Source organism: Cnephaeus nilssonii, assembly GCF_951640355.1.
Source record: "Cnephaeus nilssonii genome assembly, chromosome: 9".
Lineage (NCBI taxonomy): Eukaryota > Metazoa > Chordata > Mammalia > Chiroptera > Vespertilionidae > Cnephaeus > Cnephaeus nilssonii.
Genome location: NC_137080.1, coordinates 26,242,101 through 26,314,189, shown reverse-complemented (window position 1 = coordinate 26,314,189; position 72,089 = coordinate 26,242,101). Strand labels below are relative to the sequence as shown.

At 40.1% G+C, this 72,089-nt stretch overlaps 1 protein-coding gene across 1 annotated transcript; it reads left to right on the top strand.

Annotated features, from left to right (window-relative positions):
- Positions 1-28,506: 28,506 nt before the first annotated feature.
- On the top strand, positions 28,507-66,752 carry TXLNB (taxilin beta; the record flags this gene model as incomplete). The annotated part of the gene is made up of 9 exons (XM_079779663.1): positions 28,507-28,958; positions 39,032-39,123; positions 45,171-45,341; positions 49,170-49,364; positions 51,129-51,248; positions 55,027-55,101; positions 62,509-62,601; positions 64,624-64,719; positions 65,964-66,752. Exons 1-9 carry the CDS (start codon positions 28,520-28,522, stop codon positions 66,750-66,752), a joined length of 2,070 nt encoding a protein of 689 aa, XP_079635789.1. The 5' UTR covers positions 28,507-28,519.
- Positions 66,753-72,089: the final 5,337 nt, after the last annotated feature.

The window sequence follows — 72,089 nt, the reverse complement described above, 5'->3', positions numbered from 1 at the left end:
AAGGTCCAGAGGATATCAAGTAATTTAGGGAAACCAACATCAAAACAGTGATTGCCCCAATAGTCTCTGTCCTGAGACACTCACTGTTCCATGTAAGATTCAGGATGGGGGGATCTTCAATATGGAGATCACTCAAGGGTCTGTTTTTATTGCTCTTGCTTTTGTTTTTGGCCAGTTCCCCCTGTCCCCTGGAATGAATGTTGAGTTTTCCCCCACCCCCGATCCTGAACTTTCAATCTTTCAAAATTACTGTCCTAGTGAAACAAAACAAAACAAAAAAAGGAAATAAGCAAAATATACAGTGTCTTAGATAAGTTCTGAAGAGTAAACCAAATCAAATGATGGAAATATAAATCTGGGGTCGGGAGCATTGATATTTCAGAAGGGTGACAGGAAGGCACTTGCAATTGAGATTTTTGTGTAAAGAAATAAAGAAGGTAAAGGATCTCTCCTTACTGATATCAGGGAAAATAGCTTTTAAGGCAGAGTAAGCAGCAAGTACAAAAGCCCTGAGGCACAGTGTTGGAGTGCTGGTGTAATAGCGCACAGGAGAGTATGGCTGCAGTGGAGTAAACTAGTGGGTCATAACAAGCTAGCAATAAATATTCCTTTTGGCTACCAGAAATTATTTGGGAGCAGAAACTTAAAGGAAAGATAAATAAGTGTAAAATATTTATAAAGAAGTAGACATGTATTTTTAAACTGATAAGCTTTTGAGTTTTTACCTACCATTTCAGTATGTTGTATATTACTAAGCCTATTCTAAATTTGCCCATCATTTCCTGTTATAGTTGTTTGTCATATTCTATAATTTTTTTAAAACGGCTTATATTGTCATTAACTAATTAATGTGAGGTACTCATTCAAAGGATTTATTTGTTCTCCTATTGTCCCTTTTGAAAAGGAAAAAAAGGTAACCTAGTCCTGACCAAAGCTGCACTTTCTTAAGCTCCAAAAAAAGTTAACTGCCTTTTGTGAATTCATTGTTTCAGTCTATTCACTTAAGTAAATTAATATTTGAGGGTATGTCTGTATCAATAAATACTCTCAGTTTTTGTGTCTGAAAAAAAAAATCTTTATTGTACCCTGATTTTTGAAAATTATTTTCAGTGCTCATAGAATTCTTAAGTTGGCACTTATATTCTTACAGCACAATAATAATGTCATCATTATCATCTAGCATTTATCATTTTGTTTTGTCCTCTGGGTGCTTTTAATAGTTTCTCTTTGTCTTTGATTTTAAGCAATTTTACTAGGATGTGCCCAGATGTGCCTTGGGTTTTATATTCTTGAATCTTTGGCTTCATGACTTGCTTCAGCTTTAGAAAATTCACAGCCAGTATCACTTCAATTATTGTGTATCTCTCCATCCCCCCCCCCCCCCATTCTCTCCCTCTTCTTCTGGGGCTCCAATAACACATATGCGACAACTTCTTACTATTAGTCACATATATCTTGTCCTCTTTTGTATTTTTCATGTTTTTAATTTCATACTTTCTATTCAGCAATTTAGCAGTCCTCTCTTCTGCTCTGTTTAATCTGCTAATGAGATCTTAATATTTGTGTTCATCAACTCTAGAGTTTCCATTGGACTATGTTTTTGTAGGTTCCAATCCTCTGGTAAAATTCTCTATCTTTTTCATCTATTTTCTTAAATCTACTAATCATAATTATTTAAAAGCCTCTGTCTGATAACTTCAATATGGAGATCACTCAAGGGTCTGTTTTTATTGCTTTTGTTTTTGTTTTTGGCCATTTCCCCCTGTTCCCTGGAACGAATGTTGATTTTTTTTTTTTTATTAAATGCCAGTCATTGTGCATGATGAATTAAAAGGCTTCCTAAAGATACCGTCCTATAAAGAGGACTTTTCTGTCTTCCCTAAGACAGAGAAGTTATAGATCACCTTGATCCAATCAGAGATTAAAATTCAAGTGGTCTTTGGCAGGGTCTGAATTTAGCTTTTGTTAAACACTATAAAACTGCCTAAAGTTCTGTTTAACATCTTAGCTTCTACTTTCTCCTTCGCTGCTTATATTTTTACCCTGTGCAGCTTATCAAATACCCATAGGGAAAAAAATTGCAGGTTATCAAATACCTCTAGGGGAAAAAATTGTAGGACATCAGGCCGAGTTCTCTGCAATTCCCTTTCCTCCCAGGTCTTGACCACCGAAACCTTGGCTACCTTAGTTATGCTGAACCCCAACTTTTGCCTCCCCAGTTTTGTGAGCCTTTTCTTTCTGCTTATCCTCTCACCTGTGCCACTTACATACTAGAAAATGGCTTGAGAAGACAACAAATAAAGAATGTCAGGTTTGCCCAGCCGGTGTAGCTCAGTGGTTGAGCGTTGACCTATGAACCAGGAGGTCATGGTTCCATTCCCAGTCAGGGCACATACTTGGGTTTGCAGACTCGATCCAGGCAGCCAATCAATGATTCTCTCTCATCATTGATGTTTCTATCTATCTCTCCCTCTCCTTCCTTTCTGAAATCAATAAAAATATTTTTTTTAAAGAGTAGAGACCCATATATTTAAAAAAAAAAATGTTTACATCAATGCATTGCCTCTGTCGCCAGGATCTTATCCCATTAATCCTACCAGCCTTAGTTGTTCTCTGGTGCCTCCAAAAGCTGGTTGTTGTTTTTAAACTTTAATACATTTTACTATCTTTTTTCATTATTCTTTTCAGAGAAAGGGACTTGATATAATACAAGCTCCTCTGTCATAGCTAGAAGTAGAATATTTTTTCTGTGAAGATTTTTGCATTCTTCTCTATATATTCTTACCACATTTATTTTCTCCCTGTCATTTCTCACTTATTATTTCAGCTGAAAGAGATTTTACTATTATCACTGCATTATATAATTTAGTTTTCCATTTTTTCAATTTATTTAAACCCATACCATTTATACTTTCTGTTTCTTTTCCATCTCTAACCTTAATATGATAATTCAAATTTTCTCTATAAATTTTCTGTGTCCAAAAGAACAGCCATTGTAATTCTCTTGTAAACGGCTTATTTCTAAAGTTAGAAGAAAGGAATTGCGATTTTATAAAAACTGGCCCACATGCATTTTATTCTGATTCATGTCAGTATAAATTCTTTTTCTGCTATCACTTACTTTATTCTCACAAAGAGTTTCAAACTCCCTGGCTGCAATCTGCATCCTTACTTTTTACAGTTTGAATAATATATTCTACTAAAAGAGAATATGAAACTTGGAATGTTGCTGGGATGGTATAAATATTCTAATTGTAAAAAAATTATATTCAAATAGTTGCTTCTTTATTAAACCATTCATAGGAGTAATAATTTCAGCGAGAGGTATAACAAACAAATACTTACATGAAAGCAGATTTTATCCAAAGAATATAAAAATCATGACTTTTACTCATAATTTAGTCTCTTTCATGCCAGTAACAATTTAAAAAAACAAAACTCCTTAGTATTGTTCTAGTTAAAAATATTGTGAAGTTTGAAATCCCATTATGTTTGGAGAAAATCTAATAAATGAATACTAGAGCTGTCTGCCACACAGGTATCTTAGGAAATAAGGTTGTGCCCTGTTGATATCCAAAATGTATATTAAAACAAATGGGTTCCATCATGAACTTTCCCATATCGAACTCCCTAAGTTGTTTCTGAAAGCGCCACTGAGCTCTTTCTCACAGGGCTCAACAACAAATCCTACATGTGGTTGTTCTGCCCCAAACACTCGGTCAAGGCACTCATTTCCTTCCTTTTCTGCTGATACGTGTTCTGAGATCACCATGATACAGGAGCAGCTACCGTCCATAAACAATGGCATTGCTAGCAGCCAACCAACGTAGGAGACAGATCCTTCCCTTAACTCTCCATGATGCAGCTAAGTTTAGGCCACAGTATCTAACAAAACTGTACTATGGTTTCTCTTATGCAAGGTATCCAGTGGAAAGGTGTCCTATCAATGCTGCTGGAGGTGGCTACCCTCACAATGTAGTCTCAACCTGCCTTCAGGGTCCTTGGAGGGTGCTCTGAGTCAGCCTGAACACAGTAAGGGTCAGGTTATTGCAACCCTAGGGATGGTCTGAGTATAACTGTGCCCAAGAGTCCAGATCACTTAAGACAAACTGAGAGAGAGATTTTTACCTTTCTTCAAGTCTAAGGTCTTAAGATTGTCTCCTCTTGCGCAAAGGTGACTGAAGAAGAAATGGCTCCTTCACAGGAAAGTCTGGCCCTCGGTCACAGGAGTGTGATCTTGCATCAGACTCAACCAAAACATAATGGTGCAGTGTTAGTCAACTGGGATTATGTCTTGACTCACATGACATATAGAATGCAAACAGTCCAGTCCAGATGGAGCTGCCACAAACCCAGTTCTGTTCTCTTTGTTTTTTTTCTCCAGCATGAGATCAAGATTCTTTTTGGATGTCCTTCCTTCAGTTTATTCCAGCTCAGTGCATCCCACATAAAAACAAAACTAACCACCATAAACTACTTGAGGAAGAGTATATGCAGCTTCATAAAGTTGTGCAAAAGAAATTTCAGCAACAGACTTTAAATTAATAACGCTAGACACCCCCCAAAATACCACAAAGCAGAGCCTCAAAGGCATGGCCTGGGCTTGAGGACACGGTCCAGTTTGCATCACCAGCTGCATTCTGCAACATTGTCGACCTGCATGCAGATCTGACCACAGACGCTTGATTTATGTTTATTTAACTTAATTATTCATTCACGGGATCCTATGCAAAATTTGGGGGAAAAGCACGGGAAAAAAAAAAAATTTTAGGAAGCAGAAAGTCTTGCTACCTTTTACAATGTTAAAATAAATGTTCCTGCCTAATATAAATACATTGATCCCTTACAGAGTAGGAAATGTACTCATCTTAAAAGGAAAAGACGCAGTCTCAATCATTCCAGCTTCTGCTGATCAAGACTCCAAAAATATCAGGGCCACCTCGTCCACCAGGAGGAAAAGAAATCACCATTTAATGTACATCTACAAAACCCTGTATTTTGTACTTTGTGCTTCAGAAATCTTGTTGCATACAATAGAAACCGACTCTGGCATATTTAAACAGAGAGGAACTTTACAGCTAGCCTAATGAATCCAAGAAAAATGGACAACCAGGTTTGAGAAGTGGAAAGGAATCAAGGAAAGAGTCTTGGCTCAGAAATACTCTGATTACGACTATGCTGCTAAAACCTCTGGCAGTAGTACTGGGACTGCTGGAAACTATCCCCCTCACTGGATACTTACCAACACCCCAGGAAATAACCGTTGTTCCTGCATCACTGCTTTACTCCCCACATGCAAACCTTCAGTTGGGAGTGTGTTTGGACAAGGCTAGGTCACATGCTCCTAGCTGTTGAGCAAGAAATGGAATGTATGCCTCCTTTATCTTAACAGGGATAGGCAGAACCCTGCCCACAACAAGACTGATTCATTGGTGAATGTGGTTTGAAATGGAAAGAATATTCTAATGCTGGGCAGCCAACAAAATGAGGTCAAATTCACTAGGCAAGTATTCACTGCTATTTACTACTTTAGCTTCCTAGATCTATATGCACCACTTGTTCTTTATATTAAAATAAACATTTACCTGGTAAAATAAGTGTTCTTGCCTAATATAAATACATTGATCCCTTACAGAGTAGGAAATGTACTCACCTCAAAAGGAAATGACCCAGACTCAGTAGTTTCTGCATTCAGCTCAAAATCTAAGGTCTCTTGGCAATATTTATTCCTCTTCTAGTGGTAATATAACTCTATCTTTATATAATATAACTATGGACTAAATCGTAAAGTAAACCACCAACATAATTCACACACAAAAGTGGGAGAGACAGAAAAAAATTACTTGAAATATATGGCAAAAACAAAGAAGTAAAAGTCGAGGCTATGGTAGTCATATTTGTAACTTTTCACATGATATTTATGAGATGTGATCTGTATGACTTCCCTGTCCACTACCTACTTCATTTTCCCTTTGCTTTCAGTCAGCATATTGGTCTGGGGTTCTTTCCAATATAGTGAAACAATAGTCTTCATTAATTTTTGCAGCTGGGCAGGTGTTATCACTTGGGTTCCATCCATACTTCCTCCTGTCCCGATTACTTAGTGACAAGCTTACATGCCCCTCCTAGCCAGAATCTGTGACTCAAAACAACTTCTTAATAACTACCAGCACCATGCCCCTGCCTATTTGCCTCTTGGTTCAACAGCAGCTAGAGCTCCAAGTATCCAGGTGTCAGTCTCAACTTTAATTTTCATAGAACCATTGTAGCCTGTGGTAGCATTGCTCATCTGGATTCTAAGATTCTGAGTACAACAGAGCCCAAGGGTCAATGGGTACCCCCACTTTCACTCTTAGTTCTCAGACAAATGTGTTCTGTTTAATCAGGAGCAAGTTTGTCTTAGAACACAAGTCAGGACAAAATCAATTTATAAAAAATATTTTTAAGACTTTTATACAGATAAAATGAAAAATTATTTCTTAGGCCTTACTAATTCCTATATTTTTAAAATTAAAACATTTTTAAATAAATTCAATATTGCCATTAACCCCAGCCAGTGTCGCTCAATTGTTGAACATCCACCTATGAACTAGGAGGTCACAGTTTGATTCCCAGTCAGAGCATATGCCTGGGTTACGGGTTTGATCCCCAGTGTGGGGTGTGCAGGAGGCAACCAATCAGTGATTCTCTCTCATCATTGATGTTTCTATCTCTCTCCCCATCTCCCTTCTTTTCTGAAAGTAATAAAAACATATTTTTTAAAAAGCCACTTGTTCAGATTATCAGAGAATAAAAGAATGCATAATCCATTTTATTTAACCTTCTATGAATAGAGCATGGGTACACCAGGGTGGACATTTTGATATATTCATCATTAAGACAATAAGCTAATAGAAAATATTTTTCAAATATTAGAAGATCCTATAAATCCTATTTAAGCTGAAATTTTTAAATTTCAGTTTTTTAAATATGTTTTTATTGATTTCAGAGAGAGGGAGGGAGAAAAAGAGATAGAAACATTGATGAGAGAGAAACATTAAATGGCTACCTCCTGCATGCCCTCTGCTAAGGATCAAGCCCAAAACACAGGCATATGCCATGACCAGGAATTGAACCAGTGACCACCTGGTGTATGGGATGCTCAACCAACTGAGCCACACAGGCTGGGCTTATTTTAGTTTTTTTTATATTTACCCAATAGCCACTTATTTTTCATAAAAGCCCCGTCATAATACATACTAAGTAAAATTTTCCTAGCAAGAGATTATCACTAAAGCTAATTATAAGGAAACAAATTACTAAATTCTAAAAGTGCTACAAATGTTTGTGGTAATTGTTACATTAATGTCCCCCAATAAATCTCACTTCCTGATAATCCACTCTTGGGTCCATCCCTTCCTGACTCTTGGTGTGGTCATGTGACTTGTTTTGACAAATGGAACATCAGCAAACATGATGTAGAGGCTCGATGCAGACTTATGCATAGGGCTTTCTCCCACTGAAATGCCACCACTTCCATGTGATGTGAAGAAGCTTAAATTGGCCTCCCTGAAGATGAAAGACCACATGGAGGGAGAAACAAAACCACTCAAGTTGTTCTAGCTGAGCCTAGCACCCTGATGATCCATCAGCTGCATGCAACCACATGAGTGAGTCTAGGTGACTCCAGCAGGAGTCTAGTCTACCAACAGAACTATGATAAATAAATTGTCATTTTTTTTAAATCCCAAAGTTTTGGGGTGGTTTCTTATGTCACATTAGACATGTGATATAGTATGCTACATATATATTGTGTTATTAATATTGAATCCTTATTAATATTGTTATTAATATTGCACAAGAATGAATCAAAGGGTAAAAGAATAATAAGATTGTCCTGGAAACCTCTAGGAAGGCAGAAAATTATCCCTTAGAAAAGAATGTTTCATTATTTTATGAGAATACTAGGAGCCCGTTGCACGAAGTTTCGTGCAATAGACTTTTCCTTCACCTGGCTGCCGGCACCAGTTTTCCGCCAGCAGCAGTTTTCCTCTGGCCACCCGCTGATCAGAGCGCCTCCTGCCAGCACGATCGGCCACCCCGAGAAGAACTCTGATCGGGAGGCACTCCGATCGGGCGGGTGGCCAGAGGAAAACTGCTGCTGGCGGAAAACTGGTGCCAGCAGCCACGCAATCGGCCACCCCGAGTTCCGCCGCCAGCGTCTTCCGCAGCGCCGGCCGTTTAAGCCAGCGGGAGGAGCGGGGGTCGGGGACTCGCGAGTCCCCGCCCCCCGCTCCTACCACCAGCCAATCGGCCACCCTGAGTCCCGTCCCCCGCGCCTCCAGCCGGCCCAATCGTGGGAGTAGCGGAGTGATGGTAATTTGCATATTACCATTTTATTAGGTATGATGATTTGAAAGGGCACAATCTTTCCTGAAATAATCATTCAGGAGACTAATCACTAGGATTAGAGACAATAACTACAACTATCCTTTCCCCTCTGTCAAATTAATTATCTAACTCACAAATATTTGTTAAACAATAGTGTTGTGCTATGGGCTATTCCCTCAACCTGTATTATTCAATATTTTTATCAGTGACTTGGATGAAGATGTGGCAGTAAATTTATCAGAAGTATAGATGGCAAAGCTTGAAATTTAAAACATTTAATGGTAGAATCGTTATTGCAAAATGTCTAAATCAGTTGGAATAATGAGTCAAACCTTTCAGTTTAATAGAGATTCAAGTATAAGTCTTATATTCAAAATAGCAACTTAGTTCAAAATACCCAAGTACCTAATTGGAGGCTCATATTTAAAATATATCACATGGAAAAACAACAACATAAAACAAAACACAGAGACTTGAGTTGGCTGCGAGTGAGTCAAGAACATGACAAGGCTGCCAAGAAGATGGCATCTTGGCTACAATGGATGTGCAGTGCCCAGAAGAAGGACAGCAATGGTCCCCTGCTCTCTGCTGTGGTCAGGCTACAATCTGCATATTGGGTTCATTTCTGGACTTCAAGACAATATGTAGGAGAAACAGAGAATGAGAAGAGGAAAACCTGGTAGAGGAAAAGTCTAGAGACGGTGTCATAAAAGGAACAATCGAACAAAGCAGGAATCATTCGATAGAAGAGATATGGTTTCCAAGCATTTAAAAGGTTGTCATAATGAAGTGGTTTGAAATTTATTATCTATCTCTCCTGATAACAAATGCTTAGTTGGGGTCTGAACAGAAAACTGTCTCCATGCCTCAGCCATGCAGCATTCAAGCATAGCTTTTAGCAGGCAGATCTTTGTACAGCACATCTTTTTCACAGAGAATGTCAAAGGCAAGGTCCCTGGAGCATCCTTGAAGTTTGACCTTTCTCATCTGTAAACATGCCCTGGCCTAACATCAAAATGTCAGAAAAATCCTTTCCTCTATTTCTCCTACACTCTGAATTGATGCAGGAGGGAGCCTTCAAAATGGCAGCTCATAGTCCTATAATGAGACAGACTTTGCCTGATCACTTTGGGAAAAGATACTGCCAAGAACCAAATCTTACTCCAGCCTAAGGACCTCACTTATCCTATACAATAAAAGCCTAATATGCAAATCGACCGAATGGCAGGAACCAGAACGACTGGTCACTATGACACGCACTGACCACCAGGGGGCAGACGCGCAATGCAGGAGCTGCCCCCAGCCCGCAGGACCCAGGCCAGCAAGGCGGGTGCCAGTACCCCCCCCCCCCATCACCCCTCTGGTCGCCCCACAGAGGGAGGCAACCAGCGGCGGTGGGGGGCGGGGCCGGCAAGTAGGCAGCACCAGGCTGGCCAAGGTGGGTGCCAGCAGGGGCCCCCCAATCACCCCACAGGTCACCCCACAGATTGGCCCTGATCGCCAGCCAGGCCTAGGGACCCTACCTGTGCACAAATTTCGTGCACCAGGCCTCTAGTTCATTCATAAAATTTTACTGACTCAGACTGACACTTGGCCAGGCACTGTCTTGGGAATATTGAGATAAAAACATACCCTTATTCACAAGGAACTCACTGTCTAGTGGGGATATAGGCAAATAGGTAACTGTAATAAAACTTGATGAAATGCTATAATAATAGCTATTTTCCGAGGTAGATCTTATAGTTTCATATTTGACACTAATATCAATTAACCATTTTTATTCTTTTAAATGTTTCTATATTTAATTCTAAATCTTCTGGGGCTTAAAAGATGCATACTTATTAGGAAAGATAATTCCCTTCCTAATTAATTGAGGCTTTTTTAAATATTAGAGACGATGGAGGACCTGGATCTTCCCAAGACCTAGGATATATGCAAAATTCTTCTTAGGGTGATTATGTTAATAATTCCACAAACCTGATATAAATTATCATCAAGCTCACTTTCCTGGATGTACATTATACACAAGATCTAATTCTTTCATCTACTTATAGAAATCTACATATCCCATCCCAATTAACCCATGTGATGTGTTTGGGGGTTTTGTTTGTTTGTTTTATTTTGTTTTTAATTTAAATTCTTTATTGTTTAAAGTATTACATGAGTCTCCCCCACCCCCGCATTGACCTCTTCCTGGCCACTCATGCCCTCACCCCTCTACTGTTTGTGTCCATTGGTTATGCTCATATGCATGCATATAAATCCTTTGGTTGATCTCTTACCCCGTCACCCCCTGCCTTCCCTCATAGGTTGGACAGTCGGTTCAATGCTTCTGTGTCTCTGGTTCTATTTTTGTTCATCAGTTTATGTGGTTCACTATATTCCACAAATGAGTGAGATCATGTAATATTTATCTTTCTCTGACTGGCTTATTTCACTTAGCATAATGCTCTCCAGTTCCATCCATGCTGTTGCAAATGGTAAGAATTCCTTCTTTTTTACAGCAGCGTAGTATTCCGTTGTGTAGATGTACAACAGTTTTCTAATCCACTCATCTGCTGATGGACACTTAGGCTGTTTCCAAATCTCAGCTACTGTAAATTGTGCTGCTATGAACATAGGGGTTTAGGGCTTTCTTAACTATGTAAATATCTCTTTGACTCTCAAGACTTATAAATTGATTATATCATAAGTAGACAGATGCCTTTTCACTTATTTCAAAATTGAAATTTTTGTTTCATAATCAGTCCACAGATGTCATGAAACTTTGCAAACAACTTTTAATTCAAATACTAAAACTTTAAAAATTCATGAGTTATAATCCACAGCAATTTTCCCAGTGACTTTCTATCATAAAATCTGTAGGCAAATTATTCTTTTATAGAGGATCTCAAATACCAGTATTATTAAATATTGATAAGCTGTCAGACCTAATTTCCTTCCAATATATAATTTAGTACATACACACCACATGCTCAAAAATTTCCAATTCTCACAACACATTAACAAAAATAATTAGGAAAACTAGACTACCACTACCAAAGATCTCGCAGTTCTAATGGAAGAACTAAGAACAGGGAGAGAGCATTTGTGGGTACCATTCTACTTTAAAACGGGTTTAAATGTTAGTCATTTAAAATATCTGTCATGTGGAATGCATGATTATGACTTCAAATTGCTATTTAGTTATACTTCACATTGGAGGATATTAAAACTGCCCTTCTGCAGCTTATGGAAGGTTAAGTTGACACGTAAGACAGTACTCACTTTTAAAAGAACATTTTATTTTTTTTAAAGGCACCCAACTAAATATATTTTACAAAAGGGAAAAATAGAATGAGGGCTGGGGTTATTTCCTTTAAAATGTTCTCCTAGAGCTACCAACAACTTGCCTTTATAAAAGAATTGACACAAATACCTCTGAACTAGCTAGAAGAGACATACAAGGAGCACTGGTGAGACTTGATATAGGACACTAATTGGACTTGACTTCTTTCTCACTTTCTTCATCCGTGGCTGGACTCTCTTCATTTTTTATTTCTCTGGTTTCTGCAGGGGAGTCTTCTATAGTTTCCTAGTTAGCTACCTGGCCTTTTCTCTTTTGTTTGCATTTCCTTTTGTCTGAAGATGTGTCCTGTCCGGCTGCCTTTTGTGGCTTTGTTTCAATATGCACGAGCGGGCTTGACTGACAGCCTGGACATCACCTCTTGAACTCTTGTTTTTGCTCCTTCACTTGAGTTGACCTCCTTTTGTACCTTGTGATAGTGTTCGCCTTTTCCATTTACCTTTAAAGACAGTTGTATGTGGTGCATTTTTTTTCCTTCTCGACATCATTTAAACACGGATACAAATGACTTTTAGATACTTCCTTTGATGTTTGTCTGACTTGTAGTCACATGTTATAGAGTCTTTCCACTGACATTCCCACCTTGTGTCAGAAAATACCTTCTAACTGATATATTTCACATTACCTAATTTCTATATTCTTTATAGGCACAATAAATGAGCCAATAACTACAAATAAATAACAAGGCTTAGCAGTAATAAATTCTAGTCCCTTCATCTTCTTTTCAAATACTTCATGCATTTTTTTTTTGTTCATCTTTAGGGAATCATGGCTTTTTATTTAATTTATTGGGTTGACATTGGTTAATAAAATTATATAGGTTTCAGGTGTACAATTCTATAATATATCATCTTTATATTGTATTGTGATATACCCTAAGTCAAGTCTCCTTCCATTACCATTTATCCCCCCTGTATGCTCTTCTTCCATTCCCCACCCCCCTTTCCCTATGTAATCACTGTCTATGAATTTTGAGGGGGTTTTGTTTGTTTTCTTTCTTTCTTTCTTTCCTTTCTTTTTTTTTTTTTTTTTTTTTTTTTGCTTAATCTCTTCACCTTTTTAAATAGATTAAATGTGTTTCATTTAACTGGAGGACTTATTATAATTTTTAATGTCATAACTTTTGCCAGTGGTAGCTTTTTATTTTTTTATTATATTTTATTTTTTTTAATATATTTTTGTTAATTTTAGAGTGGAAGGGAGAGGGAGAGAGAGACAGAAACATCAATGATGAGAGAGAACTATTGATTGGCTGCCTCCTGCACGCCCACACTGGGGATCGGGCCCACAACCCCAGCATGTGCCCTAACTGGGAATCAAACCGTGACCTCCTGGTTCATAGGTGGATACTCAATCACTGAGCCATGCCAGCTGGACCAGTGGTAGCTTTTTATATGCAGATTCCTATGTCTTTTTGACAGCACTTTATTAATCTTTTAAAGCTTTCTTGCTTTCAGACACAAAATGATCCAAGCTATCATATATATTTCTAGGCCAAGCATAGATTGAATGTTTCTCCAAGAATCCAAGGTTATTTTAGTGAAAAAATAGAGAGAATAAGAACTGGATAATAGGGTGTCACATGACATAACATTATTCTTAGGTTATTTCAGCATCAAAGCTACATAAGTCCTTTTAAAGTTTACATTGATATTCCTAATTCTGTCCTAAAATTGCAATGTTCCTTCTTAATTTGAGGAATTCTATAAGTGCTGCACAAGCAAGAATAATCTCTTGTTTACTTGACACAGAGTTCCAAGATGCCCACCCCAAGATCACTACGAGCAATAAAGTACTGAATGAAGCTCAATATTTTCTATGCCATTGCTCTTGTTTTGAGACAGGATCCCAGAAAAGGATGTGGATTCCAGCTACTTGTTTTCAGGTTCATTCTTCAGCCACATTCTTTTTGGCTATGTCGGTGCTTGTTTGACAGATGGGTTTTTTCACTTGTTTCCATTGGTTTTGAGTCTGAGGTCTTGGTCCCAGCTGCCAGTTCTGCATTCTCAGAAGTGGAAGTTTTGGGTCACTCTTCCTTTCTTGGTACAGATATTCATGCAGTTTTAGAAGAGAAGCCAAGAGCTAGTCAAGTCTCCTCTTAGAGGAAGGAAAGAGTTTCAGTTCATGTCTACTATGTCTTACTATACAAAGAAAAGTACAAATTTATTTACCCAAGTAGGTGTTGGTCAAACTGATTCTTCCCATTCCTCTTTAAATTTTCTATCACACAGTCAATTAAATGTCAGCACTCCTAAATTTTGCTCTTATCTTAAAACTCTTTAAATGTCTCTCCCTTTCCAGACCCACAAGCACTATCTTATAAATACCATTTAACACTTCCTCATTCCCTTAGCAACCTAATGTATCATGAAATGTTTTATTTGCATTTTATAAACCTAAGTGATTCGCCCAGTTAGTACACCTCCAACCCAGCACCAGGCCAGTTTAAGGCATTTCATTTTCTGCAGAAAGATCAAAGAAAGACTTTATATGCAAATAACATACATGCAAATGCAGGCTTGTGAGGTTTAGACTAAAAGTCTCTCCTTTGACCCATGATTCAAAATTCATATATTTTGACTCTATCATCTGACAAATTTTTGTTTCTCAAAAACACATATATCTTGAATTTAATTACAGTGACACCAGTATAGAACTCCAATTTCTCATGGGTCTTTGGACAACTCAGTAGAAATATTATATACATTGAAATAAGGTAATAGCACATTTTCATTTCAGTTTTTATGCAGAAATCTAAACTTGTGTCACTTATCCTTATAGAGAAAAACCAAAATCACATTAAATTTCCAAGTTTCATTATACTACTAGAAGCCCAGTGCATGATTTAATCATGCAGGTGTAAGCTGTCTGTCTGCTGGTCGGCAGCTCCGAAGTCCCTGGGCCCCTAGGGCAAGGCGGGGCGGGGTGTGGTCCTCCTGCGGCCGGAGCCCAGGCCAGGGTCTTGCCTTTGCCTCCCGCCCAGGAAGGCTGGGGCCGCCGCCACGTGCTCCTGCGGCCCAACTGCCGCCAGACTCCTCCCCGGGGAGCCACTCCTCCCCGGGGAGCCGCGCCGCCCGCTCACCGCCCGCTGCCTCCAAACCTCCAAAACGCCGGCTGGGCTCGCTGCCCTAGAGGCCTGACTGTGCCGTAGCACAGCCTTGGCGCAGACGCTGAGCTTGCGTCGCCGCTGGCAACGCGAGCTCAGGGTCCTGCTGGCCCAATCACCACCCCAGCCACCCCGAGTCCCGCCCTCTGTGTCACCCGCTGGCCCAATCATGGGCGTAGCAGAGTGATGGTAATTTAAATATTACCTTTTTATTATGTAAGATATAGATATGGTTACCCTTTGAAATTTAACATGTTTTTAATACAAAATGACTTAATTGTAGAAAAATATTTCAGAAAATCCACCAAATTAATTTGGTTGTTGCTATTGTTCAACGCTTATCTTTCCAGAACTGGGACTTTTGCTATTAGGACAGATTTTAATGGCCACTTTATCCCTCTCAGACTTTTACTTCCTATCTCTTAATTGAAACTGTAGTTTTATTGGTTAAAAGCATATGTGAAAATTTGTATTTGAATAGTTTCCTATCTCTAGCTTCCTATCTTCCTAGCTTCCTATCTCTTCCTTAGTCTTACTTTTTTTCTTATTAACACAAAGTTGAATTTCTCTTTTGAGCTTAAATCCTTTTAAAATATTTTTATTGATTTTAGAGAGGAAGGGAGAGGGAGAGAGATAGAAACATCAATGATGAGAGAGTATCATTGATCGGCTGCCTGCTGTACACACCCTAATGGGGATCGAGCCTGCAACCCAGGCATGTGCCCTTGACCAGACTCAAACCAGCGACCCTTCAGTCCACAGGTTGACACTCTATCCACTGGGCCAAATCAGCTAGGACTGAGCTTAAATCTTTGATATAAAAGTATTAATTTAAAATAGCTTAATTCATATAATATTTAACTCTATACAGACACTCATATTGCCATCCTATTTTTTAGCTAAATATACATCAATCCACTCCAGCAAACTATTCAAATACAAATTTTCACATATGCTTTTAACCAATAAAACTACAGTTTCAATTAAGTGGTTGTTTGTTTGTTTTTTAAATATATTTTCATTGATTTTAGAGAAGGGAGAGGGAGAGAGAGAGAGAAACATCAATGATGAGAGAGAATCACTGATTGCCTTCCTCCTGTACATCCCCTACTGGGGATGGAGCCTGCAACCCAGGCATGTGCCCTTGACTGGAATCAAACCTGGGACCCTTCAGTCCACAGGCTGATGCTCTATCCACTGAGCCAAACCAGCTAGGGCAATTAAGTGTTTTTTTAAAATCATTTGCTTGCTATTGCCTCCCCCGAAAAAAAAAACCCTTATTCTTGAGATTCTAAAATCTCTGATTTTCAGTATGTGAGTAGCCTGCCAAGGGTTCTTTGTTTTGTTTTGCTTTTGTTTGTTTGTTTGTTTGTTTGTTTGTTTGTTTGTTTTAAGGCAGGAGACAACCTCTTTTGTGTTAATGCACACAGAGTTTTTACCATTATACATATGTATTTAAATATGTACTCTGGGGGAAACAAGTCCATCATCCAGTGACTTGAAAGTAAGGTTCAGGCAGGGGAAGCATTGATTTCTGTGAACACACTTCTCCTGGTGAGGGCCCTTTTCCCCATTCAGTGTGGGACGCTGCAGGACAGCACTTCCTTGAGTGCAGACCCAGACCTATTACTTCTAGACTGTATCTCCAATCTGTGGGGATGTAGTGATCATGTCATGGGACTAATTGTATTTCCAGACAATCTATAGAAGACTTCTTGGTATCCCTAGAGAAGGAATATATGGTAGTTTATGGGGACATCTTAGAAAGGTAGATTTGGGGCTAAGAGCAACAGCAGAAGTTGCAGAAGTTTACTTGGGCGCTCATGTCCCCAACAGCCAGGCTATCATTAGTTTTTAATGATAGTTACATTTTCTTGCAACTAAGTCCTTGAAGGTGTCATCTTTTGTACTTGATGGCACTATACAGAAACCTAAGAGGATTTTTCCTGTATTTTTTCCTTCATGTTTTTAATGATTTTGCAACCTGTCTTGGGTATCTTTGAGGAAGGCAATTAGAAAGTTGTCCTTCTCACAGATACCATGATTCCATCTGGCTGTAGTTCTAGGTTGAGTCTAGGACAACCATGTTGCACAAAGCCAAGGGGGCCTCAGCTTTATTTTGTTTGACTGGTGACCCGTGGAGTTAGGCAACAGAGCAGCTCTTCCAAGATCCAACTACAATTTGGGATCCTAAGATTAATTGATCAACAAGATCAATTTGGCACAATTCCAGATGGATACAAAATGGGGCCCATACAAGGGTCAAAAGATGAATAGAAGTGCTGAGGTGCTTCCTCCCCAGTCCTTGAACTTAAATTAAGGAGCACACATGGTAAAATAATCTAGTCTAGGAACAAACAGTCACATAAGCGATATTCAGAGCAGAAAAGGCTCCTAAAGACTAGACGAGCAGATAAACAAGTTCAAATGAATGGTCTCTCTCCCAAACAACGAAGCCCAGGCATCTGTGCACCACAGAAGAGAGGTAAGGAGGGAACTAAGGAGGATTTTAAAAATAAGGTATCAGAGGTCCAAGCTGCTGACCACCTCTGCTATTCTCAGGGTCTGTGTTGTTACAGATCATATCAAAACCACATCAAATTACTGTGGAGAAAAAGACCACACACTTAGAATTTAAAAACAGATCCATACTCTTTGATAAGAACTGCATTGCAAGAAGGATGGAGAAGAGTACTCATCAGATCGAAACTAGGTGACCACCACACCCCTGTTTTCTAACACATCAAAGATACCCTTTCCTTTAAACGTAAGTTCAACCTTAGGCCTCTTCTGAGAAGTGCTTTGTGATCAGCAGGGAAGTAAGCCTCATGACAGTCAGGTAGGGGAAAGAAGAACTCATGACCCTTAGGGAGGAGAATCAGAAGAACTTCTGACACTAATCAGAGAAGAGAAGATGATGAATCTGGTAGTCATTGCTTAGCACACCTCAGAAAGACTATTTGGGGAAAAAAAATGCCTTTGTCAAGACTTTGAAAGGAGACCCAGTGTTTGTGTAGTAAAACACATGAATCTATCATTTTGGTAGACTTTATTTTTATTTAACTCTTGGCAAGTAGTGCTACCTTATTAGGAAGGGCTGATTTTTTCATCAAAGTCATCTATTGAGGACAGGTCAGGGTGGCTCTGGACAGGACCTTAGAGTGCAAGGGAGGTGAGAAGATGATCTGTGAGGCTCCTTCCTGCACCAAGATTCCTCAGATCCCACGGTATTCACCAAACAAGGAGGAATGAGAAGAGGGGAAAGAGGACAAAACATACCTAATAGTGTGTCCCAGTCCAAAGCCCTTGGTGGCTTGATAACTTCAAAGTTGGGACCACCAGCAATTGACATTTTAGTCAATCTATATCATTGCCTTCTGGTTGCCATTAATTTTGGTATCTTGTGACCAGAGTTCTTTCAAATGAGACATATTTCCCAAGTTTCCTATAGGGAACATGAGACAGAGGAAGTGGGACACCACAAAGTGGCTATACCCCTGTAGCTCAGGAGCTTCTGCCCTAAGGGTATGTTATGATTATTCAAATACCACCAGGGTTTTCCTGTCGATCTGTAGCAACAAGCAGACCCTCACCCAAAGGAATGTCCTGGTATTCCACTGGTAAACCACTGATGACACAAGTTTTAGACAGGACCAGAGGGAGAAACATCTCCATGCTTCAGCCATGTGGCCTTCAAGCCTACTTGCTGGCTCTCAGAGGTTGGAACAGTGAAGCCTGTTCCAGGGAAATTACTTGGTTACAGCCATTGGCAGCCATGCCATTAAAACTCAGCTCTGTCCTGACCAGGTTGGCCCAGTGGATAGAGTGACGGAAGGGTCCCAGGTTTGATTCCGGTCAAGGGCATGTACCTTGGTTGCGGGCACATCCCCAGTAGGGGGTGTGCAGGAGGCAGCTGATCGATATTTCTCTCTCATCAATGTTTATAACTCTCTCTCTCCCTCTCACTTCCTCTCCGTAAAAAATTCAATAAAATATATTTAAAAAACCCAAAAAACTCAGCTCTATCCTCAGTGGACATGTTCTAGATAAACAAGCTAATAGTCCCATGGGCCTGGATCTCTACTACGTTCAGCAATGTGGTAGGAAGGGGCGTTTCAAAGATGAAGGGTCCAATGTTACTACAATATGATGGACTTTCATCTGACCTTCCTTGAACAAAATATAAACATGAACTAAATCTCTCTTATAAAATGCATGTGGCCAAATTTTGTTAATTCAGATGAAACAGAGAATCGGGGTAAAGGGCATAACCTAAAATTTATCTGCATTATTTATAAGAAGAAATTCATGATTCTGTTGTTATCATGCAAAAAGTATTTACTTAAGAAGTGGAGCGCTTTTCAAGCACAAGTGTAGCATCCAATGTTTATGTAAATTTCAAATCATTTTATGCCAGAAAGCTAGTCCACATTGCCCTTTAGTAGTCCACCTAGTAAAGCTAGACCACCTTTGTTTGCCTAATTTTGCTTTAAAAAAAAACCACCAAATTCTTTTCATAGGATGTGAATCGTACTTTTCACTTCTGGAGACAAACTGCGCACAACTGATCGATACAGATTAAAGACGTGCTAGTTAGGAATCAAATAGTGTAACTTGCTGCCTGGTTTTGTATTTAGACTAACTAAAAATAATCTCTGCTCAGCCACAAGCCCACATTTTCCTCTATTCTAGAAATATAGGGGTGATTGCTGAGTAGCAACAGAGTATACAAAGATTTCCTCCTCACCCCAAGCCAGATCTAACCCAGATCAAGTGTATGTATACCACAACCAGGAGATGATACAATAGATTCACATACTCGAACTTGTTTCTAGACAGTCACAATTTCAAAATGTTATTGGTATAGAAAATATAAATTCTCATTTCACAGTCTTCACTCAAACTCATTATTATTGGAATTGCAACATAGATTATGTGTTCATTAGAGAGACTACATTGACTATGTTAGTGTCATAACAATCATGTGAAACAGTGTAGGAAATTAAAGCTGAAGAAATTAAAATAAAGCCTAAGTAAAATACAGATCTGGAATTCATATGGAAGCTGCCTGATTTTTAGGCATATAATCTCAATTGTTATGTGATTTGTTTCCCTTAAACTCATAGCCAGAAAACTATAGAATTCATAAATTCTTGCATTTGAAAGAGACCTTAAATGAGTCATTTAATCTGATTCTCCCCCTCCCCCGCCCCCACACACACCCAACCCCACCATGCAGAAATTTCTTCTTTAGTATCCCTAAAAGAGCAACCAGGGTCTATTGGATATTTCTCATTTGGGGAATAATTCATTTTAATACTGGACTGCTATAATGGTTAAACAGATCTTCCTGACTCCACGATAGCATTGTAAAAATCTTTCTAATCTCTTCCTCCTCTAAAATTCACTAGCAAACAAGAAGAAAGAGAAACAGAAATAGAAACTCTAACATCAGTGAAACCAGAAGAATTGAATCCATAAACCCAAACCACAGTGAATGAGGACAGGAACACAAGATGTAATGGAAATAATCCAACAATAAGAGTGTGCTTGTAGAAATGGGCTTGGGTGACTGCAGGAAAGGCAGCAGGAAATTGAGAAGCTAGCTAATTTGCCTGGTAGAGTCTGAAAAAACTACAAAATTTGAGGTTAGTACTCAGCAAGTGGAGATAATATCGAAAGTAGCAGTAAGGCTAGGGGACTATAGTAGAATCATTTGATGGTTAGGTTTTTTTGTTTGTTTTCAAATTAGAATGAACAGTTAGGTCCCAAATCCCACTCACAAAGTCAAATAAATTCTCTCTATCCTTTCAGGATACCTGAGTATTGTTGTCTGGTGAAGTTTAACCAGAAAGTTCTGGACTCAGGGATGTGAGGTCCAGTGGAGGGGAAGGGTGAAAAACAATGATAAAAGGAAAAGGAAGTTAAACACATGAATCTCCAGATTAAAAACCCATTAAGAATCCAATACAATAAATGGGAGAAAAATATTGAATTTTATCACTGTGAAACTTCATAGTATCAGAGATAAAAAGAAGATACTAAAAAATTCCAGAGAAGAAAAAAGAAATGGATCATACAAAGGACCAGGAATAAGAATGATCTTGCATTTTTAGGGGGGGGGGGGAATGAAAATTAAAAGACAAGGGAATAATATCTTGACATGTTTGATAGAAATATAAAAAAGTTATCAAAAAATATTTTTTTTACATTTTGTAAAAGTTTATATCCAGCCAAACTATCAATCAAGTAAATATAGGGATAGCAAAAAGGCATTTGAGACATACAAAATCTCCCATAAATGCTCTTTCAGGAAGCCAAAAGACAATATGTTTCACTAAATGAGGAAGCAAAGAAAGAGGAAGAATGGGAATCAGGAAACAGGAGAGAGGTAAAGGGAATTCCCAGGACGACAGCGGGGGAAGTGCTAGGAGCACAGCTGTGCAGCAGGCTGAGAGTTACCAAAACAGACTGGAGCAGGAAGTCAAGGTTCTGAGGGTATTTCTATGTGGGTGTTATTGCCAGAAAATACTATAATTTATAAGTTATCAATAGATTTGATCTTGGGGAAAATTGCACAGAAAGGTATTTTACAGAGCTCTTGTGTAGTTAGGGAAAACAGAATATCCTATCCAATAAAGAGGGAATATGCTAATTGACCACCACACCCTCACAAGATGGCAGCACCCACAGCCACAAGATGGCAGCACCCAGTCCCCTCAGCCCCACCTCATCCAGCCAGAGTCCCCCAGACCCCTCAGCCCCACCTCATCCAGCCTCAGTCCCCCAGTTCCCTCAGCCCTGCCTCATCCAGCCAGAGTCCCCCAGTCCCCTCAGCCCTGCAGGGGAAGGGAGTTGGGGGCGATCAGGCCAGCAGGGGAGCAGTTAGGCATCACTCAGGCCAGCATGGGAGTAGTTAGGGGCTATCAGGCTGGCAGGCAGAGTGGTAAGCGGCAATCAGGCAGGCAGGCAGGCGGTTAGAAGCCAGCAGTCCCGGATTGTGAGAGGGATGTCCGACTGCTGGTTTAGGCCTGATTCCACAGTGATCGGGCCTAAACCGGCAGTTGGATATCCCCCGAGGTGTCTCACATTGGAGAGGGTGCAGGCTGGGCTGAGGGACACACCCCCACACCATGCACAAATTCCGTGCACCGGGCTTCTAGTTCTTAATAATAAACAAGTTTTTTAAAAAGGTAATCATTAACTCCAGGAAAAAAAACAAAGTTTCAAAAGAATGGAACTATAGTCACAGTGTTCTACCTGAGTTAGCAGTAAACTTTATTTCAATAATGAAAACATAGAATATGAATTTAAAAATAAGATGTAGCCGAAACCGGTTTGGCTCAGTGGATAGAGCGTCAGCCTGAGGACTGAAGGGTCCCAGGTTCGATTCAGGTCAAGGGCACATACCTGGGTTGTGGGCACATCCCCAGTAGGAGGTGTGCAGGAGGCAGCTGATCGATGTTTCTCTCTCATCAATGTTTCTAACTCTCTATCCCTCTCCCTTCTTCTCTGTAAAAAAATCAATAAAATATATTAAAAAAATAAAAATAAGATGTAATTTTATTGAGAAGTGAGGAGAGAAAAACAGATGTCAATAATTTAAATCTTCATCTATCATTATGGGAAGACAATAGATAATGTCAAAAATGGATGAGCTGACACACAGCAAGATAAGTGTTTTATTTACAAATGAGAAAGTAAACCACAGAAGAAAATCTGCAAAAGTTTCTGTCATGTCTGGGGAGCATGACAAAGGAAGGACAAGATTATTGTTTCTTGTGATGAGCTTTTTAGCATCATTTGATTTTTAAACTAACTTTTGTAATATTTACATAAAAATGAAAATGCTATTTTCAAAAAAGAATTATTCCTTATAGTAACTCAAAAGTTGATTTTATAATAAGCATGGAGCTCTATTAATTTGTCTTCTAAATTTCTCTACTCCAGATCTTTGGGCCTTTAGCATGCCATAGATGGATTCTTGGGAGCCACAGTATGTGTGTTGGTATTAATTTCATTTATAGTTAAAAAAAATGTATAAATCCATTCTGGATCATCTGGGTAGCTGTCATTTTGGTGTCAGTATGTACATCAGTCATTTTGGTGCCTTCAATACCATGAATTTATCTAATCAAGTTAGTGAGCACCAAGTAGCACTATTTTAATAATTGCAAGAAAATGAGAGTAGTAAATGATGCATTAGTATCAAAGGAAGACCTAGAGAAATTATGGCAAGTCATATAAATGAAGCTTATATAATAATTTGAATGGACTGAGTGTTGAAGAAATTGAATCATTTCACGAAACACACTGTAAAAGTGGTCCATGAATTCAAAGGACCAACATTCAGTACCATATTCATGTTTGAAGCTGCAGTTGGGGTTCAGCAAAATATTATCTGTCACATAAAATCAATGTTGTAATTTGAATCATATTTATTGATTTTGCAGTATTTTTTAATAATATTTTTAAAGTTTATCTCATATAATAACAATAAACATCAGAAGTTTATACCTATTTTTATAGTAGTGCATACTGGTACAAATAATAATATAATAATTTGGATCAACCATGGTGCGTTCTTTTTTTTTCCTTTAAATGAATTTCAACATTAAGTTATTCTATTAAAAAATTCTGTACATTATTTAAATGTGAGAATCATTCATTTATTGTTTGTGTTTACCGAGATCTGACTGGTTCAGTTTGCTAGAATTCAATATGGGATACCACCCATTTGTGGCCCTCACTAACTATTCAGTACTTACAAGGAAGTACTTTTATCTCTCACCCATTTTAATTCACCAGCTTTATTATTAAATGATACAGTTTCATTGCCTTTATCACTGGAATTTCTTCATCCCGATCTCTACTTGTTGGGTACACTCATTATGGGAAGACAATAGGTAATGTCAAAAATTGACATTATATATATAATGCATGCCTCCCCTGAACTTGAAGAAAGGGGTGGAAGAAAATAAAAGGTTTAGGATATTTTACTTGCTATGATAACAATTTACCACACATCTATCTAGCATCTTAAGAACAACACAGATTTATCAGTTTACAGTTTGGAGGTTAAAAATCCAAAGTGAGTTTCACAGCTTAAATCAGGTGTCAACAAAATTGCATTCCTCCTGGGGGATCTAGAGAAAATTCATTTCCTGCCTTTCCAAGCTTCCAGGACTTTCCACATTCCTTGGTTTGCACACACCCACTTCACTCTGATCTCTGTTTGAATCATCAAATCTTCTTTTCTGATTCTGACCCTCATACCCTGATCTTTCATTTACAAGGACTCCTATAGTTGCATTGGGCTCATCTAGACAATCTATAATAATAAAAGCATAATATGCTAATTAGACTAGAAGTCCTTCCGGATGACCTTCCGGATGACCTTCCAGACGAAGCCGCGGCAGGCGGGGGTGGAGCTCCTTGCATGAATTTCATGCATCGGGCCTCTAGTCCTAAAAGCCTAATATGCAAACTGTCCCCTCAACTTGGAGTTTGACCACTCGCTATGATGTGCTCTGACCACCAGGGGGTGGTGTGGAACAAGGTGGGTGTCAGCGAAGTGGCGCTGGAAGCCAGCAGCAGTGGAGGCACTGCCGGCCCCAATGGGCCCCAATGAGAGCGGGACTGCAGTGGGATGGTGGAGCAGGTGAGCGGCAGCACCAGGCCAAGGTGGGTGCAAGTGGGGCCCAATCACCCTGCCAATCTCCCTGCAGACGGTGACCAGTGGTGGCGGCAGGAGGCAGGGCCACTGCCTGGCTCCCAGGCACTGAGGGAGTCGGGCAGGGGGCCTGATGACTCAGGCGGAGGGGGGTTCACAGGGTCCGGGGGATCCAGGTGCTGCCCAGGGCCCAGAGGTCAGTTGGGGCCTGCCCTTCCATGCCAGACCCCTGCGCTTTGATCACCAGCCAGGCCTAGGGACCGCACCTGTGCACGAATGTCATGCACTGGGCCTCTAGTTATGGATAATTTCCCCATCTCAAAATCTCTAATTCAATCACATCTATAAGTCCCTTTCTCTATATAAAGTAAGCAATATATTCACAGGTTCCTGGAATTAGGATTTGGACATTACTCAGATGGCATTATTCTACCTGCTACAAAGGGTGTCACTAAATCCCACCTGTCCCAGGAGCAGAAACTCTAATGGAGGAATCCACTTTGGAAAAGCGTGGGAACACATTCTCCTGGAACAGAAAGTAAAAGGGAATGGATGTAGGCTTAAGAGAAGCATTTTATGGTGAATGAGGAGGAGGTGTTCTTTTTCAAAGGAATTAAGGAGCGGGTTGAGGGTGTGTGAAGGGTGGAACAGACCTGGCAAGGCTGATTGGGAAGGTGGGGAAGCCTCCAATGAAGGAAGAAAAAGCACCTGCTTCCCCAGGGGTTTATCTGAGACGTGAAGCAGTTACCCAAGTAAGGCGTGGGATCTGGGGTCACACCGACTCCATGCACGTGAAGACGACCCTAAACCCACTGCCAAGATAGCCCTCTAAATTTTAATTTCATATTTTTCAAACACACCAAACAATGACATCAGAATTAAAGTAGTTGTACCACCTCCTTTTTGTTTTGCATTGTCTCTTTTTCCATGATTCCTATAAGAAACCTGATCCCAATTAGGCTAGCATAAGAAGAGGGAAAAAAGGAGATGATTCATAGACCGCACTGGAAATAAACCAAGAAATAAGAAAAACTGATCTCTGCCCAGAAGAACAATGGTGAAAAAGTGTGCTAGCAAAAGGGCTATATACTGAGAGTTTAAATTGTTTAAAGGATAAAACATAGAATCGGATAAGATCTACCAGCTGTGTCTCCTTTCTAAGACATCTGCCCAAGAGACAGCTACCAAAGCTTAGGTGTTTTTCTCTCTTGCTGTCATACGGTGTTCCTTTCTCCTCCCCTTCCCCCTCCCCCTCCCCCCTCCCTGCTCTCCTGCTGCCGTGTGTGTGTGTGTGTGTGTGTGTGTGTGTGTGTGTGTGTGTGTGTGTGTGGTTTCTCTCTCCCTTGCAAGAACCCAGCCGCCTGCCTGTCTCCTGCTGTCACTGCTGTTCTGACTAGCTTTTTGCTGCCTCTTTGCCTCTCTTCTCCTCTTTCTGCTTAGCTCCTTGCCTTTTGGTAAGTATGACAAACACTCCCCCCACCCAAGCAGTATGAGAAGACGTGGGGTGTGGTTTGTGGTGTTTGAAACTTGCAGATTGCCAGTGAACTGTTGAAGAACTTTCCATTGTTTTATTTATAATTAAAATGTGTTGCTCAGGAAAGGATGTGTGTGTAAGGATCTGCTGGGACTGCTAGCACAAGTGAAAAATTCTCTCCCAGAGGAGGAAAAAGGCAGGCAATGAAGTTTATAGAAGCTAAAATTTACAAATGTTTTGCTGTAAAATTAATTAATCTAGAAAGAGACGATTTAAAAGTAACAGCACTTTGACCTTGTTTCCCTCCCCCCTGCCCCCCCCCCCCCGCCCGCTTATAGATTTATCTTGAGGCTACTTTTAGGAATTGAGTTGTTCTGTGGTTTACAATGACTAAGTTATTCCGTTTTAAAGTAAATATGGTACATGAGTTTAAAAAGTACTCATGGGATTAAAATAAAAACATCAATGATGATGGCCTCTGGTGAATGAAGAATAAAACTAGTCCAAACAAAACACTTGCATGTATACTAACCACACTAAAACTCGTAGAGAGAGTCAGTTTTAAATTCATTGCTTTGAAGTTTGGTTTACTCTAGATTTTATTACATCCTAAAAAGCCTCCCTAACACTTTAAAACCTGCATGTGGATTTAAGCCAGGAAATGTTTACTGTTTTCAATTTGTATTAAAAGTACTCTCTTCCCTTGGTTTTCAAGGATAAAGCACTAAATGCCATGGCCCCTTTTAGAAGAGCTTAAAATAGCTTCTGGCTGGACAGCAGGTGCTGCCCGTCTTTCTCCAAGTTCAGGGCGGGCACAGTTATATATAGATGCGTGTGCCCAACAAGTAGGGGTTGGGATAAAGAAATTTCAGTGATGAAGAGAATGAAACTGTTTACTGTATCATTAGATAATAAAGTTGGTGGATTAGAATGGGTGAGTGGGGATTTCGGGGCTGGGTGAGGAAGGTGAAAAGATTAAGCAAAAAAAAAAAAACAACAACAACAAAAAACCCTCATAGACGCAGACAACAGTATGGCAATTACCAGAGAGAAAGGGGTGGAGGAGGTAGAAGAGGATCAATGGAGATGGAAGGATACTTAACTTGGGATGGTGAACACATAATATGATAGACAGATGATGTGTTATAGAATTATATACCTGAAATCTATAATTTTATTGACCAATGTCACCCCAATAAATTCAATAAAAAAGAAAAAATAGAATAAAATGGGTGAGAGAGAGAAAAAGGTACTTCCTTCCAAGTTAACGAGCACTTAGTGAGGGCCACAAGTGGGTGGCGATGTCTGTACGTCGAATTTTCCGTTCTTGTTGGTGTTTGAGCATTTGACATCTACTGCCCTGAGAAAGGGAGCAGGAAGCCGTGCAATGTGTAGAGCAGTGTGTTTCTGTTTTTGCTTCATGCCACCACCACAGCAAAACCTGTGCATTATGGGGATCCTGTCATATTGTTATCCTGCTAATTAGCTGCATCACCTAAGCTATATTTTATAAATAAAATGCACCATAACTTAAAGGCTTAAGCCAAATCTATTGCAAGCCCAGATTGGTAATAGCCAGAAACCCTGGAATCCTTGACTCAGCTCATTCCTTGCCCCCTATTTGCAAAGAGCCCATATTATATCTTGATTATTTCTCTAGTTCATTCCCTCCCTGTTCATTAAACATTGGTATTTCTTAAAAATTAAGTTACCCTAACGCTTGACTGAGAATGTTGTACTCTCTTCTTTTTTTCTATAAGATAGTCAGTTTTTATACTAGAACAAAATATTATAGGAATTCAAAGAATTTTTATTATGAGCATCACCACGTTTCCATACCAGTTTGTTAATTTATACCTTTTCTCATTTTCTGTCTTATTCACAAAATGATACTAGTTTGAACCTCAAAAAAAAGTGTTTTCATTTTTGGTACTTATATGTTGCTCATCTGGGCAAAGGAAAATACCAGAAAGGCAAGAAAGTATGCTCTGTATCCAGTATAATGATTTATATTAATATACTCATATCAAACAAATCTTCATTAATAGAGTTAAGAAACATTATTATTATTATGAGGGTTTTTAGTTAGTTCAGTGGCTCTTGTATTAAATATTTTCACTTTGATAAAGTAACACCATTTGAAATGTAATTATTTTAAATGTATATATCCAAGTACTCCTAATAATTGTAAGTCTACATAGAATTATTTAAGAGAATGATAACACATATTGACTATTCTAAGCAAAATAACAAATATGACCATGAAAAACAATATCTTGAGTTACTCTGTTAATGCCAATAATAGGAGATGCTACTGGACTTTAAAGACCAAAACCAAAAATATGCTAATAGTATGACTCGATTAGGAAAAATAGCTTCCCACTGTTCCTACCTACCTAATCGAAATATTTATGGTTTGTGAAAGTACATTCATTCTATGTTAGAAACTGTAATTAGTAGGTACTCATTTGGGGATGTCCTTATCATTTACATGCAACTGGATTCGCTACATTAAACCTGACTATGCTTGCCACTAGGTACCACTCCCGTATGGAGGCCAATCACTCTGTACAGCTCTCGGGAGAACCCCAGTCAGCACCTCCAGGGGGCAGTTCATCATTACCCAGTCAAAATGGTCTGGGGAAGCCAGGTGAGCAGGATTCCTCAACCCCACTCCAAGCACCATCGAGGGAGGCAGACATGAAGCCTGAAACAGGGGCTCATGACATCTCTGAAGAGCTGAATAGACAACTGGAAGACATCATTAACACGTATGGGTCTGCTGCCTGCACAGCAGGGAAAGAGACCTCTACCAAGGCCAAGGAGCAGCCTGAGAACACAGAAACAGCTGACAACGGGGACAGGGACTGTGAGGAAGCCACTGAAGAGACCGAGAGAGAACCCATGGCTTCTGGAGAGCCACCTGCAGTCAAAGAGCCTGCCAGCAATAAAGAGCAAAAATTGGAAAAGAAAATCCTAAAAGGATTAGGCAAGTAGTCACATTCTATATTATGCTTTTTCTTTGAGTTACTTCCAGAGGGGCACTTCCTCCAACCTTTACTAAAAGACCATCTCATATTGGAATTACTACAGGGTTTCCCTACACTTCTCTTGCTGTACTTGCTTCCAGCTGCTTTCCCTCAATAGAGCTAAAGTGAACTTTCAACATGTTACCCACCTCCCCTCTGTCCTTAATGATTTAATTCTTAGAACAAAGAGTAAAATTCTTAACATAGTCTTTCAGCCCTAATGGTCTAACCCCAACCATTTTTTTTCCGGCTTTATCTCACATCGCTCTGCCCCACAACATCCCCTTCCTGAACACTCTGCCCCTATCATCACCACTTCTACAGCTGCCTAATAACTAGTCATTCTGATCTTCTCTTGCAGTTTTTTAAACCTGCCACAGGGCCTGCCTACATCCTATATTTCTACCTAGAAATGGGTCCCCATTCCCCAGTTCAGTCATTAGGACACTTACCTCATCATTTGGCTTACAACTAAAATGGCATTTTCCTAGCTGAACTACAGATGAAGTCTTACTTTTTTCTTACTATGTATCTTTCCTTCCTAGCATATATCAGCATTTAAGCATGTACATTTATTCTGTGATTATTTAATTAATGGGTATCTTCCCCACTAGCTCCTTTTCAAGGGTAGGACAGGGATTGTGTACGTATTTGCACATCATCAGAGGCCTAGGGTCCAGGACAATGGATAGCACATGCTAGGTGGTCAATAAATATTTGTTGTAAGGATGAATGGATGAATAAATGGAAGTTGTTTAAATCAAAGCAAGTGGAATTTGGATTAAAACAAAATATAAATGTTGGGATTTGTACATATAAAATGATTGTCAGATCACTTAGTAATATATTCCATTACTGTATAAAATATTTTTTATTTAACAAAGATCTTCAGAACTGTGTCAATTTCAGAATGTCAACAACTTCAGAAAATATTTTTACTCTCATTATTTCATTGGTTCAGCAAATACTTATTAATGTTTCCACTTTATGAGATACTGTGCTTAAGTGCACAAAGATAATTAAATTGTCATGGCCTTTTAGTCAAGGAGCTCTAGGTATGAAGAGGGGAAAAACACATGTAAACTAATTATATTACATAGGGTAAGTGCTAGAGCAGGTGCAGGAAAATTGTTAGGAGAGCCATGAGGGATTGGGAACATCAAAAATGGTTGTGAAAGAAGGGTGAGAGAATTAATGCTTTAGCTAGGAATGAAAGCATGTTACTTTGCATATGAATGTTCCTCTGCTTGTCCTCTTTGGTGAATTTTACTGAAACACTCACTATAAATGCCACCTGCTATGTGATACGTTTCCTGACATGCCCAGGTATAGTTAGCATCACATTCCTTAGTTCATTATTAAATTTTCTGCAGCAATCATTTATTTATATAGCAGCCTCCCAAGCTGGATGGAGAATCTATCAAAGGCAGTGATCACATCTTATTCATTTCTGAAAGACAATGTGGCAGAGTGAAAGGTTGTGCGCTGTTGTAGCTAGAACTCGATTCAGACTCCAGTAACAGATTATCTGTCAACCCAAAAGTATGTCTGTGCTGGCATAGGACATCACTGTGCTGCTTAAAGCCCACTGCTGGCAATGCTTTCAAAAAGGGCTAAAAGACACATTCAAATAGCCTACTTGACCCATCCAGCAAAAGAGTAACCCAGATAATACCAAGTTCCAATGTGCAAATTCTCTAGTGTTTGAGAACTTGGGGAAGGAGAATAAAATTGCCGTGTGTTACAGAGCTATTTTTTCCTTCTCTATCCAGAACATCTCAAAAAAAAGTCTCTTTGCATTAGTCATTGTTAAACGTTCCATAAGACAAGAGAAAAATCACATGCAGGGTGAATGATTTAAAGTGTTTCTAACCAGAAAATTTATTTTGCTTTCTCACTCTAAAACTACCTCTACATAGGAATTTGTATGTGTTGTACTGAGGGGATGATATGAAGAAAGTAGGAGTAAAGTTAAAGATGGCCAATTTTGGTTTCTATTCTGTTCATGAATTATTTCAAAATCTGTATTAACCTTGTAATTACCAAATAATTTTAAAAATTAAGAGAAAAAAAATTCCACAACTCTAATTCTGCCACCATGCACAAGTTACCAAATTTCAATTGAATGTGTTTGATCAGAACCAATATTTGTGAATCAGAGTGCCCAGGTGGGTCCACTCTAATTACATGCGTCCAAGCTGCTGACCCTTCCATGCCATTCCTCTGAACACCATCAGAATATTCTTCCAATCATTGTACTATTTCAACTACAACAACATTTTAGGCTAATCTAAATATGCAGTAACCACTATTTTAAATGTTATTTCAGTTGCCTGCAAGTGATTTTAATAGGCTTCTTGGCCTTTTATCAATTAAATGGCACTGCATATCATCTAGATCAATGGTTTTTCAACTTAAATATGCATTAGAATCAAATACAGAATTTGTCAAAAATGCCGCTCCTTAGCACAGAGATTCAGAATTGGTAGGTCCAAGGCACCCTGGGTAATTTTGACACTAATGGATTGTGGAAGCAATGGTTCTGATGCATCTGAAAGTGCTTCCTCCACCTTCTGGGGAAATATAAAGGGCCAGCTGTGGTCCTCTTTGAAAATCTATCTAGCTCTTTGGAGAATTTTATTAAATCACTAGAGGCCCGGCGCATGGGATTCGTGCACTAGTGGGGGGCATGGCCTGCGGGGATCAGCACGCTGTTGAAGCACCATTCATCCCTGTCAGCTGAGCGGCTGTGGACCACCCTCTAAGCGGCTGCTTCCTGATCCGGCATCTCCCATGGAGCTGGAGCACTTACCTCTCCACGGGACCCAGTTGGGGCTGGGCCCAGGGACAATAGCACTGAGAGGTGGCGGAGTAGGCCTCAGTCCCACGGTGGCCATGAACCTGCCTCCCAGCCTCTGGGGTCAGCTCTGCAAGCCCGGCGGCACTGCATGACCTGTAGGCATCCGGAGGAAGTGGCAGGGAGCGAGGAGCAGGAGCCTGGGACAAGGAGGCGACGATCACAGCCCGGGTTCCTGCTCATCGGCCCGGGGTTCGCAGTGGGAGCAGCCACTCATCCCGAGCGGCGCTCCCACTGGTCAGCCGAGCGGTGCTCCCACTGTGGTAGCACACTGACCACCACGGGGCAGCTTCTGTGTTGAGCATCTGCCCCCTGGCGGTTAGTGCGCATCATAGCAACTGGCCGACTGGTCATTCTGGTTGTTCTGCCGTTTGGCCGTTGGGATTTTATTATATAGGACTAGAGGCCCGGTGCATGAAAATTCATGCACTGGAGAAGGGTCCCTCAACCCGGCCTGTCCCTTCTCACAGTCTGGGAGCCCTCAGGGGCAGGAGGTGACCTGGCAATCAGGGGAAGGCGATGCCCCATCACACCTCTGCTGCTGCCACTGCCGGCAGCACAAGCCTCAGCCAGCCCTGGTTACCTGAGCCTTGGGTGGCCCTGGGCGGCTGGGCAGCTACCATTCGAGGCTTGCCTGCGCCTTGGGCTGGCCCTGGGCGGCTGGGGGGCTGAGGGGACTGGGGGACTCCGGAGGCAGGTGCGCGGAGCTGCCGGGCCCACCTGGGGGTGGGCCCGGCCTTGCCGTGCACCTGCTGCCCCAGCGGGGCTAGGGGGGGGGGGGGGGGCGCTGCCATCTTTGAGGATGTGGCAGTTAATTAGCATATTCCCTTTTTATTGGCTGTGGGCACCGCCATCTTTGAGGGCAGGGCAGTCAGTTAGCATATTCCCTCTATTGGCTGTGGGCACCACCATCTTTGAGGGCGGGGCAGTCAATTAGCATATTCCCTCTATTGGCTGTGGGCGCTGCCATCTTTGAGGGCAGGGCAGTCAATTAGCATATTCCCTCTTTATTGGCTGTGGGCACCACCATCTTTGAGGGTGGGGCAGTCAATTTAGCATATTCCTTCATTGGCTGTGGGAGCCGCCATCTTTGTGATGGCATGAGGGCCAATTAGCATATTCCCTCTTTATTAGATAGGATTCTACCCATACCTGAAGATATATGCTTAGACTTCATTTATGTACTTGATCAAAGATGAGTTTTTAATTATTACATGTTTATCAAGCAATATTTGCTTTATTGGTATTTTTAAGGTTCTGAAATGTTCTGACTCTCTAACCCAAAACCTTCCAACTTTGGGATATTGATAATTTCAGACCAAGTTAAAATTTCCCTAACTGCCAGAATTCTCTGACCTTTAATATAGCATACAACAATGAAAATCTCCAACAGTGATGGGCATAGTTTACAACATTTCCTAAACGTATTGGACCACAATACCCTTCTTTCATGGAACATTTGTACATGTCTCTACAACCCAAGCACTCAGGACTTATTTGTCGTATAGAGGCTGCATATCCTCCCACAGTCAACACCCTATACACTGGAGCAGTTGGGGGAACATTGTAAAACCTCCTTAGGTTTTAAAGGCACTTTTTCCTTGGCATCTGAACTGAAAAACACACACAGATTCCACATTAGAGACCACCATGACATACCTTGTTAGCATCTAAAGTATCCCCCTTACTTCCCTCACACCATCCTCCAGGCTCACAAGTGTCTTATTAATCATCTCTCTGTTAACATTACGTGGGCTGCACAAGCACCACATAGTAACAAGCACAAAACAATGATAAAATATACCTTCTGGTATTTAGGTTGATAACTGATCATATAGGAAATCAGTTTGAAGCTGAGAAAAACAGAGCTGATCTGCAGGTCCATTCTGAGTTCAGATTCCATCTAGTCAACTCACTGATTTTATAGACAGGGAAACTGAAGCTTAGATAGTTTTAAAGACTGGAAGGGAAGGGAAGGGAAGGGAAGGGAAGGGAAGGGAAGGGAAGGGAAGGGAAGGGAAGGGAAGGGAAGGGAAGGGAGGGGAGGGGAGGGGAGGGGAGGGGAGGGGAGGGGAGGGGAGGGGAGGGGAGGGGAGGGGAGGGGAGGGGAGGGGAGGGGAGGGGAGGGGAGGGGAGGGGAAGGGAAGGGAAGGGAAGGGAAGGGAAGGGAAGGGAAGGGAAGGGAAGGGAAGGGAAGGGAAGGGAAGGGAAGGGAAGGGAAGGGAAGGGAAGGGAAGGGAAGGGAAGGGAAGGGAAGGGAAGGGAAGGGAAGGGAAGGGAAGGGAAGGGAAGGGAAGGGAAGGGAAGGGAAGGGAAGGGAAGGGAAGGGAAGGGAAGGGAAGGGAAGGGAAGGGAAGGGAAGGGAAGGGAAGGGAAGGGAAGGGAAGGGAAGGGAAGGGAAGGGAAGGGAAGGGAAGGGAAGGGAGGTTATTCAACTAATTGATGTGATTGTGAGATTACTCATAATGAAAGCAAGGGGAAGCTCTGAAGTTATTAATATTGCAGAACCAAATATACATAAAAATAAAAAATCTGTATATTGGTTGAGGAGCATTCACTTAGCTCACTTAATGTGTTTCATCTTTTAGTAACAGGTGAGTTTCAATTCTACTTTCTAAAGGGCACCTTGATGAAAACATTCCTTTTCTAAAGTGTCTTCAGCCATTTACTTACTTTGCCTCAAAACGGCCACTTTCCCTGATGATCTGTTTCATCCATTTTAGCTTGATTTCTAGTTTCACTGTGAGAGGGAAACAAACTGCTGCTTTGAAACAAATGCTCAATTTTCTGGAAGAGATGGTAGGAGACCAGATGAATTCATGGGGAAGAAGAATCAGCAGAGACTGAAAGGTTCACAGTAGATTCACAGGGAAGCTAAAACTTAGGCCAGATCCTGAAAGGAGAGGAGGGTCTAGAAAAGTAGGTGGAAGAAGAGAAAAAAAGTCTCTCTCAAGCAAAATAATCAGTACTCTCTTCTAAACTTGAACCGAGTTGAGAAAGGATATATTCATTTCTTACTGTTCTTTCTAATATGTTTCTTTTTTATTATAAGTTTGCTTTATTTTATTTTTTCCTAGAATAATTTCCTCATTACTAGACTTAGAGATTTTTTTTTCTTTTTAAGAAGTTTTTCTTTATAGTTATAGCCAAGGAATTGCTAGTAGTTTAAACACATTAACAGAACTAATAAGAAGTCCAAATGAGTGAGAAGCCAAAATTCCAATTACATATAATAAGGTCACTAAAATACAAGAGAAATAAAATGTCAGCTGAATGGAAAACAATGTGACTAGAAAACACTGGGAAGATAGTATTTTCAAAACTGATGTAATTAGTAAAAACAAGCAAAGCAAACAAAAACCATGACTATATGAGGTAACAGTGAGGGGGTAAGAGAATCTTTATAAATTTTAAAAGTGGACCAGAACATTTGAGGTAAACAAATATGTCAACCAAATAATGTTATTTTGTTGTTGTTGTTGTTGTTGTTATCTGTATCAAGCTAAAAATAGTTAAAGCTATTTCAGTCATGCAATCATCAAATTTTAGAGGCTGAACTCAGAATCCATTTAGTCAACCCACTAATTTTATAGGCAGGAAAAATGGGGCACAGAAAGTTTAAGAGTCTGTAAACAGGTCACTAGTTGGTGAACTATGCAGTCAGTTCTAGAACCCACGTCCCCCAACCTGAGTCCAGTGTGAATTTAACTATACTATCCTTCCTGTCTACATACATCGATACATACATATTTCCCTTAAAAGATATCTATAGGTGTTCAGGAATTATTTGTATTACACTCATTATCTTTAAATTATGTTAGATGGAAAACAAAGTTAACATTGAAATATTCTGGGTCTAACATTTGAAAAGAAAATTCACAGTTTTTTTTCTTGCTTTAAGCTTCTTCCACCACTTTTGGAAATCAGAGAGAAGATAGGTGCACATGTGTATTCAAGGCCAAATTTTAGCACCAAAGTTCTTAAAGATAATTTTACAAGAGAAAAAGCAGTTTTGAACACTCATTATAGCTAGACAATTTGTCACCAAAATTTGCATAAATAGTTATCATGCTGCTAAAAGTTTAAGAAAAATCCCAGTCCACATTTCTATAGCTAACTTCATTGTCTTAATTTAAGGCTTTTCGTTTCTTTGATGTAGAAATAATTCCTTTATATTCCAATACGCCTGCAGTCTACAATAGCATCAATGGCCAGAGCCATGTGACATGGCTGTTCTTGCAGCACAGGTGGTTCTTCTTTCGTGTAGACTTCAACCAAACTGAGCATTCTGTAGGGTAATGGCCACGTGCCACCATATGCCTTGCCCAGCTTTAATAAGGACTTCAGGTCAGTCCCTTGCTTTCTTTATGACTAATTTCACAACCACGTTGCTTTTGAATGGCACATTGAGGAGAAGACAGATCATCCCCTCCCAATAAATGACGCTGAATAAAGTAATTTTTCCTCTTGTGACCAACACTGCCACCAAATGACCCCATTTCTGTGGAACTATAATTACAGCCTTTCTTAAAAGATGAGCAAATCTCTTTGTGTATTCCCCTCCTCTATGATAATCCCATTCACCACTCCAGTCCAGCAAAATCAACGAAAGCTTAAAAATAAATTCTCTGATGTTGCTAATTTATGAATTCTACACATGCCTGATTCTGATTTCTTGGATTGTTGTTGTTGTTGTTGAAGGGAGAAATCACTTTTGAAGAGTTGATGATGTTTCTGAATGTCATTCTTCTATGCAAAATAACAGCATATGGGAAGAGACCTCAGTGAGTGTGATGATCAAAAAAAGAAAGCAACCCTTTTCTCACAGTTAAAGAAAACAAAAAGGAGAAAGATACTTAATGTGGGGGAAAAAGAGAGCCATTGGACTCACTCAAGTGTTTCTATCTCCCCCCCAAACGAGACATGTAATGGTTTTACGTGTCCATACTCACACTGCAAGTTATCCTAGCATACACTAAATGCCACCGGTGACAATAAGACCTATCTTTCCTCTAGCCAGTCACACAGTATTCATTTGACACTAGTGTGCACTGGCTGGCTTTGTTTTGTTCCATTGTTACCTACATTTGATGAGCACTTGTCACGGAGCAAGCGCTGTGCTGGATCCTGGGCCCAATGTGATCAACAGTGCAGTGTCTTGCCTTTCACAGATGACACTAACTCAGGACAGCAGTCTTAATGTGGGCACCTTCCCCAAACTGAAGACAAGAGTGAAAGGACGGCCTGACCTGTACCATGCAAACTCATCCCTGCTGCTAGAGAAATAACTCAAAGCCCATGGAGGGAGAGGAGGGGAACAGCAGTGATTGTCAGTTTAAAGGCAGCATGTTATTCCAGGCCATGATTGGAGAGCTGATGGGGCACCTCTCACACCCACCTTCTCCCCTGTCTTAGGCTATGTCTCTAATATGAACTGGCTCACTGGACAAAGATAGACAAAACCAGCTGTTAGGAATGAGGTCATTTTTTTTTTTTTCAAAAATAGTTTCCTTTTATTTCTCTTGGCTTCCCTGGCATCAAAATTCCACAAGGGAGTGAAGTGATTTAGAGCAAGTAGACAAACTTTGGATTTAGGCCTTGGCTCTGCCAGTACTAATCATGTAACTTTGGACTCCCTGGGCCTTAGATTCTTATCTAAGAATCAGTTGTCTGTGTGCTCTTTGAAGTTCTTTCTAGACCTAAAGTTCTTTGAAGCCATTCGAGTTAACAGATTTAGCAAATAAAAACAAAGGATGGCCAGGAATATTTTAATTTTAGATAAATAATTTTTTTAGAACAACTATATTCCATGTCCTGTATTTAACCTGGCAACCCTAATTTCATGATTTCTCTTCTTATCTGGGATGAAAGCAAAAATTCCAGCAAACAGGAAATGCTGGGTCATGAGGGAAAGGTTGTCCAAATCTATAATAATAAAAACGTAACATGCTAATTAGATTGGATGTCCTTCCAGACATCCTTCCTTCCGACAAAGCCGCAGCGGGCGGGGGTCACAGCAGAGGCCCTTGCATGAATTTCGTGCATCGGGCCTCTAGTTGTTAATATTCTTAAACATATTAATATTGAGAAACATGGGCTCCACTGTGGGGCTTGACCTATTCTGATTAGACAGAGTGGTTGTCACTCTGTTCCACCCGGATTGGACTTTTGAAAATGTACACTCAGTGGTACACATAGGCCTCGGGGTCCCTCTCCTCCTAATGGCTACTTAAAGACAAGATTTCTGGGCACCACAGGAAGGCAAACTGGACAGTTTGAGCTGAAGACAAAAGGAAGAACAATGGAGCGGAGGTGGAAAGAATCTGAGGATTACCATTCAATAATCATGAACAGATGAGTTTTTAGTGTAGCATAAACCCATACTGGGAACAGAAAATGAAACTGCCAACAGAGATTAAGTCCTGGGAGGGAGAAGGGAAGGCCCAGGAAGGCTTAACCTGTAACCAAAGAGACACACAAAGGCCTGGAAAAGACCGTGCATGTCATGGGTCTATTTTCTTTATCTATTGATTTTACTCTCTGCTTGATAGGAAATATGATCAGAGGTATTCCCACTCAAAACTCATGGATGGGCTCATGCACAGAAACAAGAGAATTTGATTCCCCCAAAAGTGAGGAAAAAGGTACTAAAAGAATAGCAACACCAAAAAAAAAAAGACAGATAAAACTGTCAAGTTTCTGTTTTGGGCTGGAATTATAGCAACTCAATGATGGCTGTTTCATAGTAGTCAGAAATTTTGATGGACTGTTTTGTTTCTTTTTTTAAGTTAATTAATGTGGGAAAATTGGTGATCTATTCTTTCATAAAGTCAGTTTATTTTATTCTTTTGAATATTTTTAAAATATTTAAAATTCTATTGAACATTTAGAATATGGGGGGGGGGGGGGAATAACAAGAATGGATTCTTGGGAACTACTGTTATATTGAGAATCTACCATGAGCCTGATGCTGTAGCACATACTTTCATCAACTTCTCAACTAATCCTCACTTACTCCGTAAGGTAGGTGTCATCCAAGACGCCTACCTTTCTTATAGGAGAAGAAAATGATAGTAACTAGCAAATGGACAATCTGAGATTCTAGCCCACATCATCTGACTTCTAGCTCAACACTTACTTTTAAAAACATCTTCACTGTTCTTGTTTTCTCTTAAGGCAAAGAAGCCAACCTGCTAATGCAAAATCTAAACAAGTTGCAAACACCTGAAGAAAAGCTTGATTTTTTATTCAAGAAGTATGCTGAATTGGTAAGATCTTTGATTAACTCTTTTTGTCTGAAAGATTCATGCTCAGTTAGAGCTGAGAAAGGGGGGCTGTTCATTTTTTAGGTCCATCATTACAACCATGACTGGTTAGCTCAGATAAGCCAAAGCTAGAATTTATAAAAGCAAAAATTTCTATAGAAAAAATAAACAAAAAAATCCGAGGAATAGTAGCCGAGTGGGGAAAGAAGGTAGTGCTGGAGTCTACTCTACCTTTGAGTACGTGTGCAATTTGGGGGATGGAACAGAAAATTACAGATAATTGAAAATTCTGGATATTTTAAAGTTCTTTTTGGCTTTGCAATAAAACAAAAGGCAAACTTTCATTCCATTCTGTGCTCAGGTTTTTGGAGGGGGTTCCCTCAGGAAGAGGGTTGAGTTAATCCCACACCCTCAGTTTGTGACACATTCTCATTTAGTCTTGATGACTTTTTAGTTTCAGTTAACTAATTAGTTATTCACTCACTTATTCTCTTTGATCTACATTCTCCGGCCCTCCCCCCACCCCACCCCCTCATCCCACCCCCCCACCCCCACCGGCATGGCACAGTGTTTGATGTGAACCATATTGCGCCCAGTTCTAGGTCCTCCCCATTCAGTCTCCCTCATAAAAAGTCAAGGCTACTGGAGGAAGGGCAGCCCCGCCCGGACCTCAGAGAAGCCAGGATGTGTGCTGTTTCCTCACCAGCACTCCTGCAATGGGCAGGGCGGAAAAGGGGGAGCATTCAGTGAAGCCAGCCTGTCTGGTTTCAATGAACCCTCCCCACACTTGCTGAAGGAGTGACATGAGCAGCCTGTGTACTACCCTGGGGTGTGCAAAGCCCACAGCTGAGAGGTGGCACCCTCTCAAGTGAAGCAAGGCCATGAGCTTCTCTCTCACTTTTGCTTGTTTTCTTTAAAAAAATATTTAACTTGCTTATTTCTGTTAGAGAAGTGGTGACAGCATGAAACTTACGTCCACTCACACAGCAGAACAATTCCTCCAGGCAGCGGGTTGCCTTGCTCCCAAGGGCAGATTCACTGGGCAGCCAAAGCAGCTATGAGTCAGGGCCTCTCACTTGCACAGGCGCCTCTGAGGCCCTGGACATACTCTTCTTTTCTTCATTATGTATTTTTGGGTTTGGGTTTTAAAAAGAGGAACTCCAGAACTGAATGAGCTTCAGGCCCACAAACCCCTTAGGTACCTGATGGAGTAGAATTTGAATGACCTGTTTTCTTTCCTTTTCATTCTAACTTTAGTCCTGTAATCCCAGTTATGAGTCAGGGATTTGCAATAGACTCACAGAACTTCTGAAATCCTGAGAGACTACCTTATTGCCTACCTCTGCCAACAATGCTTCTTAATTATTGTTCATTATATAACCCATATCATTATAAGAAAAATGCTGAACACATAATTCAAGTAAAAATATCTCTAATCCCATATTTAAAATACAAAACAAAACATTGATTTATACATCTTCCTTTCCAGTTCTGCTATATATGCAGAGATACCTTTTATTATTATAACTACCATCATGAGGTAATATACGGTTGACCCTAGAACAACATGAGGGTTAGGGCACCGACCCCATGCATAATAAAATATCTGAGTATAACCTTAGATTCCCCAAAATCTTAACTGCTAATAGCCTACTGTTGACCAGAGCCTTACGGATAACAAACAGTCTATTAGCACACATTTTTGTGTGTTATATGTATTATGTACTGTATTCTTAAAAAGAGTAAGAAAAGAAAACATTACTTAGAAATCATAAGGACAAGAAAAATACAATTCCCTAGCCTGGTAGCTCAGTTGGTTAGAGCATCATGCTGATACATCAAGGTTTTGGATTCAATCGCCAGTCCGGGCACATACAAGAAGTAATCAGTGAATGCATAAATAAGCGAAATAACAAAGCTATGTTTCTCTCTCTCTCTTTCTCTCAAATCAGTAAAATACACATTTACAATACTATACGTATTTATTGAAAAAATTCCATGCATTAGTGGACCCATGTAATTCCAACCCATGTTTTTCAAGAGTCAACTGTAATTTGGAATCTGGTATTTTGGCTCATATGGCATATATTTTCTCATATAGTTTATAGTCTTCATAATTATATTTTGTAAAAGCACTGTCATTTTCCATAAAGTAGACATACCTACTGGTTCTTTAATTTTGGGACATTTAAAATTCCTTCCAGTGTTTGCTGCAGTGAACATTATCACACATTCGATTTGTTCCTGCTCTCTCTCTTTTATATTAGGAAAAAGTTCCAGAATTGGGATCACTAAATCAAACAGTATGAATGCCTTTTGTTTTTGTGTGTTTATGGCCATACTGCTTTCCAAAAGAATGGTAGAAATTTATAAAGTAACTACCAGTGTATCAATTTTATTGCAACTTATTTAACATTGGCTATTAACCATCTATGAACAATTTCAATACCATAAAATAAGTTAGGTGTCAAAAATATTTTTCCAGAAAATATGGCTCCCATTCTCATCTGTCCATCCTGCTCTTTTCAATATTTTCCACATCATTTTTCCTTTGCCCCTTCAATGTAGCTATTCATACCAATGCCATGTTTTGTTTCCAACACCATGCTCCATACTTGACTGTGTGGCATTCCAGACTCACACAGGAAGCCATTCATGGTACTCCAGCCCCACAGCAGTACATTGAAGAAGAATCACTTCTCCACTCTGCCCAATATTTTCTGCATAAGCCAGGGCTGCTCACCTTGGTCTCAGGGAACTCCCAGCATCTGCTCACCATCTAGCCAAGCAGTCATCCCCACGGAGGCTACTCTTCCAGAGAGCTCCTCAATGCAAGCCTTACTTACTATACCTTGACATTTGTATCATGTCTAATAAACGTTAAAACCCCAAAGAGCATTCTAGAAAACACAGGAGAAAATGGACCCCAAAAAAACCATTAACTTTACTTTTTAGAAAGAAAAAATTATCAGAAATTTTAATCTTTTACTTGGAGACTAAAACCTATTTTCCTGCTCACTGGTTTGAATATTAATACAGAAAGTGTCTGAAATGTAAGTGTTAGCATAGAATAAATCATCAAATTCAAAGCTGTGAATCGGAGTGCCACTCCAGCTCACTCATCCTTATAGATTTGGAGTTTTGTAATAGTATCTACTATGGTATTCATTTATAAATAAGGATAAGTTCATTAATAAATAAGAATATCTCATGACTAAATTAAGAAATGAGCTAGGAGAAATATTCTTTGCAAATTTCCTCAATATTAATGTAGTTACAACAACTTCGCTAATACTATTGTGATTTAGTTCTTGGCACCAATTTTACTTTTTTAATTTAATAACACAAAAGAGAGAACAAGAGAACTTTCAGATAAAAATCCTATATGCCTGTTACAAGTGTATAGAACTGTGTCTAAGTGCATTCATTGTTAAACCACAAAGCCAGCAACGGACTGAAGTTGACTCGGTTGCAATATGTTTGTTTTCATTAATCAAGTCACTTCATATGCATTTACGTAAATCTGAACTAATTATACAAAATAAGCCACACTCTAAAATAAAAAAATTATCGGAGAGTTAAGGGTTTTATTTAAAGCAAAGCAAGACTGACCTAGCTAAATTTCAGATGTGTATGATCTTGTATAAACTACAACATTAAATGGCTGATGAGCAAGCACAGGTTATCACTTCCAACTTATGAAACACATGTACGGTATCCTCTTCCTGACACTCAGATCAATCACATAGGGCAGGTTCCCCCGGAGGGGGCAGTTTCGCCCACCATGGGACAATAGGAAATATCTGTCTGGAGATATTTTGGATGTCACAATCGGGGGTTGGGGGTGTGCTACCAGCATCTGGTGGGTAGGGGTCAGGAATGCTGCTAAACAGTGCACAGGACAGCCCCCAAAACAAAATAAATTATCTGGCCCAAAAGATCAATAGTGCTAAGGCTGAGAAATGCTGATATATGGTTTAATATTCAAAGGGTAAAATCTAAACCATAAAGGCAACAACAATACGTAAATTTTAAGAAAGGACAATACATCATTTCCAGTCTAAACATAAGTATGAGACGTTTCACCCCTATCTAATAAACATATGCAAAGTGAAAGGACCTCATACATCCTATGAACAGGAGGTGAGCGTGAAAAATATATAATAAAATATAATTGATTTTTCCAATTGAAATTCAAGAAGGATATCAATATTTATAGTAATGTGGGCCTAGTTTTTTCTGATGTTAATTCTCACTAATAAGTAAATATTTCCCCTAAGTATGAAGATAAAATAGCATGTATGACTATCACCACCTAAATGTGGCAAGGGTGTATCATGATCATTTCCCTGTGGTAATAGTAAAACAATCTGTGAACTGAAGAAAGTGTGACAGTCCTGTTCATCTAGTTCAGAACAAATGCTTCTTCAAGATAGGGTAGCTGAGATACATATCAGGACTCATGTCGTGTGTGTATCAGGACTCATGCCTTGGGCTCTGTGAGGCACCAGGAACAGCTAGGTCCTAAAGCATAGAGGGGCTTCCCGGGCTTTCCCTCTTCCTCGGGCAACAAGGTCATTATTATGACAAGTACGTACCTGGCTTAACCAGCGTGATTCAGGTGATCAGACTGAGTCCAGCAGAGGGCATGGCTCTGGACAAAGGACTGCACTTGCTTGTGGTCACACTGAATGTCAATCTGAGATCCACTCTCCTCGAGTGTGCTAATCTCTGAGGGCTGCTGAAGGTTGACCCTCAAACTGCCCCAACCCAATTAGAATTCCATAAAAATGTTGCCAAATTTGCCCTGGCCAGTTGGCTTAGTCAGTTGGAGCATCATCCCATACACCAAAAGGTTGTAGGTTTGATTCTGGTCAGGGCACATACCTAAGTTTCGAGTTCCATTCCTAGTTGGGCACATAGATGAGGTAACCAATCAATGATTCTCATTTCGGTGTTCTTTATTCTCTCTCTTTTTCTCCCTTCCTCTCTCCCTAAACTCAATAAAAAATATATCCTTGGGTGAGGATTAAAAAAATGTTTCCAAATTTATCAAATAAAAATACAGAATACTCAGTTAACTTTTCATTTCAGGTAAACAAACAACAAATTTATTTAGTAAAAGTATGTCCTGTGCAATACTTTGGATATATCTTTACTAAAAATATAATCCCTTATTTATTTGAAATTCAATTTTAAGTGGTCCCATGTTTTATCTGGCAACCCACCCAGATTGTGAGGATCCTGAGATGGAAAGTCCAGGGTGCACTGGCTCCACTTTCCACGCCGTCCCTGATGCTTAGTTAAGGCTGCTGGAGCGGGGGGAGGGAGACCCCACCGTGCTCAGCAGAAACAACTGTCATGACTTACTCAGCATAAGCACGAGGGGTATGTGGATGGGCAGAGAGCAGGGCACGTTACAGATTCTAGTCATCATGCTAAGTTGTGCAGTGGCTATTTGTGAAATTTTGGTGGCAAATCGCCAATGCTTAGATAGTCAAGGGGTGCCTTCTCCCCCTTTATCACATCCCACAAACTTCATCTTCTTTCTACCAGGAGGTTGCTTTTTTTCTTTCCTACTCTTTAAAATAGTATCTATAAGCTTATTTTGAGAAAGTATTGCAAACTAAAGGTAAACCAAGCAGACACACCATTGACCATAACCCCAATGCTGGGCATTAATTAGTATGACTTCTGGCAGTTTACAGATTCTGAAACATGCCTTTCTAATATTGACTGGCATCATTAGAGAGACTCAAGAGAGCTAACACTAGACCATGAAAAAGAAGATAAAAGTAAGAAGAGGTCAATAATAATAGTGATGACAAGGAAAAACTTGTGAATGTTAAGCTGTGAAAAAAGTATCCACAAGTACTACAGAGGTAACATTGGTGAGGATCATTTGATTCCAGAGGGACGGTGATAATAACAAAGGAAATATTTCCAAACAACCACAGAGTGATCTTTAGGCATCTCCTCTTTTGCTCCTTTTTTATCAACTCCAAAGAGATTCTTGCCATTTCCTTTTGCATTCCCACGCCCCCGTCTAGCTGGATGAACATCGCACTGAGCAAAAGACATTAAAGCTCCTACAAAAGAAACAGGCCCAAATCCAAAAGGAAAAGGACCAGTTACAAAGTGAACACAGCAGAGCTATCCTCGCTCGGAGCAAACTGGAGAGTCTGTGTCGGGAGCTGCAGAGACACAACAAGACACTGAAGGTATGTGTGACCAAGGCCCTGCGTAACGCCCTCCTGCCTGCTGCATAGACACAGGCCTCTGCTACTCCTGGAAAGAGCTTGAGTTTCAGAATCAGAGAGACTTGGGTTCAGATACTACCCCTGCCACTTGCTCACTTGTGACCTTCAATGAATTATTTTACCTCCCCACACCTGTTTCCTCATCCATAAAAAGGGGGTTATAGGAACTTCACTGTGTGGGTGGGGGAAAATTAAATGAGGGCACATATGTACGGTGTCCAGATAGTGCCTGACACAGAACAGGCCCTTAGTAAAATGTATGCCATTCCCCTGGCTTTTGTCTTATGTTGAGCTTGTTTAGTTTTGTTTCTTAGGTAGGCCTTCATTCTACTCTTTAAAATAAAAACTTGTAAAAATGCAACATTTTTATACGATAATGAAATCTACATGACATGAATTAAATTGACACAAAGCTAATTGACACGGTAAAGCAAAATTGAGAGCCAAAATGTCAATAGTCATCTGAAAACAGAAGTTACTTGAGAAAACACTGAAGCTCTTCAGACTTAATTATTCAATCTCAAAATAATAGACTGACCACTTCATTCAGCCTGCATGGGTTTCATTAATTACAGCGTAAGCCTCTAGCAGTGTGCTTAATTTGATTACACACAGACACTAGCTCCATTCAATGAAGCAAGATGCAGGGCTCTCCAAGATAATACTGCATGTGTCCACAATCCCCTTTCCAGCGGAAGATCCTAAAACTTCTGACAAACAAGTATTAATTAGACGCCAATATTCCTGGGAGAGAGTTATTATTAGATGTGTTTAAAAGGAAATACTTAAAGGAACAGAGAGATTAAAATCACTGATGAGTTTGTACAATGAAGTTAGAAAAAAAGAAGAGGATAATGTCCCCTCGTATTCGAAAAATGCTTTTTGATATCTGGGAAATGGGAAGCCAGTGTGATGAATTCTAACGCCCAAAATCATGCGTTGTAGGAGACGAGCTTCTGGCATCTCTTCAATCACTGCTCTCAGGACAATAAGATTAGATGGGGGCCTGGGGAGGGGAGCATCCTCCGCAACTCAAGATATGTGCTCCAGGAATAGCGCTCTGTGTTTACACAAATCTCCTGACTTTCACTAGTGCTCTATAGAAAGGAGAGAGATTAACCAGATACAGTGGGAAGATTTATCAACAAAGGGATTTAAAAGTGGAACAATGTGCCAAGGTCTGTTTGGGTGACATTCAAAGATGGGATGATGGAAGTGGCAAGGGCAGGGGGCCCTGTGGGAATACTCACACAGCCTCAATAATGGCCTCCAGATACAGACAATGGAATTTAGTATCATTATTACGATAGAAACTTGGGAAGACATAGAAAGAGAATGCATAGCTCTTTCCATCACCATAACATTTAGCGCTTACTAGTATTTATTAAAATTGATTCTTCAGTGAGTCAAAACCCCCACAAAAACCTCACAATTCAACTTAATTTAGAAAAAGACCAGTGAAAGTCTGAAATATGGACTCATTTCAACAAAGTACTACATATATTCAAAGCAATAAATCTGAGCCTCAAATTATACTGAAAAAGAACTGCCCTATAAGGAATAGCTAAGTATCTTAGGCAACATTATTTCAGTAAAGGAATAAGTATGATATGTTATAACAGAATTTCACAAAATGTTAATGTGGAAAGGACTATAGGAATCGTCTAGTTCAAGCTACTCGTATGTCTATATATAAACTAACAATTCATTGATTCATTAAATAAACACTTACTGAACACCTACGGATCACGTGCCAGGCACAGCACCGGTTCTAAGGTGGATAATGATGCTTGCAGAGTTTATTTCCTTAATATTCAGACTGTGACCCTCAATCTTCTTTGCCTTAATTTTCACTTTGATTAATGTGCTTGATAAAGAAAATTTTTATCTCAGACACCATTCAAATGATTGCATTTTCCTTATCAATTGATACAAAATTTATAAGATAATTTTAGATTTTTTTTCCTCTTATTAAAAAACAATTCAATGTAAAAAACAAGATACCACTTTGTGGGCCAGAAATGAGTGCTATGATGATTTGATGTGTGTTTAATGCCCTTATAACACCCATACCTTCTTTCGGCATCCAGTTGCCAATGAAAAACTTGTACTTACAGAGTAGCATGGGGTGCTTCTTCCATTGACTTTTTCACTCATGAATGGAATTGTTATAAATGCAAATGTCATTCAGATCATGGTCTGTAAGGCTATGACTAGGAACTTGTTGACTTCTAAGCTAATTGTGAGTAATGAGGAAACAACCACTACCATACGTATATTCCATTTTTCTTAACAAACGGCCATAATCATTTTTAGTGAAATATGTAGAGTAACTGTTGGTTAGCGTACAAAATTCAGGGAAATAAGATCTCTGATAGTTAATTTTTCCAGGTTAGGAAGTGCAGCTATCTTCTACAATACCGCTAAGATATTGTCACTCAACAAATGTTTATACCATGAATAAATTATGATTCTGATATCAGAGTCATGTTAAAGTTAGAAACTATGTTAAAATTGTAAAGGAAAGAGGACACCTGATGATAAATTAAAATATTCCCAGAGCATATACTTTCAGCATTAATTTTTATTTTGATCACATTATTCTACTATCACAATAAAGATTTGCACAATTACTTTTGTTTAAATTATCGTTTCATTTTTTTAAAAAATCTTGTTACATAATTTGATCATAATAGGCAACTAAATACAGTGTAATTTCACTTGCCAACAATGAAGCAAGCTTTCATAATAACAATTAATCCAAACTGAAAGGAATCCTACAAAGTCTATATCACTTGTCAGCAGTGTCTCTATCTTTGGTATGATGGAGCAAGATTAAACCCTTTTATTCTAAAAGAATGAGAGGAATAATCACAAAGCAAACAATTTTCAATATAGATATGGGGGAAATATGGGTACATTGTTAGTAGTTAGCAATGAAAAGAGAGTTTTGGTTTTTAAGAGAAAGAGAACAGAAATGACATAAAAGTTAATTTCCAATTTGCAAATGTTAACAAAGCTGAAGAGGGGAAATTAGATGTTTCATTTTAGAGTTAAAGTATATTTGAAACTTAATATTCCTTTCAGATTCAAAATTTACAATGAACAATGGAATGTTGCAATTACCCTACATGACACGTGGGATGATTGTTCTTCAGAAATAAAATAGTCAACGTATTTTTTTAAGATTTCCTTTTACATTTTTGATTGCTGTAATTGATCTCTAGCTATCTTAAGCTTCCTTTTCAAGCTTTTTGATGAAACCTTTTTCTTACCAAGGAAAAGTATACATTGCGATCACTTTATATTTACAAAACTTGGGTCATGCAAGTATGTGGTTCACATCCCATAATTCTTATAGAGGAAAATAAGATCTATTGTTCTTTCTGTACCAACCAAAGACACATATATATGATCTGTCTCATCTATCAATGAAACCAAGTGGTCTTTTTTTCCCAGGCCACAAACAAGAGATCAAAACCAGGTGACTGTATGTTTGTTAGAAATCGCTGCAGTTCATTCACTCCGCAGACACCCGTCATCTTTAAAACAAGCCTATTCATCACCAGCTATCAAAGTCAGGGCTCTCATTGCACCTGCTCTCAGTGACTGTGTATTCACAACGGAAACCTTTGCTCATACATTTATTTTGGGGCTGAGCAACATGGCTCTAGAGAACCAAGAAGAAACATCCTGCTTCCCCTGCACATGAATCTCCTTTCATTGACCTTGAATCCTATAAACCCGGGGTGCATGTAAACTAGTATAATGGAAGATTTTCATCCACAGGAGGAAACCCTTCAGCGGGCACGGGAGGAGGAAGAGAAGAGAAAGGAGATCACGAATCATTTCCAGAGTACCCTGACAGACATCCAGGCCCAGATTGAGCAGCAGAGTGAGCGGAACATGAAGCTGTGTCAGGAGAACACGGAGCTCGCAGAGAAACTGAAAAGCATCATTGACCAGTATGAGCTCAGAGAGGAGGTAAGAACCACATCAAACAACTTGGAAGCACTGGATACAGATCCCGATCTGGGTTGTGAAGGTAGGGAACGTGGTTAATAAGAAAGTTATGACCAGCCTTCTCAATTGATTAATATTTAGGATTGGATTTCTTCTACTAGCCAAATAAAAACAGATGGTATTGTGAAATACCTGGCTGAAAGTCATATGGAATTTCTTCAAAACTGGAATCACTGTGAAGCAAAGGCAATAAATAGAAAGTGATAGGCTATGAGTACAGTTATCCTTAGCCTTTTTTAAAATTCTCTCTACAGAGCCAAGAAATATAGCACACACTCCCTCTTAAGAATCACCATGTCATTAAGGATCTGTATTCTAAATACCCCACACGCCAATACAAGTATTAATAATGTAATAATTATAACCATCATGGTATTATTGATTCAGAGTTTAGTTTTGGTCGTGTGCTGAGAACTATACATACAATGTCACCTAATTGTCTCAACAATCTTATGCACTAGATAATAATATATTATCCACATTTTATAGACGGGAAGCAGAGGCTATGAGATTAAATCACCCACAGCCACAAAAAGAGGTTTGCTTTAATCGTTTACCTTAAGGGGACTATGAGGATCTTTAATTATTCCAAAATTATATTTTAATATGTAATATGTTTTTAAGACTCCTGAAGTCCCATCAGGATTTTGTTGATCATATGTCTTTTCTCATCCCACCCACATTTTAAACATAACTGAGTCAAAGTGGTTCTGTTGGCAACATGCTAAGGAAACAACTGAGCCAAAGGCACGTGGTAGCACCACTGAGGTAAATCAAGCAACTCCTCATAATAAGCCAAAATGCCATGCGACCATTTCATCTTGTCAGGAAGATCAACACTGCTCCAGAGTGGAGGACCGGGTGAAAGCAAAAAGGAAGGCGCTAAAAAGAAAATAGCCATACTCGTCAGAAAGATCTCAAATGGGAATGGCCTGGTAGACTGGTTGTAAATTCCTGGGACTGGTTCTAAGTAAGGCCAAAGGATAGAATTCCACATGTCTTCTTGCCAGTGGGGCCTCCTAATGAGCAAGAAACTCTCCACACTGGGGTCGAGTTGGAAGCCTCTCTTGACCAAGCTAGCAGAGAGGTCAAAAGGGGTGGAGGCACACAGTTGCACATTTGCATATCCACTCAAGGCCCTGGGCCTTGTCTTGCCCACCAGAGCAACAGACTTGAAGTCAGGGGGCTCCTGCCTTAGTCCCCGATCCAGGGCCACGTGCTGGTACCCCAGAACTTCCTTACAATCCTTGAAGCAAGAACATGGAGGATGTGGATGGTCAATATGCAAATTGACGATCACCATGATAAACTATATTAATGTTGTGCTTAAAATTAGTTTTATATTCATAGAAAGTGCCAAAATACCAAGTGATAGTGCTGTTATGATATACACCACAGTCCGTGCTGCCTGGCATATTACCAGCATCATATCTAATAGTTACCAATTCTAGAAAAATAATGTTGGGACCTTTTGGAGTTATAATTGCTGAGTTCTGGCACCTCCACCTTTTGCCACCACATTTGCGAATGCAAAATGCAGGGGACTTCACCAATTCATGGCTCTTCTGCAAAGCCATAGCGATGCTAATGCATTTATTATTCCCCTCTTTTTAAAAATCTTAACACCTGGAGAATGTGTGTTTACATGAATATTACTTTTTATTTTATATTTTTCAGCACCAATAGCAAGTCAAGCTTGATATGTGCACTTTGTTTTTTCCTTAGCATCTGGATAAAATATTTAAACACAGAGAACTGCAGCAGAAGCTGGTGGATGCGAAACTGGAGCAGGCGCAAGAAATGATGAAGGAAGCAGAGGAGCGACACAAACGCGAAAAGGAATATGTACTTATCGTCTGAGTCAGTGTGCTTGTCTGGTCTGCCTCGGGGTCACAGGACCCTGAGAAAGTTGTTTTTGAGAATGGTCTCAGGGTCACAGACTGATAGAGAAAGACCCTGAGCTCCCCTGGAGACTAAATTGGCCAGCCCGGTAGGAGGCACTGTACCTAAACGACTTTCTACATAAAACAGTCATGCATCCATTCAACAAATCTTTTCCCAGTGCCTGTCATATGCCATGCACCATCCTGGGTCCTGGGGTACAGTGGTGAACAAGATGGAGAAGGTCATGACCCACCTTGGAGACTAGAGTCTAACTGGAAAGAGACAAGCAATTAATGAGCAAACACACACGGAAGGGTAATTTCAGATAATAATAAGTGCTACCAGGGAAATAAGGAGGAACTGAGAAGGGGCAGAAGGAGGGGACCTACTTTAGACCGGGTGACCAGGAAGGCCTCCTGCAGGGGAGGTGGCTTGAGCTGAGCCCTACCTGAGAAGGATGTCTCCAGTAGCAATGTCTGTAGCAGTGACAAAGGCCCTGATGCTAGAACCAGCTTGGCATCCTCTAGAAATAGGAAAAGGTTAAGGTAGCAAGCACATGTTGACCCCCGTGGGAGAAAGTTTCAAAATGAAGTGGGAGGGGGAAGCAGGCGCCAGGTTGTATAGCTTTGTAGGCTTGGAGAGTAGTTTGGGTTTTATTCTGAAAATAATGAGAAAGGACTGGGTAGCTTTAGCAAAAGAAGTGGCATGATCTGCTTGGCATCTGTGAAAGATGAATTTGGCTCCTGGGTGGAAAATGAACTAAAGAGGGACCAGAAAGCAAGAAGACAGTTAGGAGGCTACGGCAGCAATCTGGCTGAGCTACGATGATGGCGTGAATTAGGGAGGGGGCAGTGGTGAAGGAGAGCTGGACATGGATAAAAGTTATGTTTTCAATGCAAAGCCAGCAGGCAATGCAGTGAACTGAAGGTAATAGTGAGGAAAGTAGTCATCTTTGGCTCCTGAGTTTCTGGCTTAAGAAACTGAGGGGTACCTTTTACTGACATCTCATTCACTCTAATACTCTGGACAGCTGTAGGGCCATTCTACAGATGAGAGGCTCAAAGAAGATATGCAGTTTTATAATTAAGGTCACACACTGCTAAGGGACCAAGATGTATTAGTACACCTAAGTGTATCTGCCCCCAAGCCCAAGCTCTGTGATGGTACATCACACTCAGGGGCATGTTTCAGAGGCAAAAGTTGAAGTGTGTGTCTATTGCTGGGGAGAGAGATTTAAGACATAGTCAATAGGCCAATCATTGGAATTTGGCCATTTAATAATTGATCACGAGCTTTGCCTTTACTGAAAATCAGATCAGAACCACTTCAATTTGTTAGAATAGTAATTTAAAAATAATTTTGGTTTTCAAATGTAGCAACAAAAGGACAAATTTTGGAGTACATAACCTAGTGGCCACTGAATAATTTCAAATCAGAAGTCCATGTGCTCTTAATAAAAAGATTAATTTATTAATCCATCTATAACCTAGCTCTCAAAGAAAGAAATACATATAAGAAAACAAATACTCTACTTTGGCATAATTATCCCATTAGGTAAAATATGCTTCCTAGAGGATCAGTACCTGTGGTCAATAACATGTGAGACATGACAGAGGAACATCTAGGCAAAGGTTCAGTGAGGGAGACTGGGGGGCAGACGTGGGGTGACCGACCCAGCCTTAACAAGAAACTCCCATGCTATCTATTTTCCTATCCCAGTTTAGTGAAACATAGCAGGTTTTGAGTCAAAGAAAAGTAGCCCCCCTCGGTTCTTCAAAGCTGGCCGGCCACTGACCCCGTTGCTAGCTCTGATACTTTTCTCTGAAAGTGATGAAATCACTTCAGAGCTGGGGGGTTCCTTCACTCCAGGTAGAAATGGCAGCCACCTGCCTCCCCTCTGCCAGGGACCACCCAGCACAATAGGGCTCCTTAACCCACTTAGGAAGCAGGGACCATGTACACGGCCACCATGCTGCTCAGATGGCCAGAGGGGCCCTCCGCCTCACAGCTGCCCCACAGCACTCAAATTACTTCACTTCTATAATAATCCACCTTCGCTGCATGCTGGAGGTATAGAGAAATATATAAAACCCATCTTATAAATGGAGAGATCGAGCCATGAGAAAAAAGACAAACTAAGATAAGAAAAAAAAGGTATCTTCAAGTTTTTTTAAATTTCTTTATTGATTAAGGTATTACATATGTGTCCTTATCCCCCCCAATCTTTAAGTTTTAAAAAATGGTTTCATTGGTTTGTTGTTGTTGTTCTGATTACAAATGTAATACATGGACCTCATGGACACTTTTTTACAGTAGAGACAAATACAAAGAAGAAAATTTAAATCAGCCTTTCTTCAAATACATGAGAATCTTCTTAACTGACAGCCACCTGCCTCACTAACCAGATTAACTCATGATGCTCACCATCCTCTCTGTAAACAAACTGCTGACTGATGCCCACAACATGTTGAGTCCTGTGGCTAGTAAGCCGCTCTGGACTGTCTACACATGGTTGCCCCCAATAAGTAAGATGGAGTTGACCAAGAATCAGCCCTTTGCTCCCAAACCTTTTCTGTCTGGTTATCCTTGTATTTCTATTCTGTAAATCAACAGAATCACACATTAACTGAAGAAATAGGAGTATGAAAAGAAAGTTGTTTCTATGAAATTATGAATAATGCTTCTTTTGAAAGACTAGATATAAGCAAACAGCAAGAAACAATTGTCAAATTATATGTTAGTAGCTATAAAAGACTAGGAGAATGTTGTAAAACTCTACAAAATAAAAAAATCAAGCTGCTTCACAAGTATCTGTCGGTCTAGCACCTTTGTTTAAAAAAGAAAAATCTCTAAATCTTATATAGCACATCATGGATATCATTTTTGTAAAACAAAATAAACCTTTGTAAGTTCCATTATGAAGGCCCATACCCCCAAAAAAAGACCAAAACCCTACATCAAAATGGAGAAATAAGTGAACATGTCTCTTAAGTTAAAAATAACATGTCTGTGTCATTTTTATGTCTAAAACAAGTTCTTGAATTTAACCCCACAGCTCAGAGTTCTGATCCTGTTTCCTATGAGAGCCTTGATTGTATTTGAAAGGCTACCTATGGAAGAGGGACCTTATTTTGTAAACTTACACAGGATTTGGGGCAATAGGTCAATTTCTAACCCAGTGTTTTTCAAAATATAATCTATGGACCAACATCCAAATCATTTTGGGTATTTGCTCTAAGTATGGATTCCAATCACATCCTAAACTTCTTTATTCACGTTCTCTGAGAGGAATCAGAATTTAGACATGCTCCCTAAGAGATTCTAATACCTGCTATGGTGGAGAACACTGGTTAGGCGACAAACTTTGGGTTTAATATAAAGAAACAGTTATTCACAAAAGTGTCCCAGGTGGGGATGTTCTGGATATGTTCAAGCAGAGGCCAAATGATGGGTGGGCAGGACTGCCAGAATTTGGTGGGAGGTCGAATTTTGTGTAATTCATGCTTGACTTGAAAATGATTTCCCCTTTTCCCCCCAAATAAAACCACTAATTTTTAGTTGAGAATCCAACCACTGAGACTAGTTGTTTTCTTATATTTCTTAGAGTCTTTACAAAGTTCTCCCAAAATTACTTGAGTGGGTGAATTAGCAAGTTATTATGTTTTATACACAAATTATAACCAAATGGTAATTTAAAAGACAATCTGACTGTCATTTCCTGCATTCTCTCTTCTCATAGTTGCTGAACCAGGCAGCAGAGTGGAAACTTCAGGCCAAAGTGCTGAAGGAACAAGAGACAGTCCTGCAGGCTCAGGTGAAGTGAGGGGAAACATGCATGGGGTGTGCTCTTCTTCTGTCCCCAAGTCAGAGGCTGTGAACCAAAGGTGGGCTGCAGAGGGCTCGCTTGTGGCAGGGAGAGGGGGCCAGGAGTTGCAAATAAAGAATAACTTCATGTCTATTAAGAAAAATAAATGCTCTGCACCAACAACATCCATGCAAATAAGGGCACCAAAATTGTCAATGAGAATAAGCTGGTGTCCAGGTTCCCACCTACCTGTTCATACATATGTCCTCTCTCTCTCTTTCCCCATCACCCTACTAAGGTAAGAATAAAATGTAAACCGTTCAGATGCACCATCTGTACTACTGAAAATGTCCTTGCTTGCTTGATATTATCTGTAATAATAAAAGCGTAATATACAAATTGACTGAACAACTAAACAGCAGAACAACCGTCTGGACAACCTTCCAGATGACCACGCTATGACACACACTGGTGCCAGGCCAGCCAAGGCAGATGCGATGCAATTGGTCAGTGGGGGGGGGGGGCTGCCATCGCCCCACAATTGCCCCAAAGAGGGAGGCCCAGGCCACCCTCTGTGCAGCAATTGATCGCGGAGCCCCAGCCAGGTGGGCGGGGCCTCCCTCTGCGGGTGATCAATCTGGGGGCCCTGTGATTGATCGCCCCACGGAGGGAGGCCCAGGCCAGCCAAGCAATAGCACTCCACACCTGTTGCCCACAGAGGTAGGTGACCAGTGACGGGGGAGGAAGGGGCAGTGCTGCACAGATGGCAAGCAGTGGCAGCGGCGGGGGCGGGGCCAGCTGCCAGCATCTGGGGGAAGGAAAGCCCGATAGCCCCTGATCGCTGGCCAGGCCTAGAGACCCTACCCGAGGGGTCCCAGATTGCGAGAGAGCAGGCTGGGCTCAGGGACACCCCCACCCATGCACAAATTTTGTGCACTGGGCCTCTCGTTCATAATAAAAGGAAATTAGAAAAATAAGAGTCAGCACCCAAACTTTTGTGCTCTCAGAGGTTGGCTCTGTCAGTGGCAAATGGCAGACAAGTCAGGAACTATTCTCATTTGGCTTTATGATGTCATGTGTATGTTTTGACTAGATTAAGGAAATTCATATTTCAGAATCAAAAATAAAGCCTCATGCAGCATCTGACTTGGGGGGAAAGCAAGACCTGTCCATCGTTCCTGGGCCTCGGGGCCATGGCCCGTCCTGGCAAACCTTCCCTGTCAGGTTCCAGGAGAACCATTCTGCCCTGGCCCACACAGGGGCTCTGGCTCCCCTGCTTGGAGAAATGCCCAGGGTCCTACAGGAACTGTGAAATCACACAGAACAATTCACACAAGGTGCCAAAATCAGAAGCCTTCCAAACTGGACAGCATTAAAGATGTGAGCAATTCACTTGTCCATGTTTATGCACTAACTGCTGAATACTTGTTCATTATAAAAGAAAAGGCAAATAACAAAAAGAAAGTTAAAATCACAAATTATACCACTACATAGATGAACTGCATCCAGCACAACCGGTGGTGAACTTGAGTGGGGGCAGTGAAGGATTAAAGAAAACAGACAAGAGAATACAATTGGGGCCAGGTGGATCACTGTGCCTGGATAAGGAAACAGTGACACAGACTGTAAGCAGAAGCTTTATTTTATAGTCAGATCACACAAAGCAAAACAAGGGGAAGATGTTTACAATGTTCTTGTGAATTTCAAATCTGCTTCTTGCCTGTTGTTGTTATTCTCTGAACTCTGTCAAGCCTTGTTTTGGCAGCACTTGCTACACCCCCCACAGCCTACATCCCTTAGCTACCTAGGACTGCAGGGCCGGACTATAAGGTCAAGCTTACAACCATAGCCTTTTGTCTATAATTGTGTTGGGAGGGCTTTGCCCTCCAAGCTGGGACTTGTATGTGGCTTTGCCACAAGTCAGTCCGAGGTTTGATCCTGTCTGAACGCTGAAGCCGCTCTCCACACATAGACAAAAGCATAGATAACATCTGGAAAGCTAACCTTCCTAAAGCACACTTTTCCAATGTGTGTACTGAATGCAAAATGAATTGTTTTCCCCCAGTAATATATCAAAATAGTGTAAAAATACTAATTACATCAACATTAGAGCCATAAAGTTTTTAACTATTAATAGAATGAAGGAACTTGGGGTTAAAAGACTAAAGTCTAGAGTCATAAACTCCAGATCATCCTTCAGGCAGTCACAAAGCCCATCATATCACAGTGTGGGGCTGGTGACAGGCAGAGGTGGCACTCTAACCAGAGCCAGGCAGGGGGAGAAGGTGTGACCTCACCAACTGATGGCATGAGAGAATCAAGCCAGGGCTTCTGGCCCTATCTCTTCCCTATTCAACACAGCCTTGAGGGATACAATAGACAATACTTGCAAGTATTCACATCATGTTACAAGCAATCTCTACTCCTCTTTGCTAAATGAATAGAATGAACTTGAGAAGAGTATATTAATATCATATGACTCTGGGCTAAAGAGTGATTCATTCAGATGACATGACCTATAAAATAAAAACATAAAGGTGTGCCCTAACTTTCCACCTATATCCCCCTAAGACTTGAAAAAGCATTTATCCCGGGGTTCTAGACTTGCCAATGTTTCTCGTTCATCCCTCAATACTGACCTGAGTCCAGGGGCCAGGGTCAGAATCCTGGCTCTTCTGCTGAAAAGCTGGGTGACCCTGTGCAATGCACCTAAGCCTCCCTGGACCTAAATTTCCTTGTCTGTAAAACAGGATGATGTAATGGATTAATGATCCCAAGCTGGAGTCCTCTAGGAGGCCCATTAGTTTTCAATATTTCCAAAACATAACAGCATACAAGGCAGCAGCTGCTATCCAAAATGTAGTTGTTTTTGACATTATATCAGTTCTCAATCATGCACCTATGGCTATAGATGGCAATTATTCATATATTTGATTAAATGTTTAAAAGAAAAATTAGTTCATGAATATGTAAATATATGCAGTTTTTTTCATATTGTGCATGCAAAGCACTTAGCTCAGTACCTAGATCATAATAAACATAATTAATACAACTTATATTTATTGAGCACCTACTAAGTGCTAGGCATGCTTCTAGGTTTTGGAGATATAATCAATAAAAGACAAAAATCCCTCCCTAATTAAATTTACACTCTAGTTATAACAATCTTACCTAATAATAGACAAACATGTAAATTGACCATACCTCTGCTACGCCACCAGCCAATCAGGAGTGATATGCAAATTAACCCAACAAAGATGGCGGTTAATTTGCATACACAGGCACTGAGTGATGGGGGCGGGATGCTTGTGTCGTCGCCATGGCGATGACGCAGGCGTTCTGCCCCACCCCCGTCTCTCAGGGCCTCTGGGCAGCGTGGGAAGGTGGGGCTGGAGCAGAAAGAGGCAGCTCCAGGGCCTGAGTGGAAAGGGGCTGGGCTGGAGTGGAAAGGCGGTGCCAGCAGCCAGGGAAAGGAAAGCCCATTCTAGCACGAATGTTTGTGCATCGGGCTTCTAGTAATGTCAATAAAAATGCTAATTAGTATATGAGCTAATACCAGTACTATTTCATAGGTGAGGACCCACATAGGGATATATGAGTCTAAGGGAGTCTTTGCACAAAAGTTTAAGAACCACTGGAAATATGATATCAAGAACCTGTTCAGCTCTAGTTCGTGAATGTAAAGAACTTCCAGAGCTGAAGAAGTGTAGCCGTAAACTGAGTTAACCCTGCCTTCTCCTCTTTTGCCCCATTTTCCATGGCACGTGGCTCTCTCTACAAGGACCCACCTTTGTCTATCTCTTTTGTCTTCAAGGCACTTTCAAACTCCAATAACTACTTAATCGTCAAGAATATAAAGGCCCTGAATCCCTGTGTGTAATCATGTTTAGACAAGTTCCTCTTGACAAGTATCAATATTATACTTGTGAAACTTTTAAACCTTGAAAAGCAAAGTCTATCACAGATTATTTCGCACAGCACTCAAACACTTCCTCTGGTTTACAATGTCTTTAAACGGGTGGCTGAGAGGAAGGGAGGCCTTCGTTCTCATTTCTTCCATCTGAGCAAGGGAAATGTCAGAGACGGATTGTGTTTTCCTGGACGGAAGTCACTTTTCCGTCAAACAGCTTGCCAGTTTGGGGCATGATTCTCACTTAGGGAAGAGATGTCTGGCTTTCAATTATACAAACCAAGGCAATAGACTAAATGTCAGAGATGATCAATGGGATGCAATCATCACTACAAATAGAGTGTTCATTGGATCGATCAGGATGAAGATGGTAGTAGAGGTGGAAAGTCAGCAACCCCTGGCAACGCAGACACAAAATACTGCCCGAGGGGAAAGATCAGTGAGTAAACCGTTAGAGATGGGTAATCATCGTCCTTCAACCCCAAAGTCCTCACCTTATCAATATACAATGGGAGAAGAGTCCTCTGCAACGACTATTATATTTGGATTTATTCCCAAATCAAATCTCACAAGTTGGCTAAGAAAATTCCTGAGCACAGTTCTGTTCCCTATATGCTATGAATGTCTGTAATTAAATTTGGTGCTCGGTTAAAAGAATGTGTGTGTCAGCCCGTTTAAAATAGAAATGTTGAGACAATTATTGTTTACTAACCCGAGAACAGTTTGTTTCTATTTCTGCCTCTGGCAGGAGAGAGAGGTACTGTGGATGACCTCGGGATGTTCCTTCTACACTTCTCTGTAATACCAAAGTGAGTGCAGAAATATGACACATCCAAACAAACATACACCATGTTTAGTAGTGAGAGGAAAAATACGACCAAACAAATATCCATATAGTAAACAGGAAGTATACATCTTTAGGTGGTATAAGTGGAGGGTTAGAGTTGGTTACCTGAGAAAGGTATAACCCATAGAGGTTTTGCCATATATGGTAATGGGGTCAAATAGGAAGAAAAGTAGAATATTAAAAACAGTCACCGGAAGGGGAAAATTGGAGTTGTTGTTGAATGGATATAGAGTTTCAGTTTTGCAAGATGAAAAAGTTCTGGAGATTGGTTGCACAGTGATATGAATATACTTAACACTAATGAACTATACACTTAAAAATGGTTAACATGGTCAAGTTTATGATATGTATATTTTACCAAAATTTAAAACTGTTTAAAAGGGAAAAGTTGAAAAAAATCATTAGAAAAAGGCCAGAAAAGGTGGTAATGAAGCAAGACATTATTTCCCGGCACTGTGGATATGTCTGTCATCTCAATCAGCCCAATTGACACAATAAAAATAACATTATGCCTAAATAAAAGGGTGGATGTGGTTACTCCCACTAGAACTGTCAAGGTTGCCTCTGTGAGATGGACCATGCATGCGATCACTCCTGCCCTCTCCACTCTGCAACCTGCAACTAACAGGCTGCAAGAGGGCTTGGGAGACCATAGTATCTGAGACACCCATGTAATTCTGCTGGAATTACTGAAAAGTTGGAAAAGAAAAGAGAGGAAGCAAGAAAAAGAAGTTAATAGGATTGCTTGGCCAAGAATGCAAATAAATGGATTTTGTGATAGAGGGTGAAGAGGATCAGTTGGGGGTAGTTACTCCCACTGGAGGCCACCAGATCATGTGCAATATTAGTAGCCAGTCCCAAACTGAGAGGCTTGACCTATTTATGGGCCCTGAAATAAATTAATTGGATCCCAGCCAGGAATTTGAAAAAATAAAACAGAATTAAATCTGTTTTGAGAATGCATTTACAGGTAATAAAATTAGTGTCTTATACATCGTGTGTGTGTGTGTGTGTGTGTGTGTGTGTGTGTGTGTGTGTATGTGCATGCGCGCACGCAAAACTTCCCTGGCCATGAATTCCCCAGTGCCCCTTTACCCAGTCCTCCCTAATCTGTATGCATGGAATCAAATTTTAGACCACCAGAGCTAACCCAAACTCTGTCACATACTCACAGTGCTAACGAATGATTTTAAATGATGGTCAGCTGTTGTCTGGCTTTTCTTTGGAAATATTATACCCAATGAAAAGGTTTTATGTTATCATTTTGTTGATCTTTACTGCAATAAGAACTCTGCTGTTCTGAATCATTTGAGAATGAACTATTCTAGATAAGCATATTTTATGAGTTCTAGGGATTGATTCCCACAAGCTCTCTCTCGCTCCCACCTCCAAGACTAAGAAGTCTACATTCTACTGGCTTTCAATTGGTCCTCTCTTCTCTGCTTTTGAAAGGAAAATATCACAAGTACCACCAGCTGGTTAAGTTGGTGCCTGCCATCTGCCCAATAATCCAACCATCCCAGTCTACCAACGGCAATCTTGGTTTCTTGTTTGTTGCTGGGTGTTGTAAGCTTGCTTCTTCATACAAAAGACATTTCTGTGCCCATTTGAGGACTTGGGGCTGTTCCAGACACTCAAGGGTACCTACCAAAGACTCATTTTAAAATGCCGACTTTTATCACTCAAATCAGCCATATTAAATCAATCACCCAAAATATGCTATCCTAAAATTATTTTCAAACACAACATTTTATTATTGTCTGACTGTCATAACAGTCAAGTATTTACCCTCCTTCCTTTCCTGTCCTGCTCTATTCCCACCCAAAGGCAAGCTTTGGAACTAAGGATGTGGAGACACAAAGGCTTCTCCCTATACTCCCGGGTGAGCCGCACACTTGCCAATGCTAACCCAGACAATGGAGTTTTGTGCAAATCAGAAAAAGGCATTCCTTCCTCCAGACTCATTATTTCCATCTGTAGGAAACTGATATAAGAAACTGATTTTGATGAGAGGAGACATTTAACAGCTATTGGCTAGAACACTATATTCATAAATACACAAAACCTCAATGTCTAAAATGGAAATGGAAATTGCTTGCAGTGGCACAGCCTGCAAAAGGGCAGCAGCCCCCGTCCATGTTCGGCCCACATTTCCTTTATCACTTCTTTTCACTTGTCTACATTCTCACTTCCTCCAAGACCAAGTTCAAGGCTCACCTTTCCCCCAGAAACATGGCTCCTCCTCTATCTGCATTGGCACTTTATGTTCACTGAACACTAGTTAGATTGTCTTTGGGATTGTCTTTCCATCAAGATTGCAGGTCCCTCAAAAGTGGGAGCCACATGTCAAATACTTTTGTATATACAATCCATGCATATGTTCAGAGCTCAATAAATGTTTGTTGGTAAAAATTTATGATACAATGAAGTGGTAATGACCTATTTTATTATTTCATTTTTCTTTAAAGACGTACTTCAGTCATAGTCACTGACCTCGGTTAATCTCGTAGTAAATAAAAGAACTGAACTTATTACTAACACTGCATTAGAATTCCCTTAAATCATTTATCTTAACAGATAATGAACAATGACATATTGTTGTGTTCTGGAAGCATTCAGAAAGGAGCCCTAAAATAGATCCTCTCTCTCCCGTTTACAGCTCACCCTCTACTCTGGGCGGTTTGAAGAGTTCCAGAGCACACTGACAAAAAGCAATGAGGTGTTTGCCACTTTCAAACAGGAAATGGATAAAGTGAGTACTGCTTACCCCACACAAAATATTGACATTTTCTATTTTGACGGGCAATTCTCCACTGTGTTCATTTTCTCTTGTTAAGATATTCCAGTGCATTTCATGAAGTAATGAAATATTTATAGGTGCCAATGAGATTTGGGCTGTATTTTTTCATTGGTAAATATCTGTGTATTAATCTTAAAAAGAGCCCCAAAGCACTTGAACACATTTTCATTCTGAGGGAGATTTTTTTTCCTAGTCCATGGATGGCTTAAAAAAAAAAAAAAAGAAGAGCTAACAGTTTAACATTATGTTGTTCATACTGAAATGAAAAAATATATATCTAATCTAAAAAAGTTTTTAAAAAGCTTTCAGCCCAGCTAGTGTGGCTCAGCGGTTGAACACTGACCCAGGAACCAAGAGATCACCAGTTCGATTCCCAGTCAGGGCACACACCTGAGTTGTGGGTTTGATCCCCGTAAAGGACGTGCAGAAGGCAGCCGATCGATGATGTTTCTCATCCATGTTTTGATATTTCTACCTCTCTATCCCTCTCCCTTCCTCTCTCTAAAATCAATAAAAATATATATTTTAAAAAGCTTTCGTATAAATATGCAAGAGTAGAATTTTAAAGCAGAAAATGCCATTTTATGAGATCCTTCCTAAAAGAGAAGATATGTAGTATGATATAACTGACAGAGTATTTGAATAAGAAGATGAATTGAAATTCTGATGTGTTCTTACACCTCAAGTAGCATTGGACAATTCACTCAACTTCCCTCAGTTTTATTTTTAATACAATTCAAGGCAAAGCCCCCCTTGCTTCTTTCATGAGAATATGGAGTTCAAATAAATTAACATATTTTAAAAGGGCTTTCAACTTTAAAAAAAATTTTTACAAATAAAAGGTGCTCATATTATTGTGGGATATAACACTTAAATCTTATTTAATTCAGTGTTGTCCCAAAACAAAATCAGCATCACAATTGTGTTTCTAAAACATTGGCATTAACCATTTTTAAGTGTAGAAAGCCTCCTCTTCAAAATATTTTCATAAAATAATAAGATAAATTTCACAATTCAGTGAGCAAACGTAAGGAGACTAGCACTTGTTAATAATTACAGTTTTCCTACTCCTGGAGGGATTTGTCCATTTAAAAAAACTTAATTATAGAGTTTTAAAATGAATATTAAAGCATGAAAATTTGTTTTAATTTAAAATTATATAGCTTTTAAGATTGGAATAAATCTTAAAGAGAAATCTAAATCTTAAAGATTAAAAGTAGGAGTTCTTAATCTGGAGTTCATTTATAGCCAAAAAATTTGATATGCATATTTGCATTTATCTGAGTGTATTCCCATAGACTTCATCAAATTCCTAAAGAACTCAATTACCTTAAAAAGTTCATAAACTACTAACTTAGTTAATAAATAAAAACAAGCAAACAAAAAACACTCGAGGCTCCTCTATTGAGGCCAGTGGCCAAGAGCTGGGCCCAGCCTCTGGCCTCTGAGGGCACACAGACTCAGGCAGATTGGCACATATAGCAAGTGCCAGCTGTGGTAAATCCAGGTCACTGCTCCTGCATTATGTGCCTTGTCTTTTACTTTATCCAAGCAGAGAGGAGATCCTACAACCAGGATCATGAGCAGTTTCAGGTTCAAAAAGACAGCTTTACAAGAAGAGAGAAACAAACTCTACAAAAAGATTAGAGAAGCGAAAATGCCTGAGAAGGATGAGCTATTTTTTATTTTATTTTAAAAGAGAGAAAAACCAGTGACAAAACAGCATGGCCCTAAGTACTTTCCTTTTTTTTCCTGAACTGGCTCCTGTGCAAATACGTTTGTCCGCCCCTGACCTCGATGGCGTAGGAATAAATGGTGACTTCCCCGCTCACTCCTCATCCCTTTACATAGAGCTTGTGTTTGCTTCAACAGCTGGAACAAAAGGACTTTCCTTGACATCGCCTATGGAACTAATAGCTTCTTTGGTAGGTTAACTTTTCAGGATGAATATTAAAACAACTCTAATTTCTGCAGACAACTAAGAAAATGAAGAAGCTGGAAAAGGACACGGCCACGTGGAAGGGCAGGTTTGAGAACTGTAACAAAGCTCTGCTGGACATGATTGAAGAGGTGAGGGAGCTTTTCCCTGAGCTTACTTTCCCTTGGCCAGTCAAAGCTTTCATACCTAGAACATTATATCCCAATGCTGACCTTTGAAAAAGGACTGATTTCTTCTGGGATGTGACATATGAAATTATAATAGAGTAATTAGAGCAAAGTAATTTAGAATCCTACCTAGACTTCTAAAGAGCCTTATATCCCTTAAGTCACATGCCTACTCTCCCCCAAAACAGCAGCAGGCCTACAGGACTGTGAATTCCTTGAAGGCTTGATGAGTGTCCTACTTGTCTTTGAATTTCCCTGGTGCTTGGCATATAACAGGCACAGCATGAATTAATTCATTGATTTGAACATACTGAGAGAAGACACCAGCCCAAGCACCCAGGGTACATGCTATATTATAGACAGATATGGAGATATACTGTTTAATTCCTCCAATAGGCATTTAAACACTGGTATTATGTCAGACCCTGAGGAGGTTTAGAGACTATAAAGGCAATGATACATGGCCTTTGACCCGAGAGGCAGGACTATAGCTAAAGGTCTTTCCATGTAAACAAGTAAAAAAAAATCTTAAAGTGCACAGAGTAACACAAAGATGGGGTGAAGGAGTAAAATAATTAGGAACAATTTCATGTACAAACACACTGACATTTCTAGAGAGAAGGAAAATCGAACAGTTTGAGCAGCCAGCATCATGAATTAGTGTGTGGTGAGTTTCTCTGGTTATAATTACTGTTGTAACAATTCATCCCAAATTATAACCAATTCCAAAGCATGAGTTTATTATCCATCAACATAAATCAAACCGTTGCTGGATTAGCATATAGCAGCTTATCTATAGAATAGATAAGGCATTGCTGACTGCCAAGACCCAATCTACCTCATTCATTTTGCCACATGCATTTACTTACTCCCTCAAAGTCTTGCAGGCAGAAAATTCATGTACAATTCTAGATGTCCTGGACTGAAGTAGAGAGAGGCTTTGCCATCCTTCTTTCCTAAATTCTACCAGAACCTAGCATATAATGCAAATAATAATAATAATAATAGTAATTGATGCCTCTGACCAAGTGTCTGTCCAGCCACCACTCTGTGGTCAAACCCCAGAGACTGGTAGGCAAATTCCTAGACAAATGGTTTTGCTTATCTCCAGAGAACATTCTGGCAATTTTGCTTTTTGACGTTTTGTGTGTGTGTGTGTGTGTGTGTGTGTGTGTGTGTGTGTGTGTGTGTGTGTTTTCAAATCACAGAAAGCATTAAGAGCCAAAGAATATGAGTGCTTCGTGATGAAAATTGGGAGACTAGAGAATCTCTGTCGAGCTTTACAAGAAGAGAGAAACGAACTCTACAAAAAGATCAGAGAAGCAAAAATGCCTGAGAAGGATGACCAAGGTCAGCACACCTCCGACGAAGAGCCTGAGTCAACGGTTTCCGTGGGTGAAGAGGCCGACGCTGAGAAGGCCAATAGTGTTCACAATGCTGTGAAAAACCTGGCCGCAGCCTTTATGGTTATTCACCATTCCGAGTTGACCCTTGACCAGTCCAAAGAATTCCAACCAGAATTCAGCAGTCCTCAAGGGGGTGGTGACATAGCCCTCAAGGAGCCAGAGCAGCCCTCTCTGAGCCCTTCCTGCCATTCAGAGAGTTCCCCACCTCCCTCAGCTTCTCAGGCTGGGGCTGAAGGAGGCAATGAGGTAGAACCTTCCCCCAAGGCCAGTAATCTCCCTGTGGGGTCCAGAGCAGAGCCCCAAAGCCAGGGTCTTCCCACTGGAGTACTGGCTGATCAGGAGCCCCTTCTGGAGGCAGAAGCTTCTGGTCAGACCCTACAGTCCCCAGTAGAGGCTTCCCTATGGGGGATGGAGGCCAATGGTCCTGCTCCACCACCCCCCGCAGGTGAGAGAGTTCCAGCTGGGGTGCCTGGATGTGAGCCCAGTAGGCAGCCTCCGCCAGCAGCAGCAGCTGAGGGCCTGCCAGGAGGGGCCTCAGCTGGACCCCAGCTGCCCAAAGTGGCTGACACCAACATGGAGGAAGTAGACTAAGCCTCATGGTGCCTCCGGAGGCTGTTCTTCCTGACGTCACATCTTCATCGTAACAGACTCTTCTGAAAGAGGCATAAGGGCTAGGGATGTGTAACGGAAGAGAATTAATTAGAATCAAAACATTTTTAAATGTTATGCAGAGCTCATTCAGCCTTTGCTATTTGTTCTCAATTTGGAGCTTTTCTATTTATCACTGGTTGATAGTATAATTTTCCCAAATGGCAACAAAACATGCTAACAGAAAATTTATATTAATTTGCCATTAAGATAGTACTTAATTCAATTTGTTAATCAACAGTAAGATTTGGTATTTAAAGACTTCCACTACAATATATAAATACTGAAAATGTGATGTTCTATTTATTTCCGTATGTAGTTTAATAAATTATATATTAAGTAATGGATGTCCAGGTTCTATTTAAACATGATATCTGTAACATATGCATATGTGTACATATGTACATGTGTGTAAATGCATACAATGTATATATGTGTGAATCTATATATGTGTGCAGTTATGCACATATATACACATGTGTGCATCATATACTAGTATATGTATATATTTACATACATTTCTTTCATCCTTTTTTAAATTTCTTTCATGCAAAATATTTAGATGCTAGTCAAAAAATTATCTCTTACTTGCACTTGGGACTCATGATCTATGAATCAGTAGTGGGTTCACAACACAAGTAGTTAGGCCATGTAATGTTGGGCAAAAATAAGTTACCGAGTGGTAGGTCAATAAATTCAACCAATTGATCAAATGACATAACAGCAGTTGGGTTAGACTGCAAGTTTGTGTAAAGTACATAGACACAAAGATGATCACAACGGGTTCTAAACAGAAAAGGGGAAAAATCACAGTTGTAAACTGCTCACTTTTTCTAGCTGCTTCTTCTACTCAATTCAGCCCATTGCCTTGCAACCCAGCCTATTCATAGCTTCCTGCAAAGAAAGGGTTGTAGGAAGCTATGAGGAGAGGCCATCCTCACCCTTTGCCTCTTGTAATACAGAGGTCTTGAGACAGAATATTCACCTGCCCTGCCAGCTCCTCAGTTCCCTCCCTGTCACCTACCTCTCCCTCCAGAGGGTTTCCCACTACCTCTTGCTGTCACTGCCTCAGTGTAGAATCTCAAAGCATCTGCTCCTTCTTTCATCAGGAAATTACACCCAATTCTCATTTCAATTATTGTTAAGTAAAAGCTATTATTTTTCCAGAACAGGGTCTCAACATGAGTGATGAGGCTTACAAACCAACACAGTTTCTATTTTCAGGAATTCTCTACTGCCAGAAGTACAAAGCAAAGGAAAAATGCGTTCCTACTCAAAAATGACTTGAAAAATAAGTGAGGGTCCAGGAGAAGGCAAAAGCTAGAAACACCTGGGGTTGTCTATATGAGTATTACATTATCATTGCTTGGCAAGAACCTCTAATAATAAAAACAGCATAAGTTACTCTGCCTAGGGTAAAGGGAGACTTCAACAAAAAAAAACAATAAGAAGGAAGAGAGGGAGAGAGGGGGGTAGAAGAGAGGAAGGGAAGGAGGAGAGAAGGAAGAAAAAATATCTAACCCAGCCCTACCTTAAAAGTTGAACTCAAGTAGAAAAATGGATAAAAGCAAGATCCTCTATTATTCATGCAGGAAATCATTCTTCAGTGTCACATGTGGCTGTCTGCCAAGGCACACAAAGTGCTTGTAGGCAGCAACCATATGCTATAAGAATTGTAAACTGCATAGAATTTGTTTGAAGTAGACAGTGAGGATAATAACAAAATGCTAGTCAAGTGGGGGGAGCATATCGCTATTTAAGGACCCATGTATTTTTAAAGACTTAACATATTACAACCACAGGGTATCCAGCCAAATTCAACATTACACGAAGTCTTAGAGATTTAAAGATTCATTTAATTCAGAGCCAAATGTTCACCATAACAATTCTGGAGGGTCCCCTTTTCCACTACTTACATAGGCTAAACTTCCAAGAATGGACTAAGATTTTATAATCATAGTAAAGTCTCAGTCTGAATGTTTAGCAAGAGAAACAGGCAAGAGAGGAGCCAAAATCCAGTAAATCAAATATCCTAATACCCAAAGTTTTGTTTGTTTTTTCATCCAAAAAGCTTTCATAGCAACACATTACTCACTATATATCTTGGGCAGAGTTTCAGATATAATAACTTGCTTGAAATTTGCAAAACTTTAGGCTTTGGGAGAATTATTTTAATATTCAACGAATGTTTTATTAGAGTCCTTTGCGTTAGAATCATGCCTTACTAATTATAACTGTGTGTGTGTGTGTGTGTGTGTGTGTGTGTGTGTGTGTGTGTGTGTGCTAAATGTCTGACCATCTGACCAGTTGCTATAACATGCACTGACCACCAGGGGGAAGACGTTCAACACAGGAGCTGCCATGATGCGCACTGGCCATTTACAGAAAATAGCACTGTGGACCTGGTGCCCACAAAGCAACACTCACCTTCCCCTAAATGGGACCCAGACCCCGCCACCACCCCAGAGCAACACCCCACCAAATCACAGCCAATGCTGCCGAGACCCCATGGCACAAAATGCAGCCCACAGCCCAGCCCAGCCCAGAAACAGTCACTGTGGGCACCAGGTAATGATATCATGTAGCAATGCCCGGCTTCCTCTCCCTAGCAACTAGACTCCTTGGAGTTTCTTCAGCCCAGGAACACGACTTGCTTTATAACCAGGTGCAAACATTTTACACTTTAACCAAATGTCTGTGAAGCATTTTCCTGTGCCTCATCTCATTTGATCCTCCAGAAGTCCTGGAGTAGGTAGATAGGAGACTCGGAGGAATCCCGTTTTCTTTTCATTAGCTGGAAAACATAGATTTAGAAAGCTTAGAAACTTGACCCAACTGAAAAGAAGAAAAGGTGGTCCTTGAAAATGACTTCAGGTTTTCTCACTGCACAGAATATAGTAAAACACTGCTGTAAATATTTTACCCTTTGTTCTCCCTGCATGATCTACAATAATAATCTGCTTCCTGTTGATATGTACTGCTGAAAATTACCTGAAAGAGAAGTTGGGGTGCTTCAATGGGCTGGAAAAAGTTTAGCTAAATCAGAAAGCAGGTCTAATTAAGCAAGTTTATTCTACATCTATAAAAGGTTAAGTTGACTTACGCACGCATAATACATATAAAGCTCTCACTGGCGCCAATCACACATGTGTGTTTCAATATGTTATTATTGATCATGAATCTGGTTGACACTTCTATTATAGAGAAAGGGTGAATAGCAATATTAAAATATTTTTTCTAATTAATTTCTTTCAATGTGCACGAATTCATGTACCTGGCCACTAGTAACTCATAAGAACTGAAAGAATAAGGTCCTTATCAACTTTATGTAACTATTTCTAGAGATGCCAAGTCTACTTTCCAGAAACACAAATTGTTTGGTGTTTTCTAAATGAAATAACTATAATTTATCTATTAAAAAGGTATTTCTCACACCAAATGCTCTGGCAATGGTTGTATCTTTTAATATTAATTTATGTTTATGTTAATTTTTGTTACTTCTATGTCTCAACTACACATAACAAAGACTATGGTTTTATTCTGCTGTTGGTTGTTGTTTTTTTAACTCTGTCTAAGTAGAATGTAGTGGAGTGAACACTCTGCAAAATTTCTTGGTGTGTATGTGTGTGTGTGTGTGTGTGAGAGAGAGAGAGAGAGAGAGAGAGAGAGAGAGAGAGAGAGAGAGAGAGAAGAAGGGAAGGAAAATAGAACATGATGCCCAGGGCTAACAAGAAGAGGACAGATATCACGTGGCTGATCTTTCTCTCCAGTACCAGCCTCCCATGAGATTTATGTTTCCACAGGTTGCTCTGCCATGTGTCCTTGAGAAATACTCTGAAGAGCAAGGGAGTGTGTGTGGAAGGTGTGAGCTCATTTTGCCTCTACCTAGTCCCTCTAACTACTCCAAGAATTTTCTCTAGAAAGACCCCAAAAGACACAGCTATTTTGCCTTCTGCTTAATTTCTCACCCCAGACCATACTGATCTGGGAGGGGCTTCCTGAATATGGCATTTCCTAGCATACTTGAATAAGAGGATTGTTTAGCTAGAATGGAAAAAAAGATTCAATCCTCCCCTTAAGGCTGTTTTTCCTTCTTTTTGCCTGGTATAGATACATATTTTTAAATAGCTCTCTCTTTTTTGAGATAATAAAAGTATTACATGTTCATTGCAAAACTGAGGCTGCTTTACAGTAAGGCAAAGAGGTTATTACAAGAGAAATCATTTCAGGAAAATTTCCTTAGCCTCTCCAACTCTAATTAGTTAAATCTAGTATTTAGGAGAAATCAAAGTAATTTAAAATGTAGAGAATTCACTAAAAATCCTATATAAAAAAAGCATAGTATGCAAATTGTCCCCTAGACCGGCAGTTGATCCAGGAGTTTGACCAGGGGGCAGGGCTGGCCAGGGGAAGGGAGGGAGGCCCCGGCCAGCAGCTGGCAGCCACTAGGGACACTACCAGAGCACAAATTCCGTTCACTGGGCCTCTAATATGAAATAAAAATTATAACCTTGGTCTCTAAAATTTGTTCCATCACAAACTGGCCAAGTCGGATTTAGGAGGCACATTGCATATATGGGTTACATGTGCACAAGATTTAAATAATTTCCTTTTCTGTACTTTAGAATCTGAAAATTAAAGTTATCATTATATCAGCCATGAGGGCACTCCATTAGAATAGCATTCATAAATGATGGTAATAAAGATTTTTCTCGACCCTGGTAAGTTATGGCCTCAATACCTGAAGTTAAGTCTCATTGGGGGCGTCTCCATATAGTGCAAGTTGTGGTTGTGTGTGTGTGTGTGTGAATGCACATACATGTGCATACGTGCACATGAACACACATGTATAAAATTTGACCTGGATTTAATTCTGCTGCTGTAGGTGAGTCTTTGTCTCACCTTCATGATTCTATGTCTAAGAGTTCAAATTTATAGGCCTAGTACAACAGAGATGCCTTTCATCACACCCAGTCATGAGGGTAAACTTATGTCAGATGGGAGTGCTCCAGTGTTAGAGACTAGATTAGCATATAGCAACCGCTCTCCCTAGACTAGTGTAATTCCTCACAGGTTGTTGTAATACTCTGAGTACAGAAATTCATGGTTTAATTCACTTGTTTTCTTAACATTCTTATCCAGGAATTAACCCCCTGGAAAAACCAGTTAAGTCCAATCAAGATAAAAAGTGTAAGAAAGCACTAGAACAGGAATCAGTTAGTTTCTGTTCTGCTACCAAGTAGCTGGGTAAATTTGGAGAAATTACTTGCTATCTCTGGG